Source organism: Sus scrofa, chromosome 6 (assembly GCF_000003025.6).
Source record: "Sus scrofa isolate TJ Tabasco breed Duroc chromosome 6, Sscrofa11.1, whole genome shotgun sequence".
Taxonomy (NCBI): domain Eukaryota; kingdom Metazoa; phylum Chordata; class Mammalia; order Artiodactyla; family Suidae; genus Sus; species Sus scrofa.
The window spans coordinates 88320302-88392390 of NC_010448.4; the positions used below are offsets into that span (position 1 = coordinate 88320302).

The following is a 72089-nucleotide window of genomic DNA, read 5'->3' on the forward strand; positions in this document are numbered from 1 at the left end:
CAAACCGTCACATAACCTGATGAATTATGGATTAGCATTCCTATTCACTAGCCAATTCACAGAGAAGAAAGCTGAGCCTTAGACCGGGCAACTAAACTTGCCCAAGGTCACACAGACGGGAAAGGGCAGAACTGGGATTCCAACCAGGCCTGGCATTACCTGGTGGGACTGGGTGTTTAGTCGGGGGGACCTGGACAGATTCATGCAAATGGCTCTATAAGATGACTGGGAAGGGGGGCGTGGGGGGGAGAGGACCCGGGGCCCGGTGGTCACTAATACAGTTCACCCACCCACCCCAGATGTGGGAACATTAGCAAGCAAAACACTCACGCATGCGCGGCCCACGTCCCCATCAGAGGGGGTAGAGAGAGAAGCAAACGGAACTGTCCAAGGATAGTTGCCCAAACAAGTTCCGGCCCCGCCTCTATGTTAATCACATGCAGATATATGTAAATGTGCACACGCAACCGCTCAAACCTTTGGGAGCAATGGGATGACACCGGAGCGGTTGCTATGGAAACCCAAAAGCAACCCCTTCCCCCCACCGCACAAGCTGGTGCACAGACACGTGCACAAAGACCCAGGGTCCCTCCCTCCTGAGCTCAGAGGACCACGGAGTCGCGGAGGGTGTGACCGGAAGGACCCTCAGAGACGCCGTCCCGCCTGGGGGAAGCTAAGGCCAGGAGAAAGTGGCGGGGAGTGCAGCGTCGTGGGGCGCCTTCCACCAAAACCGAGGGAAGCTAGGTGGTCCCGGGTGACTCCAACTCAGGCCTAGCAACATGAGCCCCGCCCCGCGTTGCTTAGCAACGTCCCTCGAGCCTAGCAACCTTCGGCCACGCCCCCTAGCAACAGCTCGCCTGGTCCGCGTTCCGGCCTCCTCTGCCAAAAGAAAGGCTAGGGGCTTATGGACTAGGGCCAAAAGGTGGACGGATGTCATGCAATCCAGCCCCCAGCCTCGAAGCAGGTTGAGGATTTCGGTGTTCACTCACAGCCCTTTCCGCGGGACGGGTGCTCGAGGGCCGCATTATCACTCCCCATTTACAGAGGGGAAAACTGACGCTCAAAAACGAAGCCCCAGCCCAGAGTATGGAGCCGCTTCTTTCCTGAGGGCTTGGGAAGGCAGCAAACGTTCCCGTCTCCCTGGGAGGAAGCCCTGAGCCTGGAGGGAGGGGGCGCACAGCCGTGCCACGCCCCCACCCCGCTCCCCCATGTTAAGAAAATGACCCAAACTGCTGTCAACTCAGAATAGCCGTAGGTTGCATGGTAATTTGCGTAATTTGCATACAGCACGGACCCTCACAAGCTGCTCGGAGCCCTGCCTCCTCCTCAGTTCACCTGTCCAGTCCTCTTCCCCTGTCCCATCCCCCGCAGCCCAGCCCCGAACCCACTTCCATTCCCTACAGCTAAATTCCCACACTTTTCGTCCCGCCCCCAACTTCGCCTCCAGTCCTGCCAGCCCCGACCGCCATCCCAAGGCCGAGGGCCCCCTCTGCTGTCGGCCGTGGGTAGGGCAGCAGCAGAGTTCATGGGGCAGAGAGGTGGGACTCCCTCATCTATTACCCCATCCTTCCCAGGCCAGGGCGATGCTGATACATCGGGACACTTCTAGAAGGGGTGGAAAGGGGTTCACCCATTCAGGTTGGGACAGGGGGTGAAGGATGGGGTCCTGCCAGAAGTTCTCTCCTCCAAGCCAGGCCCTACTTCTGGGCCGTGGGTGAGGCAGCCAGGAGGCAGTGCCTAGACTCAGCTCTCAAGAGGTACACAAAGAGATGCCTTACAATTTAAGCGTTAGCAGCTCACTCCAGGCAAAGGAGCACCATCCCACCATAACATCAGCTTCTAGCCCCACCCTGAGTGTCCACCGCCCAGGCCAAGACCTTTGGCTTTCTCTAGTATCAGTCCCCGCAAGCTAGCAAGAGGAACAGAAAGGAGTCATCCTTAAAAGACCTTTCAACTTCAACAGAGACCTACACGCAGACATGCGATGACCCACACATGCTCAAAGGCACACGCACACACGGATTACGGCAGTAACCCCCAACTATCCAAAGGAAAAAAAAATCTTGGTGACTAAAAAATTTAAAAACCATTGCAATTTGCCCTCCTTTTTCTCTAAGTGTCTATGCCCCCTCAAAAGCCTCATTTCTCTCTCTCCCCCCAAACTGGAACTGCTTTCTCTCCCATCACCTCTTCTTCCACCCAGTTCAAAACACTTGCAAAACACTTCCAGAGCCCACTGAGGCAAGAGCTGAACCTGAAGGCACAGGGATGGCTCGGGACCTCAGACAAGCAACTGGCAAGGCTGTCCCCTCCAGCCCCAGCACTTCAGCTCTGCTACATCTGTGCACAGAAACTCCCAGACAGGCGTTCCTGCTGTGCCGCAGCGGGTTAATGATCCACCTTGTCTCTGTGGTGACACCAGTTCAATCTCCAGCCCAGCGCAGTGAGTTAAAGGATACAGCGTTGTGGCTTGGATTCAAACTCTGCTCTGGGAATTTCCATATGGGGTGGATGCAGGAGAGAGAGAGAGAGAGAGAGAGAGAAGGAAGGAAGGAAGGAAGGAAGGAAGGAAGGAAGGAAGGAAGGAAGGAAGGAAGGAAGGGAAGGAAGGAAGGAAGGAAGGAAGGAAGGAAGGAAGGAAGGAAAGAAAGAAAGAAAGAAAGAAAGAAAGAAAGAAAGAAAGAAAGAAAGAAAGAAAGAAAGAAAAGAGAAAGAAAGGAGAGAAAGAAAGAAAGGAATTCCTAAACACACTCACCCCAACCCACACCTGGCCAGGTCCACGGTCCCTCCTGTCCAGCCAACAGATGAAGTCTCAACTTTGCCAAATTCTTTATTAAACCAAAAATCAACACCAAGCAAACTGCAGAACAGGAAAGTCGAACAGCTGACTCTCCCCCTCCTCTGCCCCGATGCTCTCCCTGGAACCACTTAAGAGTCAGCACTGGTGAGGAAATTAAAGATCCTCTTCTCGTGGGTAACAAGGGTCAGGTCTCTCCAGGAAGGGGACATTCAGAGTCAGCTCCATCTGTAGGGCCCAAGGAGGAGTTAGGGGCTAGCCCAGGGGGCTCTGGAGCTGCAGGGGGCTTGCAGAGGAGACCAAGAACTCCAGCACCTGCAGAAGACTGGACAGGGGGTTGGAGAAGTTGTTCCTGGCCTGGGGACCTCAGGGAGGCTTGGAGCTGGTGGCTCATGGCCACCAAAGATTCCAGATGCTGGAGCAGCTTTTGGTGGGGACAAGAAGCACTGTGGAGGTGCTGGCCACGGCCAGCTGGTACTGCTGCATAGGGATGCCAAGACTGGCACCAGTCTGGTTTTGGAGGCCGCTGCCCTCGCCCAACACCCTGCCAGGTTTCAGGCTCTCCCGACAGCCTCCCCCTGCCTCTGGGGGCACTCTGCCAAGTACAAATTCCCCTTGGAGCCAGGCTGCCTTTTCCCTGACTCTGCTGCAGGGCACCTCCTAGGCAAGAAGAGCCCTTCAGAGCCACATTTGGCCTCCTGTCCTCCAGCTGGTAACATTTCATCTCCACCTTTCTGTTGAAGGAGGTCATTCTGCGAACCTTCCCCGTCAAGGGGCTGTACTCTGCTGTGGCTGGAAGCCCTGCCTTGGGGAACAGCACAGCCAGCAGCAGGCTTGGGTGAGTGGCTTCCAGACCTGGAGAAAAGAGCGGGGAAGAGACCAAAGGCCTGGACAGACAGAACACATAGTCCCCAGAATCTGCATTCTGGCTGTGGCAAGAGATCTGGAGGTTAGACCCCAAGAAGAGCTTCCCAGCAGTGAGATGCAGCCCAAGAGATGCTGGGAAAAGTAAATGGGAGGGCGTAAAATTTGCTCTCACTGTGTAGGAAAGGGTAAGGCAAGCACGGATGGTTTGATCTCAAGACTGTATGACTCAGAGTCTACCACACTGTCCCCAGGACAGGCAGCCCAGAAAGAGCAAACGCTCTGCTCAGGAATAGGTACAGTTCACCCCCTGATCGCTTCCCCCCACCCTCCTCCCATGCTCCCCCAGAGACTGTTCATGCACAAAAGCCAAGCTTGGCCCAAGATAGCTGTGGTGAAAATATCCTTCCTTCCTTCCTCTTTTATTTAGGTCAGGCTTTCAGCCCATTTTTGGTGGGTATTGCCTTTGTCCTGCCATGATTGGGTCAAGTGTGACTGTGCCATGAGTTTCTCATCAGAGTGTCTGCTTGAAGAGGCTGTATGTGTGGTGGTTAGAGCCCAGATTCTGCTACTGACTGGCTCTGTGACTCTGGACAAGCCACTCACTTTCTCCTGACCTCAGTTTCCTCATCTATGAAATTAGGAAACTACTATTACCATTCCGATGGGGTTATTTTGAGAACTAAATGAATTAATATAAGAAAAGTTTTCAGAATGCTGTCTGGCTACATAAGCAATATACAAGTCTGAGCCATTCTTCTTTTTGTTCTAACATTTGCCCATCTCAGGAGTTACCTTCTGATATGTGCCTACCTCCACAGAGACAGGGATGACTCTGTCAATGATGCCCCATCTGGTCACCAAGTGAGCACAGGCAGGGTCTAGGATGGGCATTGGGCACTCACCTGGGCCTCCAAGAGGGCGCAGCCTGGAGGGCAGAGGCTGGAAGGCAGGCAGGGGCAGCAGGACCACCCCCACCTGTTCCACAGCCACCAGGCCATGGCGTTGCTTGTTGTTGAGATAGGAATAGAGCAGGTGGCAGTTCTGGGTGTCCGGAGAGCCCTGTGGGCACAGTCTGACCACGCAGACATCCTGCAGTTGCAGGAAGGAGAGCAGATTTAGACACAGTCATTCTTGGCTCCTGTGAACACCCCAGGTCTCATCTGAACCTTGAGAACCCTGTGAGGAAGAGCGCCCCCCGTTTTCCAGAGGTGGAAACAGAGGGACCTGCCCAGGGTCTCACAGTGAGTCTGCATTCTTGGGGAGAACTGGACCTGGATATCTTTTTTTTTTTTTTTTTTTTTTTGGTCTTTTTAGGGCCACACCTGTAGCATATGGAAGTTCCCAGGCTAAGGACTGAACTGGAACTGCAGCTGCTCGCGTACACCACCGCCACAGCAACGCTGGATCCTTAACCCACTGAGCGAGGCCAGGGAAACTGTCAGGTTCATTACTGCTAAGCCACAATGGAAACTCCATGGACCCAGATATCTTAAACCAGGCCTCTGCTCCAGAGCTGGAGCTAAGACAGCTCAGGCCTACGGGTCTGGTGCTAGGAGCAGAAGTGGTGCCCAAGGGTGGGTGATTACCTTGGCCTTGGCTGGACAGACGCTGGCCAGAAAGTCCCAGACAGTGTTAGGGGGGATGCAGCCTGCGGAGCGGATCACCTGGGGCAGGGCCTGGGGGCAGGTAGGATGGCCAGTCAGCCTTCCAGCTTCCCAGCCACTGAGGCAGACTCAATATCAGCTACCTGGAAGCCACAGTCTGTGGCCAAGAGGATGGCAGGCAGTATATCAGGACCCTCCATGGCTGCTGGGAAGCCCTAATTGTCCCCAGAGACCTACGGCCTGTCCTGATCAATCTCCTACAACTTCTCAGAAGCCTCTCACTCCCTCCCCTACCCCTCTCCCTGACCCAGCGCATTAGCTAATCATACACTCACTCAACGATGACTCCTAAAACCTTTCTGTGTTTCTGCAGGAGTGGGGCTGGCATCTTATTTGCCCCCATGCCTAGCACAGGGCCAGACACAGAGAGGGTACCAGTGATTTGTTTCAGAATGAGTGAGTGCGTGAATGAACGAATAAGGGGTGTGTAGCTGACAGGGCTGGTCAGTGTGCAACGGAGTCCCTGGCGAGCAGGACAGGAGTACCTGGATGAGCTGACAGCTGTGTCCCGAAACCAGCTGGGCCCTGACCCGGAACCGCTTGATGGAGAACATGTCCAGAGACCCTTCCCAGGGCAGCTGGTTGGACAGAACCTTTGTGGGCCCAGGAGGCATCTGGAGCCTAGAAGGAGGGACAGAGAGACAGGGTCAGGCAGAGCAGGTCATCAGAGCTTCCCCCAGAAGCTCCTTAGTTTTCAGAAGTCCTGTGTGTCCCCACTGTGGGTGCCCAAACACTGGTCCAAGTATGGCCTTCTGCGGCAGAGACAGTAGGCAGGGTGATAGATTCCACTGCACAGATGGGGAAACTGAGGCCCACACAAGAGATTGGGATTTACCCAAGACCATATGGAAAAGCCCAGGCTGTGTCTGCTGCCCCAGAGGTGGGCCTCCCCCACCCACTTGCCGGCTTGCCCACCTCCCTGGCCCCTGCCCCACACCTGTCCTGGGACTCCATGGGAGACTTCTCCCTGGCTTGGGGCATCTCTGGAGAGGCCGCAGGGACTAGGCTTGGGGCTCTCTGGAAGGCACTGTCCCCCATCCCTGTGGCAGTTTTGGAGGATGGTAGCTCACACGAGGGCTTCCAGCCTGCAGAGTAGAGGCAGGAGCTGAGACGGGGGCCAGCAGCTAGGCTGAATCCAGCCTAGGGGCTTTGCAATGGAATTTGAACAGATCCTTTTGGAGGCAACCTGGGGCACTGGTACTCCCACCCTGCCACCTTCTCCCCAAGCCCGGAACCCCTGTTGTCATTGAACCCCACGCCCAGCCCCGGCCCCTCATCCCTGAGCCCCTCCCATGTCTCCTTCCCACCCATGCAGATGCGGCAGCTGGAGTCTTGGAAGTGGTGTTTGTGTTGCTCCGTGGTGTCCTCGTGCTGCTCTGTGGTGTCCTTGGATGTGGCAGGTGGGGCCAGTGGGCCGCAGTCGACAGACACCATGGATCCCTGGGAATCGCAGGAGGAAACGGGCTGGGGAGGCAGCCGAGGAAGTCAGCAGCCTGCCAGGAGCAGGGGGCCTCGGGATGTGGTCTTATTTTTCTAAGTAATATATTCTTTTTTTTTTTTTTCTTCTTGTGAGTGCACCCATGGCATATGAAAAGTTCATGGGCCAGGAATCAAATCCAAGCCGCAGCTTTGACCTATGCTGCAGCTGCGGCAACACCAGATCCTTTCACCCACTGTGTTGGGCCAAGGATTGAACCTGCGCCATAGCAGAGACAATACCAGATCCTTAACTCACTGAGCTACAGCAGGAACTCCTAATATATTCTTTTTTTTTTTCTTTTTTTTTTTTTTTTGGCTATGCCTATGGCATGTAGAAGTTCCGGGGCCAGGGATCAAACCCAGGCCACAGCAGCAACCCAAGCCATTGCAGTGACAACGCTGGATCCTTAACTCACAATAATATATTCTTTTATTACAAGAGTACTGTGAACTTCTTATAGGAAATTTGGAAAATACAGAAAATTTGAAAAAAAAAAATCATCCCTTCTCCCACCACTCAATTGTTGATATTCTGGGTATTTCTTTATAATTGTTTTGCTATACACAGAGTTTTGGGGATCCTTTTACTAAAACAGCTGTGATCAAATACTCAAGCTTGTCTCTTTATTTTGTCCACGAACCACTGCAGAGGCATCTGCTGTGTTATACCGTCCCTGGAGACACGGCACTGATGGGGGGGACTGGAGTGAACACATCACCTCTGCTGCTAGACAACTGGGTCACTGCCAGGCTCTCACTGTTACAAATAACACTGCGGACCTCCTTGCGCAGAAAGTATTTTCCTAAACTTTCAATTATCTCCTTGGGACCATATCAGGGAGAATAAACTTGAAAGATTTTTGATGCCCATTGCCAAAACAACCTTTTCCCTCATAATAGAAAGAGGCTTCATCATAAAACAAGATTAAAGATTGCTTCAGGAAGATTTGAAAAGATCTTGAAACTATGCTTGCCTTAAAACCATCTCCATACCTGTGACAAGGCACAGGCTTTGGAGTCAGACAGCCTGGGGTCCAATCTCCCCCACTGCCAACTAAGTGACCTTGGGCTCATGGCTTCAGGTTCCTCATCCAGGAAACTGGCATCACCTAAATGAGGCACTATTTGCATTTTTTTTTTTTTTTTTTTTTTTTTTGCCATTTCTTGGGCCGCTCCCGAGGCATATGGGGGTTCCCAGGCTAGGGGTCTAATCGGAGCTGTAGCCGCCGGCCTATGCCAGAGCCACAGCAACATGGGATCCGAGCCGAGTCTGCGACCTACACCACAGCTCACGGCAACACCGGATCCTTAACCCACTGAGCAAGGCCAGGGATCAAACCCGCAACCTCATGGTTCCTAGTCGGATTTGTTAACCACGGAGCCATGATGGGAACTCTGAGGCACTATTTGTAAAGGGCCACACAGGAGGTGTTCAACAGGAGTAAAGATTGCTATTTTGTGTTATTTCTCCCTGCCCCCCTACTCTGCCACCCTCTGGCTCCTCCCCCTACTTTTACATTCAATTCACTTGGGAATACAGTTTGATGTGCGGTTGGCGAGCAGCCACACCCACTTAGAGAGCCTCTCTGCATGGCCAGCGGTTCTGGTTGTTGGACACTGGTGGGGAAGAGCACGGATTTTTGTCTGTCATGGTCATGGCCATTTCCCTAGCAAACAGGGCTCAAGGGCACCCCCCCATGCTGGACACACAGCTGGTTAGACCAGGGTGAATACTGACCCATGGAACACCCAGGCAAAGAACGCCAGAGCAGCCTTCTTCAGAGAGTGACTGCAGTGAGCCAAAGGGGACGCTCTGATTGGCTGCAGGAGGCTGAGGGGATGGGTTCATTGATTGGAGGGCTGCTGGGCTGCCAAGCCTGGCCATGTGCCAGGGGAGGAGCCACAAGGGAGGAAGGAGCAGGAAGGGCAGGAGGAAGGAGGGATCACCCGAGGCAAAAGGACACTCTCCACAAACCACCCTGGTCCCCTGCTGGACCATCCCTAAGTCCTTCCACTGAATCGAGCAAGTCTCTGCTCCTTACACCCAAAAAGTCACTGCCTCAGTGTGGCCCTCCTGCTTCCCAACCAGTCTGGGATCTGGCCAGAATGTCTGAGGACTGGGGGAAACTGTGGAGATACAGGACTCACTACCCCCTCACATGGGGTGCCTCGGGGTTGGGCCAAAACAAGGGGAGCAGCACTGAGATGATGTCCACAGGTTCTGTGCCAGTGGCTGTCTTGCCCCAAGCTCACCCATGGCCACCAAGACGGGCTCTCACTTACCACCAGATCCTCCAGGATCAGCGTCTGGTCCACGTCCCGCGGGATCTCGACTTCCCCCTTGTGGGTCAGTTTGGAGGCTGGGAGGCTGCATGGCTCCTTCTGGAGCTGCTCAATGATCTCCAGGCCCTGAGGGGTGGAGCATCCCCAGCTCAGCTGGGTTTGGGGGACACTGGCCACCAAGAGCTCATGCTCCCTTTCCTCCACTGAGGTCCCTCCAAGGGGGCTCCCCTTCCGTCCTAGCACTTTCCCTTCCTCCACACTCAGCTTCTGCCAGTCCCTCACCTGGAGGGCTCTCCCCCTCAGCCTTACCTCTCCATGTTCTGCTCATTCACCCTCCAACTCAAGCCCTGCCTCCTCCAGGAAGCCTTCCTGAACTTCACCTTCTCCCACAAGTCAAATCTGACCCTGAGTGTCCCCCATCCACCCTCTGTCCTGGGAAGAATGTGGTGTCATCAAAAGAGTGCAGGCTCTGGAGCACCAGCAGCTGTTAATAAAGACGCACAAGGTGGTATGGCTTAGGCGAGCCCTTCACCACTCTACATCTCAGCTGATCTATTCTCTAGAAATGAAATTAAGGGCATCATATTAAACAGCAGCCCTGTCCTGTCCTGTCCTGCCAGCAGAGTTGCAAAGCTGGCTTCATAGGACCCTGAACCTAGAAGAGCCCCAATGCTTAACGTCATCTTGAAATTCTTAATCACTGACCAAAGCACCTGCATCTTCATTCTGCACTGGCCTCACAAATTACATAGCGAGTCCTGTTCCCTGGTCCCCCACAGTGCCCAGACAGAAGCCGAGCCTACTGTGGGTGGATTCACCTAATGGATTTCAGTTATTATTCCAATCAGCCCAGTGTTTGCCGGAACAAGGGTCTTAGTGCTGCCCCCACCCCATCCCACAGGGCCCACTCCCTCCATCAATCCCTCCCTTTTTCTGTCTTTTTGCCTTTTCTTGGAGGTTTCCCAGGTTCCCAGGCCAGGAGGTTCCCAGGCTAGGGGTCGAATCAGAGCTGTAGCTGCTGGCCCACACTACAGGTCACGGCAACACCGGATCCTTAATCCACTGAGCAAGGCCAGGGATCGAACCCGCAACCTCGTGGTTCCTAGTCGGATTCATTAACCACTGCGCCACGACCAGGAACTCCAGTCCCTCCCTTTCTTATTGAACCAACAACCACCGGGACACGAGCATCTCCCAAAGCTCAGGGCCCACACCTCCCTTGCCCCGAGCAGTTCCCAGGGAGGGAGCGATCCAGGGACATAGGGTACATAAGGTGAAACAGTGAATGCGGGAGCCATGGGGTCCCTCCCCCAGCCTGGGGCACCAGGAAGGCTTTGGGCCTTTTCTGGGACTTCCGGGGCTGGGATGGGAGCAGGAACACCGCCCTGGATCCGCCTCCTGCCGTGGATGGTGATGACAACCCTGGACTCCAGGCTCCAGACGCTTATCCCCAGTGCCTTCTACCTCCCAGGCCCGGAGAGAAGCGAGTGTAAGAAAACACCTCCTGGGGATGTCACCTCTCCACCAAGCTCTCCCACCCAACTCCCTTCATTTTCACTTCTTTTCCTTTGTTTTTGTTTTTGTTTTTGATGGGGAGCATCTCTCTGACTCTGTCTGCCTGATCTGTTTCCTCGTTTCTATTTCTGTCCGTCCTGTACTCCGCGTCTCACTACCTCTTCCTCACTCTTTGTCTCTGTCTCTCCAGCTCCATCCTTGGGCCCCTCCCTCCCCCAACCCCTCCCCCACGTCCTGACTTGACCCAGTGGCTCACCCTCTTCTCCTCCTGGTCCCGCCAGCGGGCCAGCTCTTGGGGGGCCAGTTGCACTGAGTTCATCCGCACCAGGCCTTGGGGGGTGACATCTCCATGAATCACTTTGAGAAACAGGTCCTGCAGAGACAGGGGCTCTACCATGCCGCCTGGAGAGCCCACCCCTCAACACCCTGTGAGGGCTTCGCACCTCTGAGGGGGACCAGCCCAGCCCAATGCCCTACTCACTGGGTTCCTGGGGTCCCGAAGATTGAAGAGCAGGCTGCGGTACTTGGTCCTGTAGTGGCCGTTGGTGGCATGTGTCAGGTCGAAGAGGGCAGCCTCGATGCCAGCAGCGAGGCCCTCCACAGCCCCCTCACTCAGCACCAGGTCTGGGAGCTCCTGAAGGCTTTGGGGAACAAGGGCAGGGCCGTGGCATTGAGCCCGGGAGGGTATCCAGGCACTCAGCCCCAGATGGAGACATGGCTGGAGAGCAAGGTCTGGGCCAACTCTGGTTTCTACTCTGAATATTTTCCTACCTGAACCCATTTATTCTCACCCCAACTCTGGGAGGCAGAAGTGCTATCCTTCTCCATTTACAGATGGGCTGACTGAGGCTCAAAGAAGATGAAGGGCTTGCCCGAGGCCATGCAATCAGTAGAAAGCAAGACAGGCTTGCTCAGCCTCTGCTCTATCCCTGGCCAGTGAACTTGGCTATAGACGGACGGGAAGAAGCCTGGAGGGGCAGGGGGAAAGCATTGGTCAGGGCAGGGGTCTAAACCCCAGTCCTGGATGTAACCTGGAATCTGCCACTGACTTGCTGTGCAGCCTTTGCAAAATCCTGCCCTTTCTGGGCCTCGGTCTAACCATTAGTAAATGAGCGCTCCAGCTCTGATCACTGAGACACAGAGTCTCATTGTGTCTGAAAGCACCCTGCTGATATCCACAAGGACCTCAGCAGACACCAAGCCTGCAGCAGAGGAATGGGAAAGCATGACCTTGAACCCTGAGACCCAGGTTCAAATTCAGCACTTCTCTGACTTGTTGTGTGGGCAAATGGCCTCAGGGCTACAAAATGGGGTGAGCTGTACACACAGAAGCCCTTAGAACACAGCGCAGCTGTGGGAAGGGATGTAGGTGAGGGCAGCCCTTCAGGACATCCCAGAGGTCAGGGAACGCGGGCCAAGGTCTTACCGACTCCACAGCACCTCCCGCATGGCACGGACCACGGTGCTCCGTACCCCAGCATCCAGGGGTAGCTTTTCCTGCTGGGGCCAGAGCTGAGCTGTGGGGAGAGAGTCACTAGCTCCCAGAGGGTGCTGAAGGCCTTGGGGAGGGGCCACTCAATGCTTGGGCAGAAAAGGGAGGCATCCCACCCTTGGGAACCCAGGATGCCTAGAATTCTGAAAGTAGAGCCCAGGCGGCCAGCAGCCCCCACCCCTTTGGGGAAGGACTGGAGGCTGACTGCAGCAGGGGAACAAAAATCCCAGCAGGGGCCAGGGCCAGGAGCTGGGCAGGAGCCCCCAGCATCCCAGGAGTTCCTGGAAGACAGATGGCTGCTGAGGGGCACCCCCCAAGGCCCCTCACCTGAGTCCTCTGCCCCATTTTGTTCATCAGGCTTCTCTTCGCCCTCCACTGGGCTGCACTGTGGAGGCGGGGCAAGGAGCTGAGGCTTTATCCCTGGGCGGAGCCTCCCGGCCCCAGGGGGGACACTGCGTCCCCAGGTGCCTCCCCACTCCCACGTTCTCCCTGACCCTTGCTCCAGTGAGGGAGGCCGTGTGGCCACAGCAGCGGCCCTCGCCCCCAGACACTCAGCCCCAGCCTCCTGGACAGGAACCTCCTCCTGCAGCAGAACAAGGATGTGGAAAAGAAGAGGGGTCCTCGGGGGTCAAGGAGGCCACCAGAGCCCCATGCTGTCCCCCTTGAGGGAGGTGGCTAGAGGATCCTGGGATGGTGGGACATGCTGGCCGTCCAGGAACAAAGGTCAGCGACTGCTCTCTCCTACAAAGCGTGGAGGCCCAGCCCCTCCCTTTCTTCCTTGCCCCAGTCAAGCTCCAGAACTCAGGGGTGCACAGAGGGAGCACACAGACCCCTGCCGGCCAGCCAGTAGGAGACCTCCCTGCCTCTGGCTATTATTCTATGTGGCCACGTGCAAGTCACACATCTCTCTGGGCTGCAGCACCATCTCTGTGAATCAGGTGTGCACGTGTCTCTCCCAGCAGGATGAAGTGACATGTCAGTGTAAAGACCGCACTGACATGTCAGTTTACCTGGTTCCCCTTGGGGCCCTGGATCATGGGCCTGTCCTTCCTTCTGGGCCTCTGCGCAGGTGAGGCTGAGCTGATTTCCATCATGTCCTCCAGAACCTCCAGCTTTGGAGACAGTGAGTCCCCTGCCTGGCCGTCGCGGATGCCCCCCAGGAGGTGGATCACTGCCGTGGAACCAACCTGCCGGGGGACAAGAGCCCTTCAGAGCACTCACCTCGCCTGTGACTCTTTACTGGAAGCTCCATGAGGACAGGAAGCATGCATGTTTTGGCCCCCACTGTAGCCCCAATACCTAGAAAGGGTCTGGCACACGTAGAGTTCACTAAATGTTTGCTGACTGCCTGGCTTCTGCCCCAGGAGAGGAACCTGTCTTTATTCCCATCCTCTTGGCTTCCCTTCTCACTCCCAGCCATGGTCAGAGATACCCGGACCCTTACTGAGAAACTTCTCACCCTCTGGCCAGAAATGCATCTTATCAGGGGGACATATCTTGTTCCAAGGCCACCTTCTCTTACTCAAAGCTCTGTAAGGCCCCTTTTCGGGAGTGCTAACTTGCTATTTGCCCCTGAAGGGCGAATATGTCCATCATGCCCTCTGAAAGGCTGCCTATCACCCCTCTCTCGCCCCTGACCATTTCAAGATGCAAAGTGGTTTGGGGTCTTCTTCTTCTTTTTTTTTTTTTTTTTGTCTTTTTGCGGGCTACTTCCCGCGGCATATGGAGGTTCCCAGGCTAGGGGTTGAATCGGAGCTGTAGTCCACCAGCCTAAGCCAGAGCCACAGCAACGCGGGATCCGAGCCGTGTCTGCAACCTACACCACAGCTCACGGCAACACCGGATCCTTAACCCACTGAGCAAGGCCAGGGATCGAACCTACAACCTCATGGTTCCTGGTCCAATTCGTTAACCACTGCACCACCACGGGAACTCCAGGTTTGGGGTCTTCTAATGAGCTCTAGAATCTATCCTGTTCCCCTTTCCACTTTGGCTGCCAGGACGCTTAGTATTAACTTTGAGCCTGTACTTTTCCAGGATTGATAGAGGGTAAGGGGTTGTTGTAACAAGATTTCCCCTTCTCCTTCCCCCTTTCTCACTTTCTTTAGGCTTTTATCCCATTTAAGGGTGTTTTGATTCTTTCGATTTATTACAAACCACGGGAGATTGTTTTGAAAGCAAATGGGTCTGAAAACTAATCCTTGAATGAAGCATCATGAATGGTCAGGTTCTGAGCTTTGGGGAAAACTTGGAACTCTGAGATTCAGCATCACTGGGAGTGGGGAATACTAGGAAGCTCTGGAGGAGGGCAGGCTGGGGGGCTGGGATCGTCTCTGGGGAGGACCCCTCCCACCCCACCAGACCTTAGGAGAAGGAAGAAGAACAACAGTAAGAAAAATCAAAAACCTACATAGCACACATGCTTCACCCCATAGGCCATTTTCATTGCCTCCTTGGAGAGAAAGAGGATACAGAGGTTAGAATTCAGAGGACTCAGTGACCCCACCACAGGGAATTCTCAGGTTGACACGCATACAAAGATGAAAGATGTATGTTCAGGGTTCACTGTGTTGGCATTTATAACAACAACAACAAAAAACTGGGCACAATCCAATGTCCATCAAAAGGGATGATAAATAAGTGGTGACACATCATACCATGGATTGTAAGTGGTCATTACAAAGAGTGAGTTGCAGGAGTTCCCACTGCAGCTCAGTGGGTTAAGAGCCTGACATAGTGTCTGTGAGATGCGGGTTCAATCCCTGGCCTCGCTCAGTGAGTTAAGGATCCAGCATAGCCACAAGCTGTGGCATAGGTCGAGGATACGGCTCAGAACCCGAGTTGCTGTGGCTGTGGCGTAGGCTGGCAGCTGTAGCTCTGATTTGACCCTTAGCCTGGGAACTCCCATAGACCACAGTTGCAGCTGCAAAAAGAAAAAAAAAAAAAAAAAAAGAGTGAGTTGTAATAAAAACTACCATTCACCGGGAGCTTATAAAACAGCTGGCTGTCATATACATGATCTTATTAAGGTCTCAGAACAACGTCACGAACTAGGTACTGTTTCGATCCCCATTTTACAGATGAGGAAACTGAGGCTCAGAGAGGCTCTGAAAAGTGCCATAGCTACTAAGGGCCAGAGCCAGGATTAGGTCCTAGTTGTGTCTGACCCTAAAGCCAGGCACTGAACTTCCAGGCTACGCGGAGAACACTGGCAGATGTGGAAAGATTCATGGAAAGATGTCAAGCTGTATTGTTTGGAGAAAATGGAAAAAATAGGTTACGGAGCAGTATCTGTTGCATAAGCCCATTTATGTAAATATATATTTATAGATGCGTAATAGAGGCTGCCTCTGGGGAATGAAATTCCATGGGGATTTTCATTCCTACTTGTAGACACTTGGGTATTTATGTTATTCAGAATGAGCATGTGTTTCTTTTAACAATCAGAAACACATTCCTTAAATTAAAAAACAAGTTCAGAACAATGTGTAGTGTGCGACCATTTGCTTTAAAAAGAGAGAAAGAATTTTTAATTTGTATCTGCATAAAATAGCTCTAAAAGTATCCACAAGAACCTAATAACAGAAGCTTCCAGCAGGAGAGAGCCTGGGAGCTGGGAAGGAGACCTTTCTTTCTTTCTTTTTTTTTTTTTTTAATGTTGGGAATGAATCAGCCTTTCAAAAAAGCAAATTGAGAAAGAGGGGGAAAAAAGAGAAAACGGGACATCTGGGAAGGAAAACAGGAAAGAGATTCAGAGTGGTCCTTCACAGTTTAAAACCTTTCTGCTGGGCCCTGTTCTCAGGGCCATTATGAGGCTCCGAAACAACAGGCAGCAAAATCAGAGCAACAAAGATGAGACACTAGACTTAGCAGACTATAATACAACATATGTACCTATAATATGTGTAAAGAAATAAAAGGAGATTTTTGTTTCTTTGTTTTTGGCTGTGCCTGAAGCATGCACCAAGTTCCCAGGCTGGGGATGGAACCCAGGCCACAATAGCGACAATGCTGGATCCTTAACCCACTGAGCCACCAAAGAACTCCCAAAGAGGAATTCAAAGAAAATAAAATTATAAATAGGCTGTTAAATCTATACAAACACTGACTATATGAAACTATAATATTTTTGTAATTTGTGGGATTAAAAAATTAACTTGGGACCAACCTACTAGATAACGACAGCACATAAATCAGGAAGGTGCATGCTTGGAATTAAAGCATTCCAAGATCCTCTTATTATTTCAGGGAAAGATAAAGACAGTAACTACCCTTATACTTTGATAGGTTAGGTATTTGTGTTAATATTTCTTTTCTTTTCTTTCTTTTTCTTTTTCTTTTTTCTTTTTTTTTTTTTTTTGCTGCACCCACAGCATATGTAGGTTCCCAGGCTAGGGGTCGAATCAGAGCCATAGCTGCCAGCCTACACCATAGCCACAGCAACACCAGATCTGAGCCTCATCTGCAACCTACACCACAGCTCACAGCAACACTAGATCCTTAACCCACTGAGCGAGGCCAAGGACCAAACCCACAACCTCATGGTTCCTAGTCAGATTCATTTCCACTGCACCACGATGGGAACTCCTGTGTTAATATTTCTAAGACAGCCACCAAGAGAATACAAACAGGACATGGAAAATTTCCAAACTACTAGAGGGGTGAAAAGGAGCAAGAAAAAGTAATCAATCTAAAAGAAAGTAATAAGGGAGAAAGTGTAAAGAAAATGTAGGATATATGCAAAGCACAAAATAAGACAGTTGGAATAGATTCAAATAAGTCAGTAACTATAACAAATGTAAATGGACTAATAGTTCAGATGAATAAAAATTATCAGACCTTTAAAAAAAGAAAATCCAATTAGAAGATATTTATAAAATCTATTTCTAAAACAACAATGCAAAAAAAATCTAACAGAAAAACATGGAGTAATATGTGAATGGGAGTTCCCACAGTGGCACAGCAGTAACGAACCCGACTAGTATCCATGAGGACAAGGGTTCAATCCCTGGCCTTGCTCAGTGGGTTAAGGATCTGGCATTGCTGTGAGCTGTGGTGTAGGTCGCAGATGTGGCTTGGATCCTGTGTTGCCATGTCTGTGGAGTAGGCAGGCAGCTGTAAATTGTAACAGGGGGAAACCCCCTCATTCTTAAGATAGTATAAAAATAAGAGAATAGAGATTTCCCACTGTGGCTCAGTGGAAACGAATCCAACTAGTTTCCATGAGGATGCAGGTTCCATCCCTGGCCTTGCTCAATGGGTCCAGGATCCAGCATTGCCATGAGCTGTGGTGTAGGTTGCAGATGCAGCTCGGATCCTGTGTTGCTGAGGCTGTGGTGTAGGCTTACAGCTGTAGCTCTGGTTCGACCTCCAGCCTGGGAACTTCGATATGCTGCGGTATGTCCCTAAAAATAAATAAATACATAAAATTTTTAAAAATGAAAATAATAGAATAAATAGAAAGATGATGCTGAAAACAAACATACAATGGAGAAGCGCAACAAAACCAAAAACTGGTTCTCTGACAGCATGGATGTTCCTTAAAAAATTAAATATAGAACTACCATATGATCCAGCAATCCCACTCCTAGGCATATATTCAGAGAAAACCATAATTTGGAAAGATATATGCACCCCAATGTCCACTGCAGCGCTATTTACAATAGCCAAGACATGGAAGCAACCAAAATATCCATCAACAGGATTGAAAGAACCGTGGTATATAGATACAATGGAGTATTACTCATCCATAAAAAAGCATAAAATAGTATTGTTTGCAGCAACATGGATGGACCTAGAAATTATCATACTAAGTGAAGTAAATCAGAGAGAGACAAATATCATACGAGATCACCAATATGTGGAAACTAATAGAAATGATACAATAGTAGTTACAAAACAGAAACAGACTCAAAGATTGTGAAATCAGGAGTTCCCATCTTGGCGCAGCGGAAACAAATCGAACTAGGAACCATGAGGTTGTGGATTCGATCCCTGGCCTAGCTCAGTGGGTTAAGGATCCGGCATTGCCTTGAGCTCTGATGTAGGTCACAGACATGGCTCGGATCTGGCATTGCTGTGGCTGTGGGGTAGGCCGGCAGCTGTAGCTCTGATTCAACCCCTAGCCTGGGAACCTCCATATGCCATGGGTGCGGCCCTAAAAAGATGAAAGACAAAAAAAAAAAAAAAAAAAGATTTTGAAACCAAACTCATGTTGATCAAAGGGGAAACGAGTGGAGGGGGATAAATTATGGAGATGGGACTGATATATACACACTCTTATATACAGAATAGACAGGTCAGGAGAACCGACTGTACAGCACAGAGAAATTTACTCAGTAGTGTGTGGCAACCTATATGGAAAAAGGAATGGATATGTGTATATGTATAATGATTTACTTTGCTGTATGCCTTTAATTAAGACAGCTTTCTGAGTCAACTGCATTTGAATAAAAGTTTTTTTAAATTGGTCCTCTGAAAAGACTAGAAAAACAGACAATTTTCTGGCAAGATTAAGGGAAAGAGGGAAGATACAACTAGACAAGGTTTAGAATAAGCCATCATGAGTGCGCAGATCTTAAAAAAATAAGAGGCTATTATGAAATACTTTATGCCAACATGCCAATAAATTGGAAAACTCAGACAAATATAACTTACCAAGACTGACTCAAGTAAAATTTTTTAAAAAACAGAATAAACCTATACCCATAGAATAAACAATCAGTATAGAAGGAATCATCTTCCCTAGAGAAAACATACAAGTCCAGACTTTTTTAAACCCAGCGATTCTACCAAAATGTTCAAAGAACAAATAACTCCAATTTTATACAAATTACTGCAGCAAACAGAAAAAGAGAAAACAATTCATTCTAGGAGGCTGCAAAACCTGGATACCAAACCTTACAAGTATTGTATGAGAACAAATCATTTCAGGCCAGTTAACTCATCAAGAGAAGTACAAAATTTCCAAACCAAATACTGTTGAAATGAATCCAGAAAACATAAAAAAGATATACCATGATCAATTTGGGTTTATTCCAGAAATGCAAGATTGACCAATATTTTACAAACCCAACTCAATAAATTGACTTTTATTAGTAAGAGAATATAAATGATGTCATCTTGAAAATGCAGAAAATACATGTGTTAACATGTAATGTCCATTCAGAATAACAAGCAAATCAGGAATAGAAGGGAGCCTCCTTACCTTGATAAGGTGTCTATATAAAAATATAGCAAACATCATACTCATGGTGAAATAATGAGCACATTCCCTTCACAGTCCAGAACAAGACAAGCATCCCTGCTCTCACCACTTCTATTCAATATTATACTAAAAGTCTTAGCTGGCACAGTAAAGAAAGGGGGTGGGGAGACGTAAGAATTGGAAAGGAAATAACAAAATGGTAATTATTTTCAGATTGTATGATTATCTACATAGAAAAGAAAATCCTAATAGATAAACTAGATGAATTCAAGATTTCCGAAAAATCCATTGCATTTTATATGCCATCAGAAGTTAGAAACTGCAATTTTAAAAGGTTACTATTTTAGAATACATCAAAAAATATAAAGAAATAAAATCAGACATGTGCTTTAGGATAGAAAGACCACACAACCAATTACAAAGTAGTCAGCCCCAAAACTCTGAATCCAAATCTAATCTAAGCTCCAGGTTCAACCACCAACCACCAACAGAAAATGCAGAAGACAGAGGGACAGGTTTCACTGTATCACAGAGATGCAATAAGCTACAGAACACACAAGAAAAAAATAAACCACAAGAAAAACCAGATCGTTACGAAACCTACAGATTAAAAGAGGCTTAAAAGGCTTATCAACCAACTGCAGTGTGTGAATTTTATTTAGATCTTGACTAAAAGGACAAAGTTCAAAAATAAATTATCATCTCTATGAGACTATCGGAAATTTGAATACTAAGTGAATGTTTGATGATATTAAGGAATTATGGTCAACCTAATAATGTATGGTTGGTAAAGCTGGGGGATGAGTATAAGTGATCTCATGTGAGGGACCAGCAATTTTTTTCTGTAAAGAACCAGAGAGATAATACCTTAGACTTAAGTTCTCCATTGCAATCACTCAACCTGCCATTGTAATGGACAATATGTTACAAATAGTTGTGCCTGTGCTCCAATAAAATTTTATACACTAAACCAGGTGAGAGGACCAAAGTGCGGGCCATGATTTGCCAACCCCTGCCTACAATTCGATCTACTTTTACATATATTTGGAATTTTCCATAACAAAAAGTTATGTATATAATATGTAGGCATAAATATGAAAAAGATATGCAAGGCTTTTATGGAGAAAGTATAAAACTTTTTGAAAAGCAATAAAAATGTTCAAAATAAATGGAGGAATATACTATGTTCGTGGACTGGAAGGACTCAGTATTGTAAAGACATTAGTTCTCCCTAAAATGATTTACAGGTTCACCATATTTCTCATTAAAATCCCAACCGTTTTTTTTTGTTTGTTTGTTTGCTTTTAGCGGTCACACCTGTGGCATATGGAAATTCCCAAGCTAGGGGTTGAATCAGAGCTACAGCTGCCAGCCTACGCCCCAGCCACAGCAACACCTGATCTGAGCCACGTCTGCGACCTACACCTGAGCTTGCACCGCGCGGATACTAGTCAGGTTCGTTACCGCTGAGCCACAATGGGAACTACCCCCAACAGTTATTTTTAAGTGTGGAAACTGATAGGCTGATTATAATATTCACGTGAAAGAGCAAAAAAATGTAAGAGTAAAGATCCTTCTGAAAACAAAGTTGGGAGACTTTTCTTACCATATATCAAGAATTATTAATAAGCTGCTATAATTAATATATAATTTTAGCATAAGGAAAGAAATTTTAAGTCAAGTGAGAACAGGGAGACCAAAACCAATCCCACATGTATGGAGGCTTGATTTATGACAGAGCTGGCATTGCCTAGAACTGTGGAAGGACAGACTTTTCAGCAAATGATGTTAAAACAATTGAGCATCCATATAAAAGAACAATATACCCCGTATCATTCACAAACATCAATTCCAGGTAGATTATAGACCAAAGTGTGAAAGGCAAAATAACGCAATGTAAAAGAACATCTTCCTGGGAGTTCCCGTCGTGGCGCAGTGGTTAACGAATCCGACTAGGAACCATGAGGTCGCGGGTTCGGTCCCTGCCCCTGCTCAGTGGGTTAACGATCCGGCGTTGCCGTGAGCTGTGGTGTAGGTTGCAGACGCGGCTCGGATCCCGCGTTGCTGTGGCTCTGGCGTAGGCTGGTGGCTGCAGCTCCGATTCGACCCCTAGCCTGGGAACCTCCATATGCCGCGGGAGCGGCCCAAGAAATAGCAACAACAACAACAACAAACAAAACAAACAAACAAACAAGAACATCTTCCTGACCTTGAGAATGGAAAGGAATTTCTTAAAAATATTATTATATATACATACATAGATAATCTTTTAAAGGATAAATTAAAATTAAGAGTTTTTCTGAAATTCTGCCTTTTTTTTTTTTTGGTCTTTCCTAGGGCCACACCCACGGAATATGGAGGTTCCCAGGCTAGGGGTCTAATCGGAGCTGTAGCCACCAGCCTACACCAGAGCCACAGCAACGCAGGATCTGAGCCGTGTCTGCAACCTACACCACAGCTCACAGCAACGCCGGATCCTTAACCCACTGAGCAAGGCCATGGATCGAACCCACAACCTCATGGTTCCTAGTCGGATTCAATAACCACTGAGACACGAGGGGAACTCCAGTTCTGCCTCTTTCTAATTCTGCTTCAATTCAATTTCCACTTCTGGGTGTAGCCACAAAAGCTTTGAAAGCAGGGACTTGAATAGATATTTGTACACCAATGTTCACAGCAGCATTATTTACAGTGGCTAAAAGGTGGAAATAACCTAAATGTCCATCAACAGGTGCATGGCTAAAAAAAACGTGGTAAGCACAGCCTTAAAGAGGAATGACATTGTGACACATGCCACAGCATGGAACTTGACGATATGCTAAATGAAATAAGCCAGACACACACAAAAACAAATATTGTACGATATCCACTGAGATACCAAGAACAGTCAAATTCATAGAGGCAGAAGTAGAACAGAGGTTAGCAAGGGCTAGGGGAAGGGGACAAGGAGTGTTATGGTTTAATGGGCACAGAATTTCAGCTTGGGAAGAAGAAAAAAGTTCTGGAGACTGGATGGTGGTGATGACTGCACAACAATGTGAATGCACTTAATGCCACTGAACCGTACACTTAAACATAGTTAAAAAGATAAATTTTTTGTCATGTTTCATACTTTACCACAATAACAATTTTAAACTATTAAGAATTTCTACCCATCAATAGACGCCATAAGGAAAGCAAAATATGAGACACATTTTGGGAGAATATATTTGCAAAACATATAACTGACAAAGGAATGGTATCTAGACTATATAGAGAACTCCTACAGAGCATAAGGAAAAGTTAAAACAACCAAAAATATTTTTTTTGGCAAAAGATTTAACAGAAATTACCTGAATATATGTGAAGATTCTCCTTCGTAATACAGAAGTGAACATTAAGACAACACTGAGAGAGTTCCCTGGTGGCTCAGTGGGTTAAGGATCAGCATTGTCAGGCTCTTGCTCTGGGCACTGCAGTGACGTGGATTCAATCCTTGGCCCAGGAACTTCTGCATGTCATGGGTGTGGCCAAAACAAAAAACAAAACAAAAAAAAAAACCAACACTGAGACCGCAAAGCACATCCCCACTTTGGCAAAAAATGGAAGTCTGGTAGTATCAAATGTTGGTGAAGATGTGGAGTTACTGGAATTTTGCTGATGGGAGTGTAAAGGGTTTTCAAACATTTTAGAAAACTGGCACTGTATAAATAAAGCTGAAGATGTGTAGACCCTAAAACCTAGCAATTCCACTCCCAGGAATCTTCCATGGAGGCACTCTTGCCCAAATGCACCATACACAGCTATTCATCATAGCAGCACCATGTGTAATAGCAAAAAACTGCAAACAACCCAAATGTCCACATGGAGTCAAGGAAGAAATAAATTGTGGCATATTCATGCAGCAGGATACTTGCCGTCAACACTTAGGATCTGTGTTATCTTGGGAAAGTTACCTAACCTTTCCGTGCCTCAGTTTTCTCATCAGTAAAACGGGGATAATACCAGTATCCACTTCACAGTGTTAATGCAAGGATCATTTCATTATTCAAGGCTCTTAGAACAGTGCCTGGAACACAGCCAGCTCTCTCTGTAAATGCTCCTGTTGTTGAGATTCCTTGGCTCCTGCCCTTAAGAGATTCCCTGCTGATACCTGACCACACTTCAGTCTCTTCATTTCCATTTAAGCAACGTTGTCCTCTCCCATGTCCCTGCTTTTTTTTTTTTTTGTCTTTTTAGGGCCATACCTGCGGCATATGGAGGTTCCCAGGCTAGGGGTCCAATTGGAGCTGTAGCCATTGGCCTATACCACAGCCAGATCTGAGCCACATCTGTGACCTACACCACAGCTCACAGCAACACCAGATCCTTAACCCACTGAGTGAGGCCAGCGATCGAACCTGCGTCTTCGTGGATACTAATCAGATTCGTTTCTGCTGAGCCACCATGGGAACGCCTCCCTCCTCCTCTCTTGACCCTACCCCACCTACTGCTCCACTCATGCAATGCACCAAGCTGCTTGGTGCTTCTGTACTTTGGCATGTGCTCTGCCTTCTTCCTAGTATGCCCTTCCTACCTGCTGAACACCCACTTCCTTTGCCTAGACCCAGCTCCCTCCCCTGCCCTACCCCACCCCTAAGCCCTGCCCCCCAGCCCTCCCCAAGGAACACTCAATTGCCCTCTGGGTATCCAGGATCTGCTAGGCTTCAATCTGTCTCTCTTTTTTTTTTTTTTTTTTTTTTTTTGTCTTTTTGCTATTCCTTGGGCCACTCCCTCAGCATATGGAGGTTCCCAGGCTAGGGGTTGAATCGGAGCTGTAGCAACTGGCCTACGCCAGAGCCACAGCAACGCGGGATCCTAGCCGCAGGCTCACGGATCGTTAACCCACTGAGCAAGGGCAGGGACCGAACCCACAACCTCATGGTTCCAAGTCGATTCGTTAACCACTGCGCCACGACGGGAACTCCCAATCTGTCTCTTAACTCTGGTTACTTGTTTGTCTCCTCCCTACTGGACTTTGAGATCCTGGAGGACTCCCCCTGCTCGTTGAACAAATAAAGTCCCATAAAAATCTAAATCCCGTAGCCAGGCCTTTAACCTGGCTCAGAGCATAAACTAGAATTGAACAGGCCTGGATTCAAATCCTGACTCCACCACTTCCTTGCTGTGTGACCTTGAGTAAGTTACTTTACTTCTCTGAATCCCAGTTTTCTTAATCAGCAAAACAAGGGTATTGACACTGACTTTTCACGCTATTGTGAGGATTAAATATGAGATGATGACCTATGTGAAGCTCCCAGTATACAGTAAGCACTTAAAAGGACTAATCTTAGGCTGTCCATCTGCTGCCAACATGTTCTTCCCTCACACACCTCCTGACACTTTGCAGCTGCAGACAGAGTACCTGACGCTGGGAGCCTAGGTGGGGCTGGGAGAGTTGTGTGCCTCTGGAGCCGTGATGGGCAGGGCAGGGGCCATTGGCAGAGCGGTTATCCTATCCACGAAGTGGCTCCAGACCTCACTGACCATCGTGGGGCTCAGGAGAGAAAAGAAAACGGTGTTTCAATCAACCTCCCCAACCCCCTCCAAGAGTCACTATCTCAAACCAAAAAAGTACAACACAGCCCAGCCTCTCATGCCAGATTCCCAGCAGTTCTGGGACCTAGTCGATTCCCCCATTTCATAGAGGAGGAAACTAAGATTTGGAGAAGAGACATCTCTTGTCTAAAGTTGCTCACGCCATTGTAAGAAGCAGAGGATGAACTTGAATCTGTCTACATGCCTCTGACACGGGCCAAGCTGCCTCCAGGAGAAGGTGCCTGGGCTCTGAAAGGGGATCCAGACCAGCTGGGCACTATGCTCACACTTGCCCACACACTGCTCAGCCCTGTCCTCAACCACCCGTCCGTCCCTGTCACAGCCCAACCTCAATTCTTCCCCTACAGCTGGCACCAGTTGCCATGGCAACAGGTTGTTTGGGAAGCTATGGGATGATGGGCCACGCCACAGAGTCAGGGATGGGGCCTGGAGGAGAGGGCAGCTACTCCCAGTAGAGGCAGGTACCTGGCTCCACCATCAAGCTCAAACCCCTGCTCCAAAGCGCCGCAGACCCAGGAATCCCAATTCTGGACGTCTGGCCCCCCCCAAATAATCTGAAATGGGGAGAAGCCAGATGCATAGGGATGCTCACCCCAGAAGTACTTACAGAAGAACAAAATTGTATATGTCAGCAACACATAACATTTTTGAGTATTTTTCTGGTACCAGACACTGGGCTAAATACCAAACACATGTTCATGACATCTCATTCACTCCTCACCAGCGTCCTGTGAGGTAAGTACTTCTAATACCCCATTTTTGCAGATGGGGAAGTTACAGTCAGAAAGACGAAGCCGCTTGCCTAGGTCCCTCAGAGAGCGGCCAAGCCAGGACTGAATGCTGATCTGTCAGCCTCTAGGCTTTTGCTCTTAACTACAGGACAGTGGTCAGAAGTGAGACAAGGAAATCCCAGCCCATCCTCTGGTCCTGACAGTGCCTGTGGACAGCTATGATGCAGGGTTCAGGAAGCGCATGTTCACAGCAGATTCCAGAAAATTCTATGTACCAACTTGGAAACATCTTCAAATACTAAGCACTTGAGAAAGAAAGTAAAAGTTCCAGAACAAGAAGGCATATTATACATAAAAAGGTGCAACCAATATACAGGTGTTCATACATGCATAGCAGTTAATAAAAAGAAGCCTGGAAAGATGCTAACTGTTAACAGTGATTATCTCCAGACAAAGGCCACTGAGCCGGGAGTCCTTAAAAGGATTTTTCTCATTCTGTGTCAATAAATTCATTGTAAAACACGCATGCAGAAGTTCCCAGGCCAGGGATCGGACATGCACCACGGCAGTGACCCGAGCCACAGCAGTGACAACACCAGATCCTTAAGCACTGAGCCACCAGGAAAATCCATTCTTTTTTAATACCCAAAAAATCAAGTTATAAATTTGGACCTGCATGATCTCATTTCTCAGCCAAGAAGAGATATACATGCATAGAAAAAGATGGAAGAAAGAGCATTTACCAAAATGTCAACAGGAGATAGCTCTGAGTATTGGTATTACGGGAATCTTGATTTCTTCCTTATTTTCTATAACAAACATTTCATTTTTAATTAAATATTACCGTTTCTGAGTGATGTTTACAAAGGCAATGCAATCGCATTCAAATGTAATTATAGTAACAAATAGTGGTAAATCACACAAGCAGCTCACTGGGTCTACGAATTTGCTGTTTAGTCTTGAACTAGTCCTTTTACCTGTCTGAGCCTCAGGGTCCACATCATTAAAATGGGTATATACCAACAGCATCTACCTGGAGGATTGTTAGGAAGATTGAAGATAAAGTGCTCGGGACAGTACCCAGCACGTGATAAGCAGGCCAGGGGCTGTTGTCGCTGTGGCGCCAGTGGAGAGTGTGCACAGCTAAGCGGTGCAGCAAGCTCTCCAGACAGACTGCCTGGGGCTGCATCCTGGCTCTGACATTTAGCAGCTGTGGGACCTTGGGCTTGTAACCTTACCTCTCTGGGCTTCGTGCGAAGACTAAATCAAAAGCGCCTAGCACATAACACCTATTCAATGGGATAAAAATTCGACTATGTGAGAAATATACATCCAAAACAGGGAGTGCCATCTTCTGCCTTTGGTGGATAAACATGTTCGCTGTGGTTATTAATAAAAACACCCTTCTTATTATCAGTAAAAGAACATTTGGAAAGGAATGGCCAGGCCCCAAATTCCTTGCTGTGTGAGCTTGGAGAAGTTCATTAACTTTTCTGAGCCTCAGTTTCCCCACTGGGAAATAGAGGGCTAATGCCTATCTCGCAAGGCTATGGTAACACTCGGGGAAAAGCAAATTTGACATAAAATGAATTTACCTTGTGCTGTGCGAGACACGTCATTTTACACCATCATCCCATTCAAGCCTCAAAACGACCCCATTAGACTGGGTTTTTTTTACAGATGAGAAACTTAAAGAGGTTAAAAAATATCCCAGGGTCACTCAGCTGGGAAGTGAGCAGAGATAAGATTTGAACCCAGTGGAGTTCCCGTCGTGGCGCAGTGATTAATGAATCCGACTAGGAACCATGAGGTTGCGGGTTTGGTCCCTGGCCTTGCTCAGTGGGTTAGGGATCTGTCGTTGCCGTGAGCTGTGGTGTTGGTTGCAAATGCAGCTTGCATCCCGTGTTGCTGTGGCTCTGGTGTAGGCCGGCAGCTACAGCTCCAATTAGACCCCTAGCCTGGGAACCTTCATATGCCACTGGAGCGGCCCAAGAAATGGCAAAAAGAAAAAAAAAAAAAAAAAAGATTTGAACCCAGAACTCAGGGACTCCGGAAAATAATGATGCCCTCCCTCTGCCAACCTCTCAGACTCAACTTACCAGTTTGGGGCAGCCTCCTGGGCTGGACTCCTCTGGTTGCTCCTGGTTGGAGTGGTCTGAGCATCTCTCAGTGTCCCCATCCTGGGCACAGGGCACTGGCCCCCTTCTCAGCTTTGTAGCATACTTGTATCTTCTCTGCCCTGCGGCCTGGCCTGATCTAGCTTTGCTGGCTGCAGGCTCCAGGGAGCTGGCAGAGGTGTCCGTGGAAGCAGTGAGTCCCTGCTCTGGCCTCCCTCCAGACACTGGCTGAGCCTCGACCTCTAGCTCCTCCTGGTCATGTGAGGTGTCAGGGCCATCCTCACCACCAGCCCCCAAGCTCTGCCCTGCTTCTTGCCACTCTGGGGAAGCCTTTCCAGACTCTCCCAGGCACAGTGCCGGGCTCTGTGGAGGAGCCTGGGTAGCTGGCTGAGGGAACTCTCCTCCACTGGACACTGGGGGCTCGACAGGGGCACAGGGTGTGTCTGGTGGGGCCCCATCCCCTGCAATGGGCAAAGATTCCAACTTCTCAATCCCTGAGGCACACTCCTCCCAACTTCCGCCTGGGTCTGCAGGCCCAGACCCAGTGTCCTTGCAAGAAAGTGGCCTGCAAGAAACTCCCACAGACTCCACATCAGCACCATGTGAGAGGCCTCCCCCAGACTGGGGCTTGTCCCCACCAGGGCTCTGGCCAAGACACAAGCCGCCAGCCCCCTCCTCACCCTCTAAGGGGGCCTCACACATCCTGCTTTTCTTTCTTGCCCCCACAGACATGCTCCAAAGATTCCTGGGCCCACTGCCAGCTAAGATGTCATGGAGAGAAACCAGGAGCCTCTTGCAGGTCTGGGCCCTCCCCTGGGCAGGCACTGTGGGCAACTGGATATGGAGCCTGGGGCCAGGCAGCAAGTCCTGCCTCTGTCCCACAGCTTGCAGCGCAGGGACCACCAGGCGGGCCTTGGCCTCCACACTGGCCCCAGGTGCACCCACAGCCTGGCAGCTGGCACCTTGAAGGGCCTCTTCCGGGTGGACCCTCTTCCTGCTGCCAGCCCAAACTGGAGCCCCAGAGCTTCCTCCTGCAGGTGTGGGGCCAGGCCTGACTGGGAGCCGGTTTCTTCCACATCCTCCTGGAAGAGCCCACAGCTGTCTCGGGGGCTGAGAACAGGGTCCTCTGCGCTGGAGCCCTCCACAGCCACCTGCCAAGACATGTCTGTCCACCTGCAGGGACCAACAGCAGAAGGCAGGCCCTGGGAGAGACAGAGACAGAGAGAGAGAGACCATCGCAGAGGCTCCAACCTGCCAGCCCCTTCAGGACATGGGGCAACTGGAAACCCGGGTAGCAGTCTCCCTTGTAGGTGGCACCTCCAGGGAGACAAGCATTCAAAAACCACTGAAGTAAGCACCCCCAGGAGGACCTGGCACCCCAGGTGAGGAAGGGGAAGCCTGTCGCCAAACAGGGTTGTGCTCCAGCCACCCTGAACATCTTCCCTGGTCTGAGGGTTCACGCTTTGCTTAAATGGGCTGTGCCAACAAGCTGTCATTCATTAATGACTTACTTAGGGCGACTGTTTCATTTCATGCTGGCAGCCAAAGGCCAAGAAACAGAGACTCCCCCAAGGACACGTGCTGATAGGAAGTGAATGAGCCGGGATTCCCTCCTGCTCGACAGAAAGCCCAACTCTAAACCATTCCCACGTGGAGTAGGCACTGAACGGGGTTAATTCCCACCCCCTCCATTGGTCTTGGTCTGAAGGACGCTCCAGACAGGTTCTTAGGCCTGAACAGGCCTGAGTTTCCACCGCTCAGGGAGCCCAGCCCCCCACGAGCCCAGAAGCTCTCACCTGGGGTTCCCGGGCTCACCCTCGCGGGGTTGCACCCCCAGCTGTAAGGGGGCTGGGACCACGTGATGCGGGGAGTGTTTGAGGGATGGGGCGGGGTCTCCGCTGCGGCGGCAAGGGGCGGTACCCCAGACGTGCTGACGTCTCTCTTCCAGAAGAGGGCGCCCGCTTCCTCTAGAGGGCTTCCCGGAGGAGGTGCCAATCCCTGGTGCCTGGTGCCAAAGGGCTTTGAATACCGCCTGAGAGTTTAAACTTGATCCTAGGGCACTGGGGAGTTATTGAAAGTGCCTAAACCCCTAGGGGAATGCAGAATCAGATCTAGATTTTTGCTCAATTATTTACTTATTATCTCAAATAGATTTTTTTTTTTTTTCTTTTTAGGACTACACCTGTGGCATATGGAAGTTCCCAGGCTAGGGGTCCATTTGGAGCTGCAGCTGCTGGCTGAAGCCACCGCCACCGCCACGTGGGGTCGCAGCCTCATCTGCAACCTATACCACAGCTCTAGGCAACCCTAGATCCTTAACCCCCTGAGCGAGGCCAGGGATCGAACCCATGTCCTCATGGATACCAGTTGGGTTTGTTACAGCTGAGCCACAATGGGAACGCCCTCAAATTTTTTAAGTTAAATTATAGTTGATTTACAATGTTGTGTTAGTTTCTGGTGTAGAGCAAAGTGATTCAGTTATATGTATGTACCTATTCTACTTCATATTCTTTTTCACTATGATTTATTATAGGATATTGAATATAATTCCCTGTGCTATACAATAGGACCTTGTTGTTTATCTATTTTATTTTATTTATTTTATTCTTTTAGGGCCGCACCCTCAGCATATGGATATTCCCAGTCTAGGGGTCCTATCAGAGCTGTAGCTGCTGGCCTACACCACAGCCACAGCAATGCGGGATCCGAGTCGCGTTTGCGACCTATGCCACAGCTCACGGCATCACCAGATCCTTAACCCACTGAGCGAGGCCAGGGATCCTACCCTCAACCTCAGGAATGCTAGTCAGATTCATTTCCGCTGAGCCGTGATGGGAACTCCTGTCTATCTATTTTATTTATGGCAGTGTGCATTTGCTAATCCCAAACTCCTAATTTGTCCCCCCACCCCCTTTCCCTTTTAGTAACCATAAGTTTATTTTCTATGTCTGTGAATCTGTTTCATAGATAAGTTCCTTTGTATCATATTTTAGATTACACATTTAAATGATAACATACATTTATCTCTCTCTCTCTCTCTTTTTTTTTTTTTTTTTTTTTTTAGGGCTGCACCCTCAGCATATGGAAGTTCCCAGACTGGGGGTCAAATAGGAGCTGGAGCTGCAGCTGCCATCCTACGCCACAGCCATAGCAATGCCCTACCTGATGTGTGTCTGCCACCTACACTGCAGCTCACGGTAACACCAAGCCCTTAACCTACTGAGTGAGGCCAGGGATGGAACCCTCATCCTCATGGATACTATTCAGGTTCATTACGGCTGAGCCACAAGGCAAACTCCTTGTTTTTCTCTTTCTGACTTACTTAACTTAGTAATCTCTAGGCCCATCATGTTGCTGCAACTGGTATTATTTCATTCTTTTTTATGACTGAGTAGCAGTCCATTCATCTTCTTTATCCATTCATCTGTCAGTGGACAGTTAGGCTCTTTCCATGTCTTGGCTGTTGTTAAGTAGTGCTGCTGGGAACACTGAGGTGCATCTACCTCTTCGACTTAGAGTTTCCTCTGGATATATGCCCAGGAGTGGGATTGCTGAACCCTATACTAGCTCTATCTTTAGTTTTTAAAAGAACTTCCATACTGTTTTCCATAGTGGTTGTGTCCCTAACCGTGGAGGAGGGCTCCTGTGTCTCCACACCCTCTCCGGCATTTGTGATTTGTAGACTTTTTTTGGCCATGCCCAAAGTTCCCAGGCCGGAGATTGAACCTGAGCCACGGCAGTGACCATGTTGAATCCCACCACTAGGCCACCAGGGGACCCCTGTAGACTTTTTAATGATGGCCATTCTGACCACTGCGAGGTGGTCCCTCATTGTGGTTTTGATTTATATTGCTCTGCGATATCGAGCTATTTTTACACGCCAGTTGTCTAGCTCTGTGTCTTCTCTGGAGAAATGTCTATTCAAGTCTTCTGCCCATTTTTTGATTGGGTTATTTTTTGTTTTGGGCTTGTTTTTTTGTTGTTGTTGTTATTGAGTTGTATGAACCATTTGTATATTCTGGAAATTAAGCCCTTGTCAGTCGCATCATTTGCAGGTATTTTCTCCCAGTCCACAGGTTGGCTTTTTGTTTTGTTTATGCTTTCCTTTGCTGTGCTTATACTTTTGAGTAGGTCCCATTTGTTTATTTTTGCTTGTATTTCTATTGCCTTGGGCGACTGACCTAAGAAGACATTGGTAAGATTTATGTCAGAGAATGTTTTGCCTGTATTCTCTTCTAGGAGATTTTTAGTGTCATGTCTTATATTTAAGTCTTTAAGCCATTTTGAGTTTATTTTTGTATATGGTGTGAGGATGTATTCGAACTCCATTGATTTACATGCAGCTGTCCAACTTTCCTAGCACCACTTGCTGAAGAGACACTCTTTTCTCCATTGTATATCCTTTGTCGAAAATTAATTGACTATATGTGTGTGGGTTTATTTCTGGGCTCTCTATTCTGTTCCATTGATCCATTATGTCTGTTTTGTGTCAAGACCATGCTATTGATTACTATAGCTTTGTGGTATTTATTGTCTGAAGTCTGGGAAGGTTATGCCTCTAGCTTTATTCTTTTTTCTTTGTCTTTTTCTTTTTTTTTTTTTTTTGTCTTTTTGCCATTTCTTGGGCGCTCTCACTGCATATGGAGGTTCCCAGGCTAGGGGTTGAATCGGAGCTGTAGCTGCTGGCCACAGCCACAACCACAGCAACGCAGGATCTGAGCCGCATCTGTGACCTACACCACAGCTCACGACAACGCCGGATCCTTAACCCACTGAGCAAGGTCTGGAATACTATGTCAAATGTAAGTAGTGAGAATGGGCATCTTTGTCTTGTTCCAGATTTTAGCAAGTCAAATATAATTTTATATAGATGAAAATGCACATCCAAGCCCAACAGAAAGTTAGAAATAAAAAGCTAAAAACATCATCTCATTCTCCACATCTTGGGAGAAACCTTCCTTTTTTTTTGTTAATACTATATTTGTTGTCATTGTTTTAGTTTTTTGTTCATATAACTGTGAATAATATATATTCATGCCTCTATTACTTGATTTATTAATGTTAACAGTATTTATTGACCCCCTGCCTTGTGATTTGATTAACAACCCTATCCCCCTTTCTCCTCCCAGTTTTTTTTCTTTAGATTTATATGTTTCATTTTTCTATTGGTTGTTGTTACCATCATCCCTCCATATGAGGGATTTTTTTTCCCAATCCCCAGGCATACCAAAATTCCCAGGTGCTCAAGCCCCTTATACCAAATGGCACAGCATTTGCATATACCTATGCACACCTCTCACTTTAAATCATCTCTGGATTGCTTATAATACCTAATACAATGTAAATGCCATGTAAACATTTTGCATGTACTCAGCAAAATCAAGTTTTGCTTTTTGGAAACTTCTTCAGTTTTTTAAAAAAATATTTTCAATCTGAGGTTGGTTGAATCAAGATATAGAACTGGCAGATATGGACATTCAACTGAATCAGTCTTAAAAGTCTATTTCTTCTTTAGATTATATCTCTCGACTCCCTTCCGTAGGAAATGAATAATTTCTCTTCATCTCCCCTCCCCACTTCTTGTTTCCTCCATCAACTTTAATTTTGCTTTATTAAGGTTTGTAGCATGTACATTCTATCTTGTAAAGATAATTCAGGTTCCACACTGCCTGTGTGTATTTCTTAACATCAAAAAACACTTGGCATTTATAACATTATGGCTATGTAAATACTTTCACAGCAGAACAAGGCATTTGATATACTTCACTGAGAAGGAGATGCGATTCCCCAGCACTACACCTGTGCCATGTGAGACCGTGAGAAGCTTCCGGTCAATGGATTATTACATCCAGTTAGAATGAATAAATCAGCCATCTCTCTCTCTCCTCTCTCTCTCTCTCTCTCTCTCAGAGACATAATGTCGAATTTAAAAAGAAAATGTGGAGTTCTCTGGAGGCGCAGTGAATTAGAGATCTGGTGTTGTTACTGGCATGGCTCAGGTTGCAGCCGTGACCTGGATTTGACCCTTGGCCCAGGAATTTTCACATGCCACGGGTGTGGCAAAAAACAAAACAAAAACAAAAACAAAAAACAAAAAACCCCACACAAGAAAGTGTTACCAAGGGAAACTGAGTCCCAGATTTTCGGAAACTCTCTGTACTAATCTTCTGGGGTTTTTTTCCTAAATCTAAAACTCTTCTTAAAAATAAAGTTTACTTAAAAAAAAAAAAAAGGAAGCTATAGTGTGATCCATATTGAAAGCTTCCATGATCTGACTATCAGGGTCACAAATAAGGTAAGAGCAGAGACTTTTCTCCATCAAAATGTTGTACATTTTTATTAAATTATTCTATACTTTATAATATTGTTCCTTTTTTTCTTTGTTTGTTTGTTTGTTTTTTGCTTTCTAGGGCCGCACCCAGAGGATATGGAGTTTCCTAGACCAGGGGTCTAATCAGAGCTGTAGCCGCCGGCCTACACCACAGCCACAGCAACTCGGGATCCGAGCCATGTCTGCGACCTACACCACAGCTCACGGCAATGCCAGATCCTTAACTCACTGAGCGAGGCCAGGGATGGAACCCGCAACCTCATGGTTCCTAGTCGGATTCGTTTCTGCTGCACCATGACTTAAACTCTGCTTTTTTCTTATTCCACTTTCTTTGGCTATTACCAATGAAAAGGAAGGCAATCATATTTTGTTGACCATGTATCCAGAAATTTTGCTGAACTCTCTTATTAATTGTAATACTTTTTATTGATTCTCTTGTAAATGTATGTAATTGTTTGATTAATTTCTCTTCCGTTATTAAATTACTAAATACTTTTTCCATTAATGGGTGTTGAATTTATTTTATGTTTTACCCATATCTTTTGGTAGCTTTCTGCTTAAAATTGTTGATGTGGTAAAATACATTAATAGAATTTTTTTTGTTTTTGTTTTTTTTGTTTTTTTGCTTTTTAGGACCATACCCACGGCATATGGAGGTTCCCAGGCTAGGGATCTAATCACAGCTACAGCTGCCGGCCTACACCACAGCCACAGCAACTCAGGATCCAAGCCGAGTCTGCAACCTACACCACAGCTCACGGCAACGCTGGATCCTTAACCCACTGAGCAAGGCCAGGGATCGAACCTACAACCTCATGGTTCCTAGTCGGATTCGTTAACCACTGAGCCACTGCGGGAACTCCTCTCATGTTGAAACTTCTTTACATTCCTAATACAGCCCTTACTTAGGCATGATGTTATTTCTTTAAAACACTACTACATTTGATTTCATACAGTTTAGTCAGGTTTTTGCATCTATGTTTATAAGAAAGGTTAGGAGTTCCCTTCTGCTGCAGCAGGTTAAGGCTCTGAACTGGCACCGCTGAGGCTCTGGTTGCTGCTGTGGCATGGGTTTGATAGCTGGTCTAGGAACATCAAAATGCCATAGGCACAGCCAAGAAAAAAAAAAAAGAAATATAAGCTAATGATTTTATTTTCTTATTCTGCTTTTTCTAGTTTTAATGCCAGGGTTATACTATCCTTATAATATGAATTAAGTAGATTTCCTTCTTTTCTGATCTCTGGAGCATTGTTGCTGATTTTTCTACTCCTTGAACATTTGGTGAAATTGGAAAATTATATGGTGCCATGTGGCAAGGGAGACGTTTCTCTACTACCTTGATTTAATAAACGACTCTTGGTCTATTCTGTTCTATGTCCTTTTGAACCAATTTTAGTAATTTATATTTTCCTAGAATTTGTCCATTTTATCTAGGTTTTTCAAATGTAATAGCACAAAGCTGTTCATAGTATTCCATGATTCAAAAAATCTCTCTTATATCAGCATTATAGTTCCATTTTCATTCCAGTACTGTTTATTCGTGCTTGCTCTTTTTTCTATTTCTCTTTCTCTCTCCATCAGTCTTTGTAGGGTTTGTTCAGAGTTAAACGTTTGTTTGTTATCTCTGTTTTTGTTGTTGCTATCCTTATTTTTTCTATTTCATTATCTTCTGCTCTTTTATTACTTTTTTTTCTATTTCCTTTGCTTTACTATTTCTTTCAATTCCTTCTTAACCTGACCATTCGGCTTATTTTTTAAAAATATTTTATTTATAATTAACTCCTTTAGTGCTATATAGTCTTCTTCAAAAACTTCTTTAACTGCATCCTACAAACCTTGATTCGTGATCATGATGCTTTTATTGTCATTCAGCTATCAATATTTTACATTTTCTGTTATGATTTACTCCTTAATTCATGGATAATTTAGTGTGCATTTAGTGTTCCAATAAATGAAAAAATTCAAAGATACCTGTTATTATTGAAAATAAATGTCACTTTACTGCATCGTGATGAGACAAATGGTATACAGTGTTGATTTTTTTTTTTTTTGGAGAAATGTTTAAGATTTCCTTTGTGATCTAATATATTACCATCCTCTGCACACTAGATATGGAAAGAGATGCTCTACAATATTTTAAATTATTTCCCATCGACTTGATCAGCTTCTGAAAGGAGTGTCTTTAAATCTCACCCTATGATTGTGGACTTGCCAATTTCTCCCTTCAGTGCATTTCTGCTTTATATATCTCAAAACATGTTTTAAGGTACATATAAATTCATAAATAATTTTTACACATTTTTGGTAGATTATAATTCTTTTTTTTTTTTTTTTTTTTTTGTCTGCACCCACAGCATGCAGAAGTTCCTAGGCCAGAGATCAAACCCGCACCACAGCTGTAACCAGAGCCATAGCAGGGAGAACGCTGGATCCTTAACCCACTGAGCCATGAGGGAACATAACTTTCATCAGTGCCAAATGCTCTTCTTCCTTCCTATTAATGCTATTTTGCCTTAATTCAGTTTTTCTAATATTGATATGAGTACACTGCTTCCTTTCAGTTAGTGTAATTTATCTGGTGTAATCTTTCTATCCTTTTGTTTTATTTTATTTTATTTTACTTTTATCCTTTTATTTTTAACCTTTATGTGTAGTTTTGCTTTTCTCTATTCCTCCTGTAACTAGCATGTTAGTTTTTAGAAATCCAATCAGAGCACCTTTGTCTTCTAAGAGTGTATTTTACCTATTCATATGATTGGGCCTACTAATATATTTGTTTTCTGTTTTTTGTTTTTGTCTTTTTGTCTTTTAGGGCCACACCCGTGGCACGTGGAGGTCCCAGGCTAGGGGTCCAATCATAACTGCAGCCACCAGCCTACGCCACAGCCACAGCAATGCAGGATCCGAGTTGCGTCTGTGACTTACACCACAGCTCACGGCAATGCTGGATCCTTAACCCATTGAGCGAGGCGAGGGATCAAACCCACGTCCTCAGGGATGATGGTCAGGTTCCCTAACCGCTGAGCTACAACAGGCAGTCCATATTTGGTCTTATTTCTGCCATTGCTTTTTATGCTTTTTTTTATCATGAATTCTCTGCTTCCTTTTTTATTCCTTTCACTTTCTTTAGGACTTATCAAATTATACTTTATCTGCCTCAACCAGATTGGAAATTATGCTTTTATATTTCTAATCTTTGGCAGTTACCCTCAAGTTTATAATATATGGGAGTTCTCCTGTATCACAGTGGGTTGAGGATCTGGCATTGTCGCCATGGTGGCTTGGGTGACTGCTGTGGCATGGGTTCGATCCTGGACTGGGAAATGTCACATGCCCCAGGTGCAGCCAAAAACAAAAAAACAAAAACCCATGTCTACCAATCTGGTCCTCCACACTTCCATCCACCAGAAGTGAATTTGAATCCTGTGTTCAGGGTTCTCTTGCTTTCCTTTTAATGTAGTTTTGTCACATCTATATCTATTTCCAAAAAGTATATATATTTGTCCAGTATTCAATTTTTATGAAAAGGATATCACGTTGAGTATGATATTTGGGGATACTTTTATCACTTAAAATTATATAGCTAAATTCCATCCGTACTGTTGCACTTAATCTTAGTGCCATTCATTTTGATTACTGTACAATGCTGCATTGTATGTAACAGACATAGAACAGAATTTCTATGTCTGTTCTCCTGCCAGTGGTTTTGTGCCAGAAGGAACATTCTTGTGTCTCTTGTTGTACCTGGTAAGATTATATCTTGAATACGGAGCTATGGAATTACTGGGTCATAGTTGTCTTAGTTTGGGTCCCCTAGAGCAGAGCCTGAGATGAAAGGGATGCTGACAGCTTATTTGGGAAGTAGTGCCAGGAAGCAGGAAGAGTGAGACAGGGAAGAAGGAAACTATAACATAAGGGAGAAATACTGAGGTCACCCCTGGGTGCTAGTTCCCAGAATCGTGGGCCTGAAGGATGGACAGCAGGGACATTTCACTGCAGGTTCCTGAGCCCCACCAATCAAGGTGACCCCTGGGATGTTAGCTTCCCTACTTCTCCAGGCTGTGTTTGTGGGGGACTGAGTCCCCCCACCCCCAGCCACCCAGTGGAGAAAACCCTGAGCAGAAAGAAGAAAAATCTGCACCTCGTGGTGTGTTGGGACCTGTCAGCACAGGGGAGTCCTGCACCAGGCGGCAGGGAGGGGACTACAACTGTGCCTTCAATTAAAGGTGAGCTGAGAAGTTCCCACTGCGGCTCAGCCGTTAACGAACCTGACTAGTATCCATGAGGATGCAGGTTCAATCCCTGGCCTGGCTGAGTGGGTTAAGGATCTGGCGTTGCTGTGAGCTGTGGTGTAGGTCACAGACGCGGCTCAGATCTGGCGTTGCTATGGCTGTGGTGTAAGTCAGCAGCTACATCTCTAATTGGATCCCTAACCTGGGAACCTCCATATGCCCCAGTGTGGCCCTAAAAAAATTAAAAATAAAAAAAATAAAGGTGAGCTGAGGGGATGTGACACTGACACCAGAGGCAACTACCAGATAGAAGAGGTGAATATTGGTGTTTACACGCTAATGCCCATCTGTGCTCCCAAGTGGCTGTGCCAACTTACACTCCATCAGTAAGGTGTGAGAGAAACCCAGCAACTGCATATCCTAATGCGTGCTACTTTCTAGGCCCTATAAAGCAGAAAAAAAAAAAAAAAGGAAAGTAAAAAGAAAGGGCCCATCATATCCCTTCCATGTGGAATCTAAAATATGACACAAATGAACTTATTTACAAAACAGAAACAGACTCAAAGACATAGAAAACAAACTTATGGTAACCAAAGCAGAGAGGGACTGGGGGAGGAATAAATTAGGAGTTTGAGATGAGCAGATACACACTACTATATATAAAATAGATAAACACAAGTTCCTACTGTATAGCACAGGGAATTATATTCACTATCCTGCAATAAACCCTACTAAAACAAACCAAAACAAAATGAAAGAGCCTGCCTGGAGGCTTGGTGACTCCAGCAGGAGTGGCTGGGGGTGGGGATGGGGATAGAAAGGGTGGGAGTTAAGTTGATAGAACCTGAGAGGGATAAAGGGGAAGGGATGACAGAAGGGAACCAAGCAGGAGGTTCGCTAGCAAAGGGAAGGAGCAGCTTGCAAGGTCAAGGGGAGAGGGTTTCAGAAAAGGGAGCACTGCATTTACAGCCACATGAGAAGGAGCCAGGGAAGAGGGGGTGGCAGAGGCACCGGAGCAAGGGGCTGGCTCAGTGTCTGGAGCATGTGGGCTTTACGGCTCTCTCCTCTTTTGCAAAGAGCACTGACTTTGGAGCCAGAGAAACGTGGGTTCAAATCCCAGGACTGCCACTGGGAAGAGGGCGACAACGCACCTGGCAGAGGGGCCTGAGGACCAAGAAGCACCTAGACCAGTAGCTCCTCAACACTTGGTGGCTCCTTCCCTCCCTTCTCCCAAAGGGTCTGAGATTAGGAAGCTGGGAAGTTGTGGGGGGCTGACCCTTGGCTGAGTGGAGTGCGGGGCTGGAAATTCCATGCATCCGAGGAAGGGAAGGGGAAGGGGAGAGCTGGGGCCGGGAGCCCAGATGGGGAGAGCCTAGGGGGCTCCTGAGAATCAGGGAGAGATGGGGGCTGAGGAAGGGAGCCGAGGTGCTACACACATGGCAGCGAAATTGCCACTGATTGAGGGCTTGGGGCTGGGCCTTCCTGGCTGGGCACCAGCTGGGCGAGGAGATGTGGAGTCCTAACACAAAGGGCTTTGTTCTCCCTGCCCAAGAGGAGCCATCTCCGCTCTCAAGCTCCAGCCTGCTCATGTGGCTCATGCTGGTTCCTGCCCCACTGTTCCCCCTCCTGCATCCCCATCCCAGGGTCCTGGGGTCCATCCACCGACTCCTCCCAGCCAGCAACCTGGAAGTCACCTTGCCTCTCATTAGCCATAAGGTCTATCAGCTCCACCTCTCCATCTAATTTTCCCAGCAGTTCTCAGAGTCTGGGGAGGGGGTTCCTGGGGGTCGGGGGGTGGTGGGGAAGGAAGGGTCTTCCTAGCAGGATTCCTCCAGTCAATTGCTCAAGAGGCTGGGCCTTCACTGCATCCTTTCCCTCTGGCTACCACACCAGGGATTCCGCTGTGGATTCAACGGGGATTCCGCTATGGATTCAATGGGGCACGGGGCGGGGGCAGGCTCTCTGTCTCCCTGAGATGGGCTGATTTTTATAATTTGGCTTCTCCTCCCACTCGGGGGAAGGGCTGGGGAGGACAAAGTTCATTTTCCGTGGATGCCTTCATGCACTTTCTTCAACCTGGTTTCACAAGCGATGGAATCCAGGCAAAGAGGGGCTTGATCTGGACCACCCCAAGCAGACAGGAGGTGAACACGTGAAGAAAACAGTCACTGGGAATACTGGAGGCATGCCCACCCTGCCTGTCCCGTGCCAGCTTCCACCAGCCAGCAGTGGGCACTATTGCCGTACACTGCATGTCAGAGCCCCAGAGATCTTCAGCAAAAGGCAGTGGGGCTGCTTGGTCACAGGTCACCATGCCATGCATCCACTTCACGGAGCCTCTGTCAGCCCCACCTCCCAGGTTCCCTGATTTGCTGAAGGACATGTTCCAGGTTGCTGACCTCATGAACAGGAAAACTAGAGGCAGACCCTCGGGGCTCCAGGCAAGAGGTTCCAGAATGCAAGTTATGCAACTCTGTGTCCCGAGGCACATTTCCACCCAAAGACAGATACCACTGTACCTCAGGCCCACCCACAGGACTCTGCTGAGGCTGCCAGATGTCACTGTCCCTCCAACCCCAGCCCCTGGGACCTCCCCTAGGCCCTCTTGCTGCTCTGATGCAAGATCATGCCACCGGACATTGCGAGATCTGTAGCTGGGGATCCCGGTCAAGTTTGCTGGGCAGTGCCGGACCACTGGCAGAGCCCTCCCAAGATGCTGCTGAGGGTGGCTGCCCCTCTAAGTCCTGGGCCGCAGCCAAAGGAATTGGATTTCCTGTGCCTCTGGGCTCCTAGCAGCCAAGGCAATGGCCAAGTGCTCCAAAGCTCCCAATCCCCATCCCACAGGGTCATGGAGAAACGCAGCCAGCAGTAAACCAGGGCTATGGTCGCTGCAGGTGGGCATGCTTGTGTTTCTGCAAAGCTGCTGGAGCCCTGCCCAAGGCTGCTGGTGGACCCATACCGTGTCAACGTGACGACTGATCACTCTCAACCTTGATCACCTGGCTGAGGTCATGTTTGTCAGGTTTCTCCACGGCCAAGGTCACTCGCCCTGCCCCCCCCTCCCACTGCACTCTTAGGAAGGACATCACTGTGTGTAGCCCACACTTGCGCAGTGGGCACTTATGCACCCCTCCTTGAGAGCAGGATGTCTACCTAAGTTATTTGGAATTCCACAGGGGAGATTTATCTCTTCTTAATCATTTATTTATATCATTTATTCAACCCTTGATTTATATCAGGAAGGACTCCTGGATATTTATTGTACACTTTGGGTTGTGATCCAACGCGCTTTATTTTGTTGCTGAAACTGTTCCAGCTTTGGCCACTGGGAGTTCTTTCAATTGCCTCCTGTGTTCCTTTGACATTTTGACATACCCTCATTATGGTGTGTGTGTCAGGGAGCGGGTATATTTCAGTCTTCCTACTGGGAACTTTTGCTGCCAGATATCAGATGCAGCTGAGACTCAGACTGACCCCTTCTTTCACTCACTCTGGCCACTCGCTCCTGGGCCTCCCTACCCCTCGCCCTGGCTGTGCCCCTGACCGTGTCTCAGAGTGCTGGACACACTGAACTTTGTACCCTGCCTTTTCCTCTTTCCTCCCTCCCCAGCCACTGCCCTGCAGAAACAATGCCCTTTTCCCCAGCTGAGTCTGCTTGCCAGTTCCGGCTCCAGAAAAGCTTTGTAACCATAGTGACATGACTACTATCCTCCGTGTGTGTGAATAAACTTATTTAAAGAACAAAACAAGGGAGTTCCCGTTGTGGCTCAGTGGGTTAAGAACCAAACTAGTATCCATGAGGATGCGGGTTTGATTCCTGGCCTCGCTCCATGGGTTAAGGATCTGGTGTTGCCGCAAGTTTCAGCGTAGGTTGCATATGCGACTCAGATCTGGGGTTGCTGTGGCTGTGGTGTAGGCTGGCAGCTACAGCTCTGATTCAACCCTTAGCCTAGGAACCTCCATATATCTCAGGTGCTGCCCTAAAAAGGCAAAAAATAAAAGTTAAAAAAACAAATAAAAATTCTCTCTCCACCATCTTTGCAACCTACCTTATCTTCTTCATTCCTGGGCTTCAGACAAATGTCCTTTTGCCTGAAACTATTTTTATTACCCACCATCCCATCTGGTCAAGGTAGCATCAGGGTCTTTGGAATCAACCCGAACTGGATTCCAATCCTAGTGGCCCTGGGCCATCACTTGACCTCTGTTTTCTCATCTGTGGAAAAGAGACAACAATACCCTCCACACAGCTACCATCGAATGAGTACCTGCTACCTGTATGAGGTGGTCACTTACAAAATGCACCTCCTACGCCTAACCCACATAGTAGATGCTCAATAAATGGAAGCTATCATCGCTGTTAGTAGTGGAAATAGTCCTTTGTCTCCCTCTTCCCAGTCTCTCCCTCAAATCCATCCTCTGCTCTAAAGCTCAGACACAACAATGCCACTCTCACCCTCAGTCCTTCCAGAATCCCAAAGTCAGAACCCCCCTGAGATTCAAGATCTTATAGAATCTTGCCCCGCTCTATGCTCTGGGCTCCTTTTCCTTCTCAACCCAGATCCCACCAGGCTGTTGACTGTTCCGCAAACAGACCTGTCCTTCGCACCTCCTTGCCTTTGCCAGTCCTGTTCCCTCTGCCCATAATGCTCTTCCAGGCTGTCTTTCTTATCTTAAGTCTCGCCAACCTGCCTACGATCTACATCGGGACCCTGGGTCTGCAGCTTATCAGTCATGTGGCCTTAAGGGAATTCTCTAACCTCCTCGAGCCTCTTTTCTCTACTCATAAACCGATGATGCTAATGGTACTCATTTCATAGGAATGTTGTAAAGATGTCAGTGGATAATCCATGTGAAGCATTTTGCATAAAGCCCAGCACACAGAAAATGCTTCATAAATGGTCTTTTCTCTCTTCTTATTAATATCAAGCAGCCAGGAGTTGCCTGCCCTGCCATCAATCCATTGATGGATTCAAGGCTAAAAATAGAATTGCAGCCTTGGAGAGGAGACCCTTCCGGAGCCAGGAATTGATGCCCTTGATACCTTGGACCAGGAAGGATCCTGCTTCTCCCTCCAGGGGCTGCTTAGAGAAACACAAATCCCCATGCCTCCAGCCTTTCTCCATTCTTTCCGGGGCAGGCATGCGGCGGGTGGACCAGCCCAGGCGGACGAGCTGTCCTAGCAGAGGCTCTGCAGTCTAACTCCAGCCCTGCCTTTCACGGGCTCTGTGACCTTGGGATGGCAACTTTCCCTCTCTGAGGCTCATTATTTCTCTTAGCCCAGGACACTGACCATGGTAATAACATAGTTTGCAATAACGAACAGCTTATATGCCCAGAGGCCTTCAGGCCAGTGACCAGCTCTAGGACTCCGGGTAAGGACATTCCCCATCCCTTTTCTGAGCCTCAGTTTCCATATCTCTGAAATAGGCATAGTAGTTCTGACCTTGTGAGGCTGTCATGAGGGTCTAAAGAGGCCATGGACAGCTGTTGCTGACAGCAGCAGCACCTGGTAGGAACCCGAGTTATCTAATGGTGCATCTTCCCTCCTGAGAGTGGTAAGGAATCAAAACAAAAATTTATTTGAGCTGTGTGTAGCTATTGATCCACCAGCCTTGGAAAATGCAAAGAAATGCATCCAAGAGAAAAACACCTTGTGTCTTTTGCTGCTAACAGGCTGGCCCTGCCAGTGGATAGGACACTTCTGTGCAATCAACTTCTTCTGCCATCTGTGCTCTGGGCGAGTTGTCCTATCTCTCTGAATAAGACACTGATATAACTAAAGCAGATCCTGAATTGTAGGCAGAAGGCCCCATTTTCCCCTCAGCAGTCATCTTAATGGTGAAGTCAAGGGCATACACCTGGCTTCCGGGGGCACTGTGTCCGCCTTCTTTCAAAAGACACAGACCTGAGGGACTCCAATGACTCAAATCCTCCAGGTCACACACTCTGTGTTGTTTCTCCCCTTCTTCCCTTCCAGGGACAGGTCTGGTCAGGCTATGGCCCCTTGCTTATTTCTGACTGTGAGATGGATACAGAATTGTATGACAATAATGTTAATGAAATTATATAACCCCACCACCTTGCATCCCTCAAGGCAAGAGATCAAGAGCCCCAGAGTTCCCACTGTGGCTCAGTGAGTTAAGAACCTGACATAGCATCTGTGAAGATGCAGGTTCAATCCTGGCCTCGCTCACTGGGTTAAGATCTGGTGTTGCCATGAGCTGCCGTGTAGGTTGAAGATGCAGCTCAGATCTGGCATTGCTGTGGCTGGGGTGTAGGCCAGTAGATGCAGCTCTAATTTGACTCCTAGCCTGGGAACTTCCATATACTGTGGCTGCAGATCTACAAAAAAATTTTTTTAATTAAAAAATAAAAAATAAAGAAGGTGGCAAACTCTGGAATTCCCTGGTGGCCTAGCAATTAAGGAGCCAGTGTTGACACCACAGTGGCTCAGGTTTGATCCCTGGCCTGGGCCACCCCCCCCAAAAAAAAGAAGGTAAGCTCTACAGCCTGACTAGCTGATTTTCAAATACTGGCCTCTATTCTTCACTATTGGTGCTTGCTAAGTTTTACAATCATTCTGAGGGTCATTCTTTTCATCTATAAAATGAGGATAATAATAGTATTTGAGGAGTTCCCCCTGTAGCACAGCAGGTTAAGGATCTGGATTTGTCTCTCTGATGGCATGGGCTTGATCCCCAGCCTGGTGCAATGGGTTAAGGATCCAGCATTGCCACAGTTCTGGCATAGGTTGCATCTGAGGCTCCAGCCCCATTCCTGGCCAGGGAATTTCATATGTTGCCATTAAAAAAAAAAAAAGTATTTAAGTCACAGCATTCTTGTGTGGCTTACATGAGATAGTAGATGCAAATTCTTAGAATGGGTTTGAGCAAGAGCTCAAACCACTGCCCGTACAACACTTACTATTCTAGCACTTCTGTGATTGTTTTCATGTCTGGATCCTCAACTTGATTGAGACCTTCTGGAAATCAGGCACCGGAGTGTCCTCTGCTTCCGCCCCATACCGCTCCAGGGGCCGGTTTCACACGTGGTGTTTGTTACATACACCATGAACACAATCAAGAAATCACAAAGGCAAAGTCTGAAAATAAAATGCTTAAAACGTGTCTATTAGAAAACAGCTAAAATTAAAATGTCCCCAGAGAGTGGGGAAAATGACAAATGGTTAGTGTCCACATGATGGAAAGTTTTCATGCACAGCAATAAAAAATATATGTGTTACTAAGAAAAATCTGGGCAAAGGTCATGAGCAGGCAGCTCAGGTGAGGAAAGAAGAACAAGTAAACATAGAAGAATATTCAACCTTTAGCAAGAGAAATAAAGATGGGATACCGATGAAAGCAACAATCCTATAGAATACAGAATTCTCTACAGAATTATTTATAACACTGAAAAATGTCCAATAGCAGAAGAATGGTTCCATAAATAATGATGCATTGATTCAGTGGCATGGTGTTCCACCATGAAATAATCATGAAAATGTTGAAACAAGTGCTTAGGACACAGCAAGTTTACAAGCAGACTGCAAAATAAATTAAATTTCAAGCATGGTCACAAGTGCAAAATGTTCATCTGGACTTGATGAAAGCTTGGCAGAAGTTGGCTGAAATTTTCAAGAAAATGAAAACAGTTGCCTTGATAAAAAAGAAAAACTTTTCTGAGTACCTGCCATGCACCAGACACTATGCCAAGGGCTTTCACATACCTGGTCTCACTTAATTCCCTGACTGTCCCTAATTCCCCATGAGGTAGGAGTTGCTCCCCCTTATAGATTAGGCAGCTAAGGCAGAGGGGCGACAGACTGCCCAAGGCGGCACAGCCAGGAACTAGCGAAGAGGGCTGCCAAGCCTGGGATGCTGGACTCCAAGCCCAGGCCTCTTTCCAGCACATCAGATGTGTAAGATGGATGGGGTCCAGTGACTTCTCTTTCTTTTTAAACATTGTCTTTAGTGCTGTTTAAATGTCATTTGTGCAAGCAAAACACGATGAAAAGAACAACCGAGTCTGTCTCAGGAAAGCAGCTTAGCCCTGGTCCCTCCAGAGAGCTCCATGGACCAGCGCCCCATCCTGCCATTGGCCAACGCCCATGGTTTTGCCCAAACAATACCAGGAAACAACCCTGCAGAATCTTCTGTCCTCTCCCTTGGATTAAACTCCCCCGGGGAGGCACCTGGCATTTCCTCACTAAGACCCTCCTTCCATCCTGCCATAATCTGGGAATTCTGGGTACCCTTGCCCTGGGCACCCTGGTTCTATTGTCAGGATTTCAAAAGGCCACATAGAAATTGTGAACAAAGCCTTGTGGGCTACCGAAGTGTCCAGTGTCATTGCTTGGATGGAATTAGAGCGACATGGGAACAAAGATCACGATGTGTCTGACTCTGCGAACCAGGAGGGAAGGTGCAGAGCCCTGGAGCATTTGACAGGGTTGTGGGGAGTCAGGGGATCTTCTTGGGGAGGTGATTTTTTTCCAGCTGAGATCTGGGGGATTTGTAGGAGTCAGCTGGGTAAAGAGCAGAGGGAAGGGGGAGAAGGATGAGTAAAAGCTCCCAGGCAGGAAAGATCTTGGGCTTCCAAACAAATGAAACAGAAGCGATCAATGTACACACTGAAAACGAGGCCAGAGGAGTTCCCTGGTGGGCTAGCGGTTAAAGATCTGGTTTTCACTGCTGTATCATGGGTCAGTCCCTGGCCTGGGAATATCCACGTGCTGTGGGCAAGGCCAAAAGACCAGAGAGTCAACAGAGGCGGATCCTGCAGAGCTCATAGGTCGATAGGAAACCACTGAAGAGGAGGGAGGAGGAGGAATTCAAGATGCAATTGGAATGTCTCGTTTGAAAACGATAAAGTTGGTATTTCTCCACTTCTCTTCCCAGAAAGCAATCAGAAAGGAGAAAAACGATGCAAAGGCCATCTTTGAGGAAACCAGGAGAAATCTGAAATGGAATCACGATTAGGTGAAAAGGCAGCTAAAAGTGGGGAAGCTCAAAAAGGCATTTGGGAGGAAGTAGAGCATCCATCTTCCAGTTGAGACAGTGAGAGGCACCTCGCGGGGGGAGTGGAATATTCGGGGTGGGTAGAGGCCACCCTCAGGAGCTTCCCAGGACCTATTTGATTTTCATGAAAGAGGGGTAGAGGCTGAATGAAGAACCACAATCAGACCAGCGAGGCTTGGGAGAGGGTCAGATCTCTGAACTGTGAAAAGCCCTGTTGTTATTAGCAACAGGGTACAGGCACAAAGAACTCATAGACTCTCCTGAGTCATAAGAATAACTCCTGCTTGAAGTTTCTGTCGTGCGCAGTGGAAACAAGTCCGACTAGAACCATGAAATTTTGGGTTTGATCCCTGGCCTCGCTCAGTGGGTTAAGGGTCTGGTGTTGCCATGAGCTGTGGTGTAGGTTGAAGACGTGGCTTGGACCCTGTGTTGCTGTGGCTGTGGCATAGGGTGGCAGCCATAGCTCCGATTGGACCCCCAGCATGGGAACCTTCATATGCTGTGGGTTTGGCCCTAAAAAGCAAAAAAAAAAAAAAAAAAAAAAAAAAAAAAAGATGCTATCCTGAAACAGCCCTGGCTCTGCCCAAACACATGCCCCTTGCAAATAGTTGGTCCAGGGAAAATTTGTATCACTCAAATATTAGTAATCAACAATGAACCATCCTTTTTTTTGCAGTCACCCCCTTGGAATATGCAAGTTCCTGGGCCGGTGATCAAATCTGGGCCAGAGCTGTGACCCATGCCACAACTGCAGCAATGCTGGACCCTTAACCTACTATGCCAGGCAGGGAATCGAACTGGCACCTCCACGGAGACAAGCCAGATCATTAACCCACTGTGCCACAGCAGGAACTAACAATGGACCATGTTAGGTTCCATACACAGGTACAAGAAACAGAAGCAAGAGGACAAGAACAAGCAAAGACATCAAATACAAACTCAAATAAACAAACACCAAAGACCATTCACCAGAACCAAACCAAAACAAAAACCCTCTAGGAAGCATTTATTTCTACAAAACAAGAGTACAGAAAAGAAATGGAAGAGCCCATGGAAATTATAGCAAGATGACAAAAGGAAATAAAACAAACTGTCAGGGTCCAAGGAAATTACAATATTGCAGAAATGAAAGTCAAGGTGAAAGGAGCCTAAAAGAGAAAGACTGCTGAGACATGGTAAGGACAGAGGGGAGAGAAATGAGGAAACTGAGGAAAATGAAAAGAAAAGGTTTTTTAAGTGTGACAGATGAAAGACGATGACAAAGAGAAACCATATGGGCCTAACAGGAAGAGCAAAGCAAAATAATGGCATCCAACAATTATTACAAGGTAACATTCAAGAAAATGTTTTAGAAAAATAGGAGATATTGGAGTTTCCATGGTGGCTCAGCAGTTAACAAACCTGACTAGTATCTATGAGGATGCGGGTTCAATCCCTGGCCTCGCTCAGTGGGTTAAGGACCCGGCGTTGCTGTGAGCTGTGGGGCAGGTTGCAGACATGGCTCAGATCCCGCTTTGCTGTGGCTGTGGTGTAGCCTGGCAGCTACAACTCCGATTCGACCCCTAGCCTGGGAACCTCCATATGCTGCACGTGCAACCCTCAAAAGTCAAAAAAGAAAAAAGAAAGAAAGAAAAAGAAAAAAGGAGTATTGAAAAGTTAGCGAGATTGGAAACCTGATTCAGGATGACCAATCCCAAATATATGCTAGTAAAACGGTGAGATTTCAAAATTAAGACAGAATCCTTTAAGCAACCTCACCAAAGGGACAAGTCACCTACAAAGTGGGAACATTAGGCTGGCCTCTGACTTCTTCATGGCAACTCCCAGCATCAGAATTCAATAGAGCACCGCCTACAATGTCAGCAAGGAGAGGACGCATGACTCAAGAGTTTTATTTTCAGCCAAACTGTCGATCTGGCATAAAGGCAGAAGACAACATTTTTGAACATGCGTGGGAGTTTGGAGGTTGAGGCAATGAAACAGTCTAGAGTTGTTGGAAGCATGGGACTTTTTTCCTTTTGGTGACCCAGAGTCTTAGTCAGGGCTCATTTATGTTTGTTCAACAGACACTTAAAGATCTTAGTATGTGCTGGGCCCTGTGCCTGGGACTATAAATGGGTCTTATGCCAAGAGCTAGAGAGGTGGGGAGAAAAGCATCCTTGGAGAGGTGAGCTGGCCTTTGAAAGATGAGTGGGAGTTCATGAAAGGAGGTATCCCAGCAAAGAGAAGAGCAAGAGGCAAAGGCAGGCCGGCATAGAACAAATATTCTAAATAAATCTTTTCAAGATTTCATCAAGGGTGTGTTCTAGAATGTCCAGACATTTGCAATGAGATGAGTGGGTGAACCATGAAGATTTAGGATTGGGAAAGGGTAAGAGGCCTTCAAACCTGGGCTTTTTTTTTTTTTTTTTTTTTTTTTTTTATTGTCTTTTCTAGGGCTGCTCCCATGGCATATGGAGGTTCCCAGGCTAGGGGTCGAATCGGAGCTATAGCCGCTGGCCTACACCACAGCCACAGCAACGGAGATCCAAGCCGAGTCTGCAGCTACACCACAGCTCATGGCAACACTGGATCCTTAACCCACTGAGCAAGGCCAGGGATCGAACCCACAACCTCATGGTTCCTAGTCGGATTCGTTAACAACTGCGCCACGACGGGAACTCCTTTTTTTTTTTTTTTTAAAGGTTTAAACTTTGTCCCATAGGCAATGTGGAGTCCTGGAATGGTTAAAGCATGAGAACCAGTGTTTAGTTGCAAGAAGAAAAGGATCAGAGGTTCTGCGAGGATTCAGATTTCACCATTCCCACAGTGTCTTCAGCTAGCTTTCACACCGGATGGTGCACATTCTAACCATTCCTTTGAAAATCAGGAACACGTCAACGTGGCCCACTGTCACTGCTTCTAGTCTATGTTGTATTTAAGTTCTGGCCTGTGCAGAGAGAAGAAAAAGAAGTGAAACTTAAGGAAGATTGTGACCATCTAAATATTGTTCATTGCTGAGTCGAGGAGTGAACTTGCATATTTCTTTACTTCTGCTTCTTTACGTTTTTCTCAGGATTTTTAATTATCTTTCCTTTGTTCTTCCACTAGTGGCCTGTATAATTGAGGGCAGAACTTCCCCCACAAGTTGGTAAGATCTGTATTCTTATGCCCATTTTACAGGTGGAGAAGGAGGAGATGACACAGTCCACAGCTGATACACAGTGGAGCTGGGGTTCATTTTTATCTTGATGGAATGGCTCTACCAACTCCCAGGCTGGTTGTGCTAAGAGACAAAATACATGCTGGGGACACCGTGGGGTAGGGAGGATGCGACTCAGTTAGTTGAATTTCACAAAGTTCACACAGAGGAGGAGGATTGCAGGAAAACCCAAAAGGCACCTAGTTAGTTAAGATTCTATAACAAGAGGGACCAACCACTTTGGCCAGTACTCGACTCCCCAAACAAGCCAAGCACCCTCTCTCTAGCCTCAGGATTTTGCACATGCTGTCCCCTTGTCTAGAATGCTCTTCTCTGCTCTTCCTGTGTCTGGCTCCTCCTCATCCTTCAGGTCACCGCTTCTTTCCCCTCCCTCCCCAGTTAACTCTTTTTCTCTATTTCCCTGGACTGCTCAAGATTTCATTACCAAGTCAGGCTCCCTTCTCCCCAAGGGAAGCTGCTTCTTGGAGGCTCCCAATGCCTCATGCAAGTAAGCCCTGGGCCATCCATCTCACCAGATCATCAGATTGGCTCATTCCTGTAAGGGCCCCACCCTGGGTGCTGGTAGATGCCATCCCGAGCCCCTGCAGAAATAAATTCTGTTATTTGGCACCTGGAAGGAGAGAACTTCCTTTTGAACAGTAATGAGACCCCCTCAGGGGCTCCCTCAGCCCCTTCTCTCCAAATCCCACATCAACTTAATAAATTTCTGGGAGTTCCCACTGAGGCTCAGCAGATTACGAACCTGATTACTATTCATGAGGATGTGGGTTCCATCCCTGGCCTCCCTCAGTGGGTTAAGGAACCAGCATTGCTGTGAGCTGCGGTGTAGGTCTCAGACGCCGCCTTGCTGTGGCTGTGGCATAGACCAGCAGTCACAGTTCCAACTCGACCCCTTCACCTAGGAAATTCCACATGCCATTGATGTGGCCCTAAAAGCAAAATAAATCAATAAATAAATTTCTGGAGTGCCTCCCGTGAGCCAGGCCCAGGCTAAACATTAACTACACACCCAGGGCAGGTCACTATACACAAGGGCGCAGAGTACAGGGACACGTGGGGGGCTGAGATGCAGCTCGCAGACCAATCACCAAGCCGGGGGCTGACAGAGCTGTGTCTGTTCAAAAGGCTGCCTTCGTGGAATTCCCTGGAAAGCACTGGGTGGGCTAGAGCAGCAGCCCACACGTTTGTGAATTAAACCCAGACAGATCCTGCCCGTGTGGAGTCGCAGCCCAGTGGGGCACAGACAAATCATTAAACCACTCAATATATCATTAGAATTCACCCTTATTTTGCTCTCGAGGACCCTGGGTTTCTAAGAACCTAGGCAACGGGCCCAAGGCCACACTCACAGTTAGTGAGTGACAGAGTCAGGGCGCACACTCGGGTTTCTTGGCTCCAAGGCCACAATCTGCTCTGCAGAATGAAAGAGGCATTTCATCTACATCAGCATGAATGTCGGGCATCCGCCCTGGCCTCCAGCAGCTCCGTTTCTCCCTCTTCCTGACCCCAATGAGGACAAGCTCAGGTTTCTCTGATCCTGAAGGTCGTCCCTCCTCTTGCCCTGGCCACCTCTGCAGCTCAGCTCGCTTGGATCCACCTGCTGCAGAGGCTTTTGGTGAAATGACTCCTGCAATTTTTACTTCCTGTCTCATGTGTCTTTTAGACCCACTCATTCATCCCAGGGGCCGGGCTGGGGACTGGACCTGAGTGACAGCCCTGTGCTACCCTCACGATTCTACTCGCAGTGGCAACTAAAGCCACCATATATCTAGGAACAAGCTGATGCGAATAGAATTATCAAACTTTACTGAAGGACATAAAAGGAGATCTGAATAACTGGAGAGACAAACCACACTCCCGGAGGGAAAGACTCAGTATTATAAAGATGTCACTTCTCCCCTGAGTAACCTATAAATTTAATGTAATTCAATCAAAATATCAAAGGAACATTTTATGGAATTCGAGAAGCTGATTCTCAGCTTGAACTGGAAGAAAGAATACACCAACAATACACAAGAATAGAAAAAAAATTTAGAAATTTTCATCGTGGTAAAATACACACAACATAAAATTTACCATTTTAATCATTTTTAAGTGCACAGTTCAATGGCATTAAGTGCATTCACATGATTGTGCAAACATCATCGCCCTCACAACTTTTTCATCATCTCAAACCAAAACTCTGTACCTGTTAATCCATAACTCCCCATCCCTCCCTTGCTCCAGAAGGGAAAAAAAAAAAAAAAGTAATGAATAAAACTAAAGAGGAACTGCCAATCCAAAAATAAAAATACTCATAAAACAAAGAAATTCTGGAGTTCCTGCTGCGGCGTAATGGGAATCAGTGGCGTCTTGGAAGCGCTGGGATGCAGGTTCAGTCCCCAGCCTGGCACAATGGGTTAAGGATCTGGCATTGCCACAGCTGCAGCTTAGGTCCCAACTGCAGATTGGATCTGATCCCTGGCCCAGGAACTCCATATGCTGTGGGGCAGCCAAAAAAGAAAAAAAAAAAAAAAAAAAAAAAAGAAATTCTGTTGTCTATCTCTCTAACTACCCAAAGTGTAGCATTTCAAATCCGTGAAGAAAATATAGACTGTTTAATCAACGGCATGAGGACAAATGACTCTCTAGTTTGGAAAACCTAAAACTTGAACACTACCTGACACCAGACACACATACACAGTCCCTTTGATTTAAAGAAAATGTAAAAAGCAAAACCTCATAAACCATTAGCGGAAGTTGGAAAGGTGGATAGATTTGACCACATAGAAATATTTCACTTCTGAATGACAGAAGACTATAAGAACAAACTTAAAAGACAGGTAACAGCCTAGAAAACAAACCTGCCATAACACGCAGGGAGGCAACAGGAGCACATCTTGAAATGACAATTTTGCTTTTATTTTCCCCACTTCCTCACGTCAATCAGAGGTTCCACTTTACCTCCAGGAGAATTAGTGCTTTTGTAGCAGGAATGTAAAGAGAAAGAAACAGCCAACATTCAGATGTCATTGTTTTTTAACTTCCCAGATAGGCTGCTGAAGCTCACATCAGAAACCACACTTTTGAAAGGCAGGGCCTTTGATTTGCAAGAGGCTGTTTTGCTGAAAGGAGAAAATGCTCTTGAAAATCAGAAGGGAAAAAAAAAAAAGAAAAAGAAAATCAAAAGGGAAGTTCCTGAAGGAAGCTGGAAAGAGAGAGTTTATGCCTTAACTCTTGGCTGAAAAGAGAACAGAGAAGACCCAAACCACATGCCACGTGGGGAAGGAAATGGGGTCACTGGGCTGGGAGAGGGGGGAGGAGCAGGATGAGGCATGACCTTGGGAAAGGTCAGGGAGGCCTGGGATGAGGGAACCAGACCCATGTGACCACAAGGAGGGGAAGGAGTCAGTGCCCAGAGATTGTTAGCCTTCACCCATCACTTCTCTAGTGGGTTTTCCGAGCACCAGGCTGCCACCAGCAGATCCATCTTGGCTGAAGGGCCGTATTAGCCACTTGGCTCTTTGCTGACCAGCCTGGGCCTTTGTTAACAGTTGTTTTGAGTACTCAGCGGGAGTAATGCCCACCCAGGTCCTGACACTTTACTGAGGAGCCCCCTCCACACTTACCCTTATCAATGCATCCCCTTTTCTTTTCTTTTTCCTTTTTGCTTTTAGGGCCGAACCCACAATATATGGAGGTTCCTAGGCTAGGGGTCGAATCAGAGCTACAGCTGCCAGCCTATGCCACAGCCACAGCCACTCCAGATCCAAGCTGCATCTGCAGTCTACACCACAGCTTGCAGCAACATTGGATCCTTAACCCACTGAGAAAGGCCAGGGACCGAACCCACATCCTCATGGATCCTGGTCGGGTTCGTTACCACTGAGCTATGATAGGAACTCCTCATCCCCTTTTCAAATGGCTCAGGATATTCATCAGCTTCCCAAACCAGGGGTTGGGATCTTCCACACCCACAGAGGAGGTGGTAGTAAGAAAGTTAAGACCCTCTGCAAAATGTACGTGGCTAAAACTAGATAATGATATAATCTACCCTGGATACATAGATCCACAATATATAAAGATCTCCTATAAATCAATAAAAATAGACTAAAACTCAATAGGAAAATAGGCAAAGAATATGAAAAATAAGACTCACAGAAGAAGTATAAATATCTAATACACATATGAAAAGATGTTCAGTGTCAGTTCTAATTAGGAAAATGTAAGTGAAAACAACAATAACACATGTTTTGCTTAGCAAATAGGCAAAAATGAAAACAGTCCAACCAGGGATCAGAGCACTGTCATAGGCCCTTGATGAAAGTATTCATAGGTGAAGCCTTAGTAAAGGCCAATTTGGCCATGCTATTGAAATTTTAACTGTTTATACCTTTAAATCCAGCCATTCCACTTCAACAAAAATGACTCAGCAGAGGGTGGTTGAGAAAACCTTGGGTAGGAGTTCCAGGCGTGGCACAGTGGTTAACGAATCAGACTAAGAACCATGAGGTTGCAGGTTCGATCCATGGCCTTGCTTAGTGGGTTAACGATCTGGCGTTGCCGTGAGCTGTGGTGTAGGTAGCAGACTCGGCTCGGATCCCGCGTTGCTGTGGCTCTGGCATAGGCCAGTGGCTACAGCTCCAATTCGACCCCTAGCCTGGGAACCTCCATATGCCGCAGGAGCGGCCCAAGAAATAGCAAAAAGACAAAAAAAAAAAAAAAAAAAAAAAAAAAAAAAAAAGTCATGGGTAAAGAGGTCTGTCCAAAATACGTGCAGTGGAGTTGTTCTGCAACATCATGGTAAGAAGCAAAAATTGGGCAGCAGGTTGGGAGCGCAGTTGGGGAGTGTCGCCGCTTAGGTAATGTGGTCACGGTAGGCTTAGCTGGGAAAGTGACCCTTGAGCAAACCCTTAAAGGAGGTGAGAAGTGATCCATTCAGACTTTTGGGAGAAGAATTCCAGGCTGAGGCCAGGGCACACCTAGCACATTCAGGAAAGCAAGTGCACCAGGTATGGCAGCTGGAATAGAGAGTGGCAGGTCCGGAAGAGGGTACCCAGGAAGAGGTGGAGTGGGTAGGCAGCTCTTAGGGTCTCATAGGCCACTGTAAAATTCTTCAGTTTTTACTTTGAATTGGAAGTCAATGGAGGGATTTATTACAATAAACAAGCAGCATATTAAATCATAGTATATGATACGCCGAAAAACTCTTTTCTTTTCTTTTTTTTTTTTTTTTTTTTTGCCTTTTTTTAGGACTGCATCTGCAGCATATGGAAGTTCCCAGGGTAGGGATGGAATCAGAGCTGCAGCTAATGGTTTATGCCACAGTCACAATAATGAGGGATCCTAGCCACATCTGTGACCTACACCACAGCTCACGGCAATGCCAGATCCTTAACCCACTGAATGAAGCCAGGGATTGACATCATGGAACTAGCCAGCTTCATAACACACTAGGCCACAATGGGAACACAAAAAACTGATTTTTACTTTTTATTTTATTTTATTTTATTTTGTCTTTTATCTTCTTAGGGCCACACCTGCAGCATATGGAGGTTCCCAGGCTAGGGGTCGAATCAGAACTATAACTGTCAGCCTATATCACAGCCACAGCAATGTCAGATTCGAGCCGCGTCTGCAACCTACACCATAGCTCATGGCAACGCTGGATCCTTAACCCACCAAGCAAGGCCAGGAATCGAACCTGCAACCTCATGGTTCCTAGTCGGATTTGTTTCTGCTGCGCCACAACTGGAACTCCGAAAAACTCATTTTTAAAAGACCAAAAGGAAATAACCAAAATTGGCTGCAGCTGCTGAGTTAGAGTGAAGGGATTATAAATTTTTTCCTCTGACTTTTAATGTCTCTTTATAGTATGTTTGTAATTTAGTTTTTTAAGAGTTTTTTTTTTTTTTTAACTGGTTTCTGAGGGGTAGGCATAATTATTTACCCCGAAGGAGGAGGAAGGACACACAGAGCACTGGAGCGTTCGAGGTGGAAGTGCGAGGCCACAGCAGAGGCAGAAGCAGGGCCCAGGTCCGGAAACATGTGCTGAGATGGGAGAGACAGAGACAGATGGCAAAGCTGGGGAAGAGTGAGGCCGAGAGAACCAGGGAGATGAGAGGTGGCAACTAGAACAGGGAAGGGGCCTAAAAGGGCCAAGAGCAGAGACCAAGCACCTGCCTGGACCTATGGAGGGGCCAGCCCCACCGTAACCCCACCAGCCCTCCACACCCCTGGCAACCCACGGTCCCACGTGCCTGACCCAGGCAGGCCCCACTCCAGCCCCATTCAAGCATCTCAGGAGGAGCCCTCCATGGCTGCTGGGATGGGCTTAAGTGGGGAAGTGACATAACTGAACTCTACGAAGCATCTACAGGAAACGGGCCGCTCCCCGCATAAGAATTTTGAGAAGCACCTGGCACTTCTGAGAGCGAGGCAGCAGCTACAAAGAGCTTTCACACCCCGCACACTCACACACAGACACACGCGCATCACACACCGTGCAGAGCCCCTGTCACAGCCTGCGCGGAGCAACTCTGGCACCTGGTGAGGGCCGGGGGGGTTATTGGCTGGAGGTGCTCAGGAGGGCGGTAGCAGCACCTGGCTGCAGGAATTCGTTTCTGAGCATCTGCCAAGATGTTTACAGACGACGGTGGTGCCCCTCCCCCCATCCCCTGGCCTACTTGCTCCTGGCAGCTGGGCAGCCAGGTTGGGGCACTTTGCCTCTACGCCACCCCCCACCCCAAATGTGCCCCATGGCTTCCCTAGGCTTTTCTACCTCAGGGCTTTCTCTTCAGCTGCAGCAGGCCACTCACCTTGGGGGAGTGGGTGTGTAGAGTGTGGAAAAGCAGGAAGCTGATGCCCAGAGGGCGACCCTCCACCATGGGGGACTGTAGCCCTGGGTCAATGCCTCAGCTCTCTGGCCTTAAAAAGCACATTTCCGGAAGTTCCCGTCATGGCACAGTGGTTAAGGGATCCGACAAGGAACCATGAGGTTGTGGGTTCAATCCCTGGCCTTGCTCAGTGGGTTAAGGATCCGGCATTGCTGTGAGCTGTGGTATAGATCACAGACACAGCTCGGATCCTGCATGGCTGTGGTGTAGGCGGGTGGCTACAGCTCCGATTAGACTCCTAGCCTGGGAACCTCCTGCGGCCCTAGAAAAGGCAAAAAGACCAAAAAAAAAAAAAGCACATTCCCGAGGCCTGCTGCTCAGGGGTCCTCAGAGGGGCCCCCGCGGGAATGGGCCTGTTGCTCACTGCAGTAACCAGCTCAGAGGACAATGTGTGGAAGAAATCGTTTGTCCTGTAGGACGTCTCTGGGTCTAGATTCGTCTACCTGCTTCTGTGTGAAGTCGTTCACCTCATTTCTCCATCCCTGTGCTTCCTGTCACTAGAAGTCAACATCAACACGCCAGAGTAGGTGGTGTTGGTGTCTGGTCAGATCCTCTCGGCCAGTCCTGGAGGCCACTTGCACACGTGCGGCACCAGCGCCCTCCTGAGTCTTGCATCCTGAGGGTGTTGTCTGTCCTGCGAGGAGCTGGGATTAAAACCTCAGGAGCAGCCTTTGACCAGAGCAGCGGGGGAGCTGGCGGCTCCACGCTCAACGCTCCAGGGTCCTTGCCTCTCAGAGGACATTTCTGGCACATGTCCTCCTTCACAGTGTTTCAGAGGGTCCCCAGAGGAATTGGGGCCTAGTTGTCTGAGTGGTGTCCCCCTCATCGATTCACTTTTGATCCGGTTTCTTACTTTCCTGCCTCACCTCTCCACTCCCCTAAAGGTACGTCTTGTCATCCATCATCTCCCAACTAAACCACTTGCGCCCAAATCCTTTTCCTGGGCTCTGCTTTTTTGGGGGGTGGGGTGGGGGTGGGAACCCAAGTGAAGGCAGATTCATGATGGCTGGGAGCTGTGCATGTCATCAGGAGACACACAGGGCTGTGCTAAGATGGACCAGTGGGCTCAGGCGGTGACAGCCGGCTCCCTCCATTGTAAAACTCTCCATCAACGAACGTCTCAGAGAGTCATTTCCTCCGTTGGTGATTATTGCCTGAGCCCACTATTTTATTAGGGGTTGTAAAAAAGATGATTTTCTAATCCTATCAATCCTTCCACATTTATTAGTTGGAATTTTTTATAAGGAACTTTCTCTCATAAACTAAGACTTTTAGGTGGAGATGAAATAGAAGAATGACAGGATAAAGGCCTAATTCTTTCCTTGGCATTGCTAATCCTCAAGACGAGGAATTATGCCCCCTACGTCCCTCCAGTGATATCTGGGTGATTTGAGGCCTTCTCTCTCTGAGCATCAGTACGGACAAATAGTGTTTATGTATCCAGCATGTTTCCATCATTAGCAATCATTATTCTTTCTGCTATTCAAATTGTCCCATCTTTAACCAGTGGACATCCCTTTTTTTGGTCTTTTCTAAGGCCGCATGTGTGGCATGTGGAGGTTCCCAGGCTGGGGGTCGAATCGGAGCTACAGCCACCGGCCTACACCAGAGCAACAGCAACACCAGATCCGAGCCACGTCTGCGACCTACACCGCAGCTCACAGCAATGCCAGATCCTTAACCCACTGAGCAAGGCCAGGGATCGAACCTGCAACCTCGTGGTTCCTAGTCGGATTCGTTAACCACTGCGCCATGACAGGAACTCCCAAATTTGACTTTTTAAAACCATATGTTAAGTCATAAAATCTAAATCCTCTGATTTTTAAGAATTTCACAGAAGTTTTAAAAATATCATTACTTATTTGCCTATCCTATGATTTATATAAAACTGTTTCAAAAATAATGCCAATATTTTGTCTAACAATAAGACTTCCCAATGAAGTTTTAAGATTTCTTTTCTCTCTCTCTCTCTTTTTTTTTTTTTTTTCTTTCCTGCTTTTTAGAGCCTCATGTGAAACATGGAAATTCCCAGGCTAGGGGTGGAATTGGAGCTGCAGCTGCTGGCCTAGGCCACAGCCACAGCAATGCCAGATCTGAGCCGCATCTGCAACCTACACCACAGCTCCTGGCAACACCGGATCCTTAACCCACTGAGCAGGGCCAGGAATCAAACCTGAGTCCTCATGGATCCTAGCCAGGTTCGTTACCACTGAGCCACAACAGGAACTCCAGATTTCTTTACAGCTCTTTTTGTCCTCAGAAAATGTTTCTTTATGGAGGTGGTGGATATATGGTATTGTAAAGCCACCTGAAACAGTCTTTTTTACTGAGTGGTTATAGCACCAATTTGATATACATTTCAGATTGTTTTCCAATTTTAGAGGTTGCTTTTTTCTCCTCTCCCTTTGATTTAATGCTATTTTTGAATGTGTGAAATATTTATCTGATTCTCAAGTCAAAGCCCACATGACAGGGTGTATGTAGCACCTTTCTTCCATCAGGGTCCCTCCGTCCTGTTCTTTCCCACATGAGGCATCATTTTCATTTTTATTTTTTTGGCTTATTCTTCCAGTGTCTCTTTCTGCAAATATAGACAATCTGTATACATATTTATACCCCTCCCTGCCCCATTGTCTCACAGAAGATAGCATATCAGATATTCAGTTCTACACCTGGTGGTTTTCACTTTACAGTTTATCTGAAGATGATTCCAACTGCAATGACCTTCCATGTTTCTTTCTACAGCTGGAGACTGTTCCACTGTGTGAATGGACCACCGCTGATTCAGCCAGTCTCCTAATGATGAGCGTTTGGATTGGTTCCAATCTTTTGTTATCTCAAATAATACCACAATGAGTAACCTGGTGCATAAGTCATTTTAGCATTTTTTTTCCCGCAATATATCTCTAGGTTAGAATCCTGGAAGTGGGATTGCTAGACCGAAAGGTAAATGCATAAACAATCTTTTTTTTTTTTTTTAGATGTTTCCAAGTCCTCCTCCCAAAGACTTACACTATTTTGCACTCTGCATAATAACCTTTTTCAGTTGTTCATTCAGCAAATACATATTGAAGCACTGAACAAGATACACATGGCCCCTGGGCCCAGGAGCTTAGTCTTCTGAGGAAGAGAATGAACAGTTGATTACACAAATCATCATTCATGATGCGGTTTTGTTGTTTGTTGTTGTTGTTGTTTCTTTTTGCCATTTCTTGGGCCCCTCCCACGGCATATGGAGGTTCCCAGGCTAGGGGTCTAATCGGAGCTGTAGCCACCGGCCTACACCACAGCCATAGCAACGCGGGATACGAGCTGCCTCTGCGACCTACACCACAGCTCACGGCAACGCCGGATCCTTAACCCACTGAGCAAGGCCAGGAATCAAACCTGCAACCTCATGGTTCCTAGTCGAATTCATTAACCACTGCGCCACGACGGGAACTCCCATGATGCGTATTAAGAAGTTGAATTGATATCTGCAAAAGTTTACACAAGAAGCCTTAATCTGATTTGCAGGGTCAGGACGACTTCCCGGAGGAATAATCTCTAAGCTGAAATCTGATAAATAAGAATTAGCCAGAAAAAGAATTTGCTCGGGGAGGAGAATACCCGAGCAAAGAGGAAATAAAAATAGAAATTATAATAATAAGGAGTTCCCGTTGTGGCGCAGTGGTTAACGAATCCGACTAGGAACCATGAGGTTGAGGGTTCGGTCCCTGCCCTTGCTCAGTGGCTTAACGATCCGGCGCTGCCGTGAGCTGTGGTGTGGGTTGCAGACGCGGCTCGGATCCCGCGTTGCTGTGGCTCTGGTGTATGCCGGTGGCTACAGCTCCGATTCAACCCCTAACCTGGGAACCTCCATATGCCGTGGGAGCGGCCCAAGAAATAGCAAAAAAAAAAGACAATAAATAAATAAATAAATAAATAATAATAATAAAAAGAAATTGTAGTAATAAGATTAAGACAAAGAGAAACACAAGAGAATCACAAAATCTATGGGGTACAATGATCTTTATTCAGAAGACAATTTATAACTTCAAATTATTTTACTGTTAAAAAATGCTGAAAATAGGAATTCCCATCGTGGCTCAGTGGAAATGAATCTGACTAGCATCCATGAGGATGCAGATTTGATCCCTGGCCTTGCTCAGTGGGTTACGGATCCGGTGTTGCCTTGAGCTCTGGTGTAGGTCTCAAACATGGCTCGGATCTGTCATTGCTGTGGCTGTGGTGTAGGCTGGCGGTTACAGCTCCGATTCAACCCCTAGCCTGGGAACCTCTGTATGCCGTGGGTGTGGCCCTAAAAAGACAAAAATAATAACAATAATAATAATAATAATCCTGAAAACAAATGAACTAAATATGCAACCTAAGACCTAGAGAAATGACAAGATGTAAAAAAGTAGACGAAAATTAATAAAAATAAGAAATTAATGTAGAAAAGAAAAATCAACTAAAAGGATTAAGTTGCTTCTTAAAAAAATATTTTAAAAGTATAAAACCACTAACAAGCCTAAGTATAAAAATGTATATATATGTATATGTGTGTGTGTATATATATATATATGGATACAGAAGTAGCTAAAGGATTTAAAGATAACAAGATGACATCCTGGCAACAAATGTGTAAACCCACAGAAAGATGACAATCTATCAAAACAAATTACCAAAATTGTCTCAAGTAGAAGTAGAAAAGCTGAACAGACCAATAATCCAAGGAAAGATTTTAAAGACTATTAAAGAATTACCACTAAACACAGCATAAGTCTCCCTCCCTTCCTTTTCTCTCCTCCGTTGCTCTACCTTTATTTGTATGTTGGCTCCATACCCTCATGTCACGGTCTCTATGAGACCAGAAAGGGATCCACTGTCATCCTCAGGGGCGCCCTCACTGACAGTGTACACCTCATTCCCTGGTGAAACATAGGATAGAGTATCTCCTGGAGTTCCCTGGTGGCACAGCAGATTAAGGACCCAGTGTTGTCACTGCAGCTGCACCCTGGGAACTTTCAGGCACGGCTCCCAAAAAAGTCTCCCGTCTTATTAATTGTGATAGTAATAATAATAACAACAACAGTAACAAAAACTCCTGGCTGGTTGCCTAACTTAAGTCCCAGAGTTAATCAATTACAGGATTGGGCTGGGCTGGGTCACGCTTCACCACTCCATGGCTTAATGGTAGGGGCACCATGACGGATAACTCCATCCAGATCACATGGAGTTGGGAGGAGTGACCCAAGGAAGTAAAAGCCAAGCCAATGGAGGACCACAGTCCACTGTAGACATTCCAGCACCTTCAGACAATGAAAAGAGAAAGGAACAAGTAGCACGAGCAGTGAATTGGAGAACGGCATGGTGAACGTGGCCTTGAGTCAGACATATCACACAGCTATCATATAGCTAAAATTTAACTGGATAGCATCTGAAATATCATCTTTCAACCATTAGCAAACATTTATGGAGCACCTACCTTGCTCTAGGCACTGGTTTAGGCACTGGGGAATCAATAAGGAATGAAAGACCCTGAATATCCAAGAATATCTGTCTTTATTTTTGGTCTTTTTACGGCCGTACCCATGGCATATGGAGGTTCCCAGGTTAGGGGTCCAATCAGAGTTGTAGCCGCTGGCCTATGCCACAGCCATAGCAATGCCAGATCCGAGCCATATTTGCAACCCACACCACAGCTCACGGCAACGCTGGATCCTTAACCCAATGAGTAAGGCCAGGGATCAAACCTGCAACTTCATGGTTCCTAATTGGATTCATTAACCACTGAACCACAAAAGTGGAACTCCAGAATATCTATCTTCATGGAGCTTATGTGTGGTCTGTAGGATTAAGTGACCATAAGAACATGACAGAATGAACAGTCCCATCCAGTTCAAAGGTCTTTACTACAAGATGGAAAATCATGTTTACATATCTTAAGAGAAAAAAAAAAAATGTAAAATCCAGCCTCAACCTGAGTGGGAGTAAAAGTTTTTGAGTAAAAAGAATTAGAGAATATAAGTACCTTGAATCTGGGAGTAGCCTATATGGAAGTTTCATTTTTTGAGTTTTAAAGAGACAGTTTAAAGTAGGGATTAGGCGTCTGGGTTCTCCATTTGCATCCCAGCTCCACCACTGGGTGACCTGGGATAAATTCCCTTTCTTCTCTGTGCCTCAGCTTCCTCATCTATAAGATGTAAATAAAAATTACACTTCTCGGAGTTCCCATTGTGGCTCAGTGGTTAACGAATCTGACTAGGAGCCATGAGGTTCCAAGTTCAATCCCAGGCCTTGCTCAGTGGGTTAAGGATCCAGTGTTGCCATGGGCTGTGGTGTAGGTCAGCGGCTACAGCTCTGATTAGACCCCTAGCCTGGGAACCTCCATATGCCGTGGGTGTGGCCCTAGAAAAGACAAAAAGACAAAAAAAAAAATTGTACTTCTCTGATGGAAACGTTCACATAAACAGCATTTTCTGAATGCCCACCAAGTGCCAGGCATCGTTCTAGGCATTTAGGAGACATCGGGAAACTGAACAAAGATCTTGGTCTGGAGCAAGGCAAATAGTAAGCACAGTCAGCAAGTAAGTCACATGTCTTTTTGGAGAAGATAAATGCTGTGGGAACAAAAAGCAGAGCAGGGTAAGAGGCAGGAAGGGCAGGTGGCTGTATTCACAGTGGGGTGGGAGCTGGCCTTGTTAAAAGGGTGGGATTTGAGTGAGGCCCCAAGGGAGGTGAAGGTGTCTCGGGAAAGCTCTTTCCGAGCCCAGGAAAGAGCTGGTGTGAAGGCCATACAGTGGCAGAAGCTGGCTTGGGGGGTTGGAGAAACAACCGGTGGCCAGTGTGCCTGGAGCCTCGTGGGGAGAAAGGAGTAGGATAAGGAACTGGATCGTGGAGGCCACTGAAAGGACTTTGGCTTCTATCCTGAATGACATGGGCGGTCATTGAAAGTTTTGAGCAAAGGCGTAACATTATCCAACTCACATTTTAAAAGCATCCCTCGGGTAGTATGTTAAGAATAGAATGTCAGAATTCCTATTGTGGCTCAGCCGTAGTGACCCCGACTGGTATCTGTGAGGATGCAGGTTCGATCCCTGGCCTTGATCAGTGGGTTAAAGGCTCTGGTGTTGCTGAGAGCTGTGGAGTAGGTCACAGACACAGCTTGGATCCCACGTTGCTGTGACTGTGGCTGTGGCCTGCAGCTACAGCTTCTGTTCGACCCCTGGCCTGAGAACTTCCATATGCCACGGGTTTGGCCCTAAAAAAGAAAAAAGGGGGGGTGTTGGTAGTTGGCAGGAAAAATATGGTTTTGGAAAAAAAAAAACAGCATTGGACTTCCCTTGCTGCTCAGTGGGTTAGGGATGCAGTGTTGTCACTGCAGCAGCTTGGTCACACCAAGTTAGCTCCCTGAACTGGGTGCTTATACATGCCGTGAGTGTGGCAAAAAAAAAAAAAAAAAAAAAAAAAAAAAAAGTTTATTTTGTCTTATTTTATAAGATGGGTGAAATCACAATGTTTGTTTGCTGATGGGAATAATCCAGTGAATCATTGTGAGACAGGCCACTGCTGAGAATGAGCTTTCAGGAGGCTGAAAATAATGTATATAATGTATGAAATAATCACTTAGAAGCATGTGAAAGTGGGAGTTCCACTTTTGTGGTTCAGTGGTTAACGAATCCAATTAGGAACCATGAGGTTGCAGGTTCGATCCCTGGCCTCAGTGGGTTAAGGATCCAGCGTTGTCGTGAGCTGTGGTGTAGATTGCAGACTTGGCTCGGATCCTGAGCTGCTGTGGCTCTGGCGTAGGCCGGTGGCTACAGCTCCGATTAGACCCCTAGCCTGGGAATCTCCATATGCCACAGGAGCGGCTCTAGAAAAGGCAAAAAGACAAAAAAAAAAAAAAAAAAAAAAAAAGCATGTGAAAGTGAAGGGCTCATTGGCATATAGTGTGACTGCAGGCACCCTTCAGGGCCTACTTGAGGTTTGTGGTCAAGAATTGTGAGAAATAAACAAGCTAATACACAATATATGAAAAGCACTTAGAACAGAATCTGTCACATAGAAAATACTATGCAAGTGTTAGCTTTTATTATTTAAAATTAAGGGTAAGAGTTCCTTACTGTGGCGCAATAGGACTGGGGGCACCTTGGGAGCTCTGGAATGTGTGTTTGATCCCTGGCCTCAGACAGTGGGTTAGGGATCTGGCATTGCCAAAGCTGCAGCTTAGGTAGCAACTTCTGCTTGGATCTGATGCCTGGCCCCAAGAACTCCATAGGCCACAGAGTGGCTAAAAAAGAAAAAAAAATTAAGGATAGAGGGAATTCCTGATGTGGCTCAGTGGGTTACAAACAAACCTGACTAGTATCCGTGAGGATGCGGGTTCAATCCCTGGCCTCACTCAGTGGGTTAAGGAACCGGCATTGCTGTGCCTGTGGCGTAGGCTGGCAGCTGCAGCTCCTATTTAACCCCTAGCCTGGAAACTTCCATATGTTGCACCTGTGGCCCTAAAAAGAAAAAAATAAATTAAAGGTGGAAAGGTCTAAGAGAACTAAACCTATACCATTAATAATGCTATGATAAGAAATCTATTCATATTTAGTATTTTATGTATTTGTAATGTTTAAGAGTATTTGGTCTATTAGAATGACAATTGACTACGTAATTCTAACTTAAATGTGTAATGGGGTTACTGATTACGATTTACGACTGTCAGTAGAAATCTTACTAAAGTAATGCACAATACTGGAACATCTAAGTGAGTTTTAGACTCGCTATATTTATTAGTTTAATTTTCTAGATTGATAAGAATTATTTTGCACTTAGGAAGGTTTTGTTTGTTGAGATGCTTTAAATACTTAGAAAGAAACCAAATCTATGTAAATATATCAGTGCGATTTTACAATGTGAAGGTGTTTAATTAACCGAGCTCGTAAGTGGGACCAAACATACTTCAAAGTCTCCTTAAAAATTATTCTTAAAATGTATTAGGCTTATAAATAGAATAATAAGATTTGTAAGCTGCACAGAAAAGCCTGAGGAAGAACCAAGGTTTGTGAATTTGTAATTTTAATCAACTAACTCTATTTTTAAAACCAAAAATAAACCTTCTGCAGACAAAAATCATCCTCAAGGGCACTAAGGAAGAGCATCACCAAAGTCCAGGGACAGCTGCTTCCTGTGGGAGAAGCAGTCAGAGCCCCAGACAAAATACCTTGCTGGGGAGGGTCGTGTGTGGGCTGAGTGCGATGAATGGGCACAGGGTGGCGAAGGAGGGGAATGGGGGTGGGGGGATCCGACGGACAGAGAAGATGCTCACCCAGCCGAGCATCTTGGAAGGGAGCTGGGAATGAAGGGCTGAGTCTTCAAAGCAACCGGGAGGTGTGAGTGAGAGAAGTTGAGAGGAAAGGAAAGCCACGTCAGGTATTTCTTCATTGAACCCCTTTTACAGTATCCAGGGACGTGGTGAAAAATGGGGATTGCTTTTATTCTGGTGGCTGAACAGTCTTTGTTCTAACACAACCCCAGGCCATAACGGAGATAGACGTAGGGCGCTGGTTAGGAGAATCTGGAGCCTCCAGGCAGGAAGCTGGCTGCTGCAAGGGTCCCTGAAGCTCCGGCCCAGCAAGGGATGCGGAATTTGGAAGGCACGTGGGATGTGAGTGCTAGAGAGGGGGTGCTGCTGGGCAGGGAGAGTTGCTGAGGCTTATCCTCAGCTTGGAAGGAGCCATCTTGGGGACCGTTCTTCTCCCTTGGCCTGATTCCTGCCTCACCAAATAGCCTTCTGGGTTTTGTTTTGCTCTATTCTGTTTTTCGGCTCCTGTCTACTTACTATTTACCATGTGCCAGACATTGTCCTCAGTTCTCTACACGCTCGATCATCTTGTAAAATTCTAAGAACTCAGAGGTGAGGGAGTTTTCGTCGTGGCTCAGCCTTAATGAACCCGACTAGTATCCATGAAGACGTGGGTTCAATCCCTGGCCTCACTCAGTGGATTAAGGATCCGGCTTTGCTGTGAGCTGTGGTGTAGGTTGCAGACGAAGCTCAGATTTTGCATTGCTGTGGCTGTGATGTAGGCCCGCAGCTGCAGCTCTGATTTGACCCCTAGCCTGGGAACCTCCATATGCCGTGGGTGCAGCCATAAAAAGACCAAAAAAAAAAAAAAGGATTGCTATTAGAAAATATATTAATATAATTTATTTTATTAATAACTAGAAAAATAAAATGATGTAATATTGACATAATAAAATGCATTTGATAAATTTTATATTCATAACTACTTTAAATCTTAGTAAAATAGAAATGATACTTTCAAATGATTTTTTTTCATGTCTCAAGCCAACTTTAGGTATCATGCTTCACAATGAACCCCTAGCAATAGTTTTATTAGAGAAAAATGAAGGACCCCTATCACAACCCTTAATTAACTTATTTCTGAAAGTCTTAGTTGATTCAATTAGGGAAGCACATAAAAAGAGATATAAATATTGGAAAAGAGGAGGCAAAAATCATCATTATTTAAAGGTAATATGATTACATAACCTGGAAATCTCCCCCAAATCCATTAAAAATATTGAATCTAGGAACATGGCCAAATAAATATACAAAAGTCAACAGCATTCCCATCAAACAATAAAAAAATTAGAAATCACAATGAGGAAGAGTTCCATTCATAATATCAGTAAAGATATAAAATAATTAGAAATAATCTTTGTGGGGGGAAAATATGGAGATACGTGGAAGAAAATTTGGAGACCTATATCTTGTCCTAAATAGAAACACTCAATGTTTATTCTCAATGTTTATTTAATGAATTAATTAATTTATTTATTTTGCTTTTCAGGGCTGCACTGCAGCATATGGAAGTTTCCAGGCTAAGGGTCAAATCAGAGCTGCAGCTGCCAGTCCACACCACTGCCACATCAAGCCACATCTGTGACCTATACCACAGCTCACAGCAATGCTGGCTCCTTCACCCACTGAGCAAGGCCAGGGATCGAGCGCTAATCCTCAAGGATGCCAGTGGGGTTTGTAACCTGCTAAGCCGCAACAGGAACTCCCTATTCTCAGTGTTTAAAATCCATCTATTTTCCTCAAATTAATGTAAAAATTCATACCTTCCAGCTCAAAATCCCAAAGGCCTTATCTTGGAATTTAACAAAGCAGTTCTCAATTTAATTTGAAGAGTAAAACTGTAATATATTCAAGAAAATCTGAAAAAATAAGAGTGAGAAAGGATTTGCCCATCCATTAAAATATTACAAAGTTATAGAAATTAAAATATGGTTAAAAAAAAAAAAAGGAGTTCCTGTCATGGCTCAGTGGTTAATGAATCCGACTAGGAACAATGAGGTTGCAGGTTCGATCCCTTGCCTTTCTCAGTGGGTTAAGGATCCAGCATTGCTGTGGCTGTGGTGTAGGCAGGCAGCTACAGCCCTGATTCAACCCCTAGCCTGGGAACCTCCATATGCCACAGGTGAGAACCTAGAAAAACACAAAAAGACAAAAAATAAAATAAAACAAAATAAAATATGGTACTGGCACAGATGTTTTAAAATGTACCTGGAATTTTGTTTTAACTGGTATGGTAAGGTGATAAGACACAAACTGCCTTTTAAAGAAGGGTTTATTGTTTACAGTTCTCAAGAGGAAAGGGCATGCCACGCCAGGCCAGGCCAGGTACAGAAACACCAGGGTAGATCAGGAGGAGGAAGGAGGAAGGGAAAATCATGGGCCAGCGCTTTTATTGTGGTTTTCACAGGAAGAAATGGGTGAGGCAGGGTAAACAGCTAACCAAGTTTAGAACTGGATAGTCTGAGAAGTTCCCACCGTAGCCCAGCGGGCTAGGAACCCAACATAGTATCCTTGAGGATGCGGGTTTGATCCCTGGCCTCACGCAGTGGGCTAAGCATCCAGTGTTGTCTCTCCAGCAACTCCAGTCGCTACTGAGGCACGGGTTCAATCCTCCACCTGGTGCAGTGGGTGAAGGATCCAGCGTTACTGCAGCTGTGGCATAAGTTGAAGCTATGGCTCAGATTAGACCCCTGGCCCAGGAACTTCCATATGCCACGAATGTGGCCAAAAAAATTTAAAAATCTATGAGCTTTTAAAGTCAGCTAGTGAGAAGCTGAGGGAAGTTTCGGAGAAACCCTCTGTCTTCCAAGCTCCCCTCCATTTCTGTATCTACTGTATCCTTAATTTCACTCTGGGTTCCCTGAGAGTATATGGCACAGCCTTGGCAGGGGCATTGGCCTTTTCTGGATGGGCAATGGCAGGGGGCAGTGTTCTCCATGAGCCTTCCATGAGGCCTCAGCTGGAAGAGAGCTGATACCACCTGGAGACAGTAGTTTACTAATAACTGGGGGGGAAACGTGAACTGGTAAACTGGCTCTAGAAATTTTTTAATTAAAAAACCACCCTGATTTATAGCATTCTCTGATTTCCAGGGTAGAAATACTTCTACTGTGGCCAATTTCAGGCTATCATGATATAACCAGCAGCTCCCAGAATTCCTAAATACTTAACAATCAGCTCTTGGGAGGCGGTTCATGCCAACTCCAGCATGTCACTCCTGGGAGCCCTTCTATGGGATCCCCAAAAATAACTGGGGGGATGCTTTGAGGAAAGACTGAGGATTTGCCATCACACAAATGGGGTGTGTAGTCATTATATTTGAGTTTGAAAAAGCAATCAGGCAATCCAACCCAACTTTGTAATAACAAACTTTATGATACTTGGGCTATATGTGCATTAAAATGTTTTCATATGCATTCTCATAGTGAAAGAGACAACTGTGAGGATTCAACAGGTAGTTATTGAGAAAATCCTCTCTGCCAGGGACTGTTTAAGACACCAGGGATGATTAAAATGAATAAAATAAAGTTATTGTCCTCCTGGAGTTTACACTCTAGTACATATGAAATAAAGTCAGGTAGTTATAATTGTTCCAAAGAAAATTAAAGCAGAGAAAAGGATAGAGAGTGAGAGGACTTTATTTCAGAAAGGGCGTTCAGGGAAGCCCTCGCTGGTAATTAACATTTGAGCAACGGGTAGGGGAAAAAGGGAGGGAGGGAGGGAAGCAGGCTCAGTCTGGAGGGAGCACTCTAGGCAGAAGCCAGAGCCTGAGGGAGGATCTTGAGATGGAAGCAAACTGGGCATGAGTGAGGTACAGCAGGAGTGCACTGTGGCTGCAACTCAGTGAACAAGGGGGAGTGTGGTGCAAAAGGAAGTGAGAGAGGTAGGTAGAAGCCACACCATGGACACTCTGCAGAGTTTGCATTTTATGCTAAATGTGATGGGTAGACATCTGAGGGTTCTGAGCAGGAAAATAGCCAACTCTTTGCATTATAAAAGGATGTGTCAACATCAAGAGGGTGGTGAGAGAGGAAGCAGAGAGACCAAATAGGAGGCTATTGCTACAGTTTGGTTGAGAGATGATGGTAGTTTAAGCTACGATAGTAGATCAGTGGAGGAAGAAGTGTTTGTATTGTAATAGAATTTACGACGGGACTTAAGAGAAAACAGGATATTCGATGAAGTGAAAAGAAGATAAATCTCAGATAACCTTAACATTTGTGTGTTCCTTGCTTGAATTCTTGAGAGTGCCAGGGAAGAGCAGGTTTGGGGTGAAAAGAATGAAGAGTTCAGTGGAATGATGATGTGTATTTATTTTGCCTTCATTCTTGAAGGATATTTTTCCTGAGTATAGAATTTTGGATTGACATTTGTTTTCTTCCAGAATGTTAGCCACTGGGGAGAAAAACAACCATAAAAGTGACATTTTCAGACAAATAAAATTGAAACAGTTTGTTAACAGATCAAATACACTGAAGACATTCTAAGTATTTTATTGCAGGCAGACAAAAAAATGATCCCAAGTAGAAGGTATAAATTAATATGGACTGTAAATAATTATATTCATAATAATAATATCTTGGGAGTTCCCATCCGTGGCACAGTGGAAACGAATCTGGCTAGGAACCAAAATGTTGTGGGTTCAATCCCTGGCCTCACTCTGTGGGTTAAGGATCTGGCATTGCTGTGGTGTAGGTGGCAGATGCGACTCAGATCCAATGTTGCTGTGGCTGTGGCTTTGGCCGGCAGCTATAGCTCTGATTAGACCCCTAGTCTGGGAAATTCCACATGCCACAGGTGTGCCCCCCCCCAAAAAAAGGCCAAAAAAACCCAACCTAATAGTAATAACATCTTGAAGTTTAAAAATAAATATTTCAGTTGAAAGGCAAAGATGGCCTGAGTGGGAGTTCCCATTGTGGCTCAGTGGGTTAAGGACCCAACACTCTCTGTGTGAGGATGCGGGTTCAAGCCCTGGCCTCACTCAGTGGCTTAAGGACCTGGTGTTGCCACAAGCTGCAGTGTAGGTCAAAGATGCAGCTCAAATCACACTTCGTCGTGGCTGTGGCATAGGCCAGCAGCTGCAGCTGTGATCCCTAGACCTGGAAATTTCATATGTCACAGGTACAGCCATGTTAAAAAAAAAAAAAGTTGCCGGAGTGGATAATAAAAATCCAACTATATATTGTCTGTAAGAAATATATCTAAAGCATAAATATACAGGGATTTCCCATCATGGCTCAGTGGTTAACAAACCCAACTAGTATCCAGGAGGATGCAGGTTTAATCCCTAGCCTTGATCAGTGGGTTAAGGATGTGGCATTGCTGTGAGCTGTGGTGTAGGTCACAGATGCGGCTCAGA

General features: G+C 46.7%; 1 protein-coding gene across 1 annotated transcript; it reads right to left on the minus strand.

Moving 5' to 3' along the window:
• Positions 2818-28893, minus strand: SPOCD1 (SPOC domain containing 1). Its single transcript, XM_021097602.1, is given in 15 exon segments — positions 2818-3652; positions 4567-4753; positions 5251-5340; positions 5814-5949; positions 6266-6457; positions 6536-6768; positions 9091-9216; positions 10862-10978; positions 11087-11246; positions 12032-12122; positions 12425-12482; positions 13108-13284; positions 14508-14549; positions 27712-28766; positions 28769-28893. Coding segments are annotated over 15 exon segments (3456 nt in total). The 5' UTR covers position 28893; the 3' UTR covers positions 2818-2984.